The following is a 58512-nucleotide window of genomic DNA, read 5'->3' on the forward strand; positions in this document are numbered from 1 at the left end:
ATTCATTGATTGATTGGATCATGTCATCACTATTTTTCTAAAACATATGATAAATCGTCTTGCTCTCTGGCAAGGTATCTTCTGACTCATGCCGGCTTTAATAAACTAGTCAACTTACCCGCACATTTGCGCGGCTACCTTGGATACATTGTTGTAGAAGTTAATTAAGACATTTCTCTCTTCGATTCATATTACATCTTTATATTCACAAAAATGTTAAACTATATTTTATTAAAAGCTCAATTCATCATCAAGTATGAACGTTTTCTATCTTGATTATGTTAAAAAAACTTTATTTATAAATAAACGGCACCTAGTACTCGTTCTCCTATAACCTTGCGCTTGGCATCTCCAAAATATTAACCTTGCGATTGGCTCTTCGCCTCTTCGGGAAGTCGAGCAATAATGGTAGTGCAGTATATATCGTTCTGGCTATATGAGACCGAATGAATTGCTGCACGTCCATCACGTGGGCGAGGGTCGAGGGGCGAGGGAGAGTGCTACATACGGAGCAAAATGAGTGATTGTACACTCTAAAATACGTCTATATACATCAGTGTTTGGAGTATGTACTAGTAGTTCATATTGAAATCTACTAAAGGACATATATATTGCAAACAATATGATATAATCTCTATAACCAAGGTAGTAGGGACAAGGAGTAAATGGAGGGAGTAGTAAATTTTTTCCTCGTCCTGCGAGCCACCGCGCGCATGGGTGAGGGAGCGGGCGTAAGGCGGAGCAAGCTTCACCTCATCATGCGAGCCACCGCGCCCGTGGGCGGGGGAGACGGCGTACTAAGCAAGCTTCTCCTCGTTCTGCGAGTTGACGGAACACATCAAAAGTACTCTAGTGTATAGAGCCTTGCCTCTAAGGTAGGCCCCACATGGTTTGCCTCTTTTTTAATTTAACATAACGCGTCAAGTCGCAGTTTGTTTGTTCACCCGTGCTAGACGATCCTCCCTCCACCAAGTGGACAACCAGTACACGTGCCAAATTACCACGTGGGCTGCCTTTTTCGTACAAAATGAGCTCCACCGTGTACCCGCGCGGGTGTGGTTGGGAAAGAGACGGGAGTACGTGCGCCGTGCATGCACCTCTTCTCTTCGTGCACGTCCCCCACCTACGTGGGTGTGTGTGAGAGATACAAACCGCGTTCGTGAGTGTTTTTTGTTTTGGGGTGGGGGTGGGGGTTGATTTCGTGAATTATTTGTGGGAATATGTGTCGATGACATCTCAAACAAAATTTTGCATGCAATGTGTGTGAAATGGAGGCCTATCCATATCATATATAGAGGGTTGGGCAATCCACGAGAAGAGAGGGAGGGGTCATAGCTATCAATAGAGTCGAAGAGAGGATCAAGTGGGTGGGTGCGAGATCGATGAAGAGAGCCATCGAAATTGTGTGTGTGTGCAAGTCAAAGATATAGGGCGACTGGCCTACCGGAACGTTAGAGGGCACATGTCAAGTTTGTGTGTGGCAGGGAGACATGACTAGAGCGCTCGATGTATCGGTGTGTGTGGGGGAAGGGGGTGGGGGAGGGTAGGCAGAGGCCTAACTATAGAGGTAGAACGACTCGTATATGTGTTGAGAAGGAGAGACCCAGCTATGTCTTGAGGGAGATCGGTCGACATCCATACATAACTGAAGGACGAGAAATATGATGGGACAGAGAGAGAGAGGAGAGAGAGAGGGAGGGAGAGGGGTAGAGTGCTGGATGGGTGATGGAGTTGCTTCTCGAAGATGGTGGGAGAGGCCTACTAGACAAACTGAGGGTGGAACTGCAATGTTATCAATAAGAGTGGGGATGTGTTTCTGTGTGTGCCTGTGTGTGATAGATCTGTCGGGATGCATCCATGGATGATGAAGGGGAACCATGTGTTTGGTAAGCAAACCTAACTAGATCGGTAGATCAATTGTTGTTTGTCGGAGGAAGGGAGAGACACAACAAAACAAGGTAGATCGATCGACGCGTGGGTAAAAGCGAGTTATAAGGACCTAGCTAGCTATATGTATAGCGAGAGGTCGGTCAGTGTACGTCCATTTGTTAGAGGCAAATAAGGCCCAGCGAGACAGATAGACAGAGAGAATGGAGCTAGGAGGTGGTGCGAGAGGCCCAGCTACTAGCTAGATAGGGGGAGGAGTGTGCGGTTGTGAGATCGATGAAAAGAGGGGCGAGAGTTTACATGTGTGTGTGACCGTATGAGAGACACGAGGCAAGGACACATAAAGGAGGAGATTGAAGGTGTGTGTGTATGTTGTAGGCAGGCATCGCTGGAGAGGTTTATCGATTGGTGTGTGTCGGAAAGGAGTTGTGGAGACTCTGGGAGAACGACCTAAAGAAATAAATGAATGTGCCCGGTGGATAGAATGCCGAGGGAGGGGGAGGGCGAGGAGGGCGTGTGCATTCATGAGAGAAAGTTAGTGGTAGCTACAAAAGTTAGAGGATTGTGTGGGTGTAAGAGACTAACAAAGATCATAATTTGATATGAAAGCGGATTCATATATTTGAATAGGAGATCATAGTGTTTTAAACATTGCATGCATGAATATAGCGGTGATACACGTGATGTGCACATGTTATACCATAATGTGATAATGCATGGCGTTTGCAACTCACAGCTAAATGCCGAACAATCTAAACCATACTATACATCAAACAATCTCACATTTTATTTGAATTTGTGATAATGTGTGGCGTTTGCAGCTTACAACTAAATATCGAACGATCTAAACAATACTATATATCGAACATTCTCACATTTTATTTGAATTTGTGGTAATGTGTGGTGTTTGCAACTCATATCTAAATACTTGTAGGCGTAGGGGGCGGGGCACCATACATAATGTAATAAACACATTATACATATGAGACATGGTTTAGATTATGAAGATCTAGCTAGAGCTAGAAATGTAATGTGATTTGAAATCAAAATAAAGTGAATTCAAAAAATCGAGTTCGAGTTCATATAGTACACATAGTTCATATGTAACTCGAGACTAATCATGTGGTGTGCTGTGAAGATAATACACAAACGATGGTTTAACTTGACAATAATGATGATTGTAGATCTTATTAAAACAGAGAAACGAATTCAAATGCTTTGACTTCACAACAATCATTACTGTAGATCTTATTCAAATAGAGAAATGAATTCAAATTTAGTTCATATTGAAGCGCTAGTATATACGTTTGGAATGCACTAAAACGTTCATTTGAGTAGTAGGTTGCATGCATTATACACGTAGCGAAATATTTTAATTGAACATAACATGAATTCAAAGTTTTGAATGACATTTGTAGTGCGCATTGATTTGGTACAGTACACGTTAGGCTTGTCCGGAAATTTCAACCCGCGCCTTGTTAGCCCGAAATATTTAAGATATATCTTTGTCTCGTTGTGCTCCGACAACTCCTCCATCTCAACCCGCGCCTTGCTATTCCAAAATTACAACACGCGCGAAAACTCCCACCTCCTGTGAAATCCTGACACACGAAATGCCCGTGGTACCCCTGAACCGAAAGAACCACCTCAAATCGGTGGGGGTACTTTGGTAACTTACCCCACATTTTGGACAAGCGCGTCCCTAAGCCATGGTTCCCCACTGCCATCCCATCCGCCCACCCATTCGTACACCGAGGCCGCGAAAACCCGCGACGAAGTCCCACACCCTGCTCCGTCCGCCACCCAGCCGGAGCCTCTTCCCCGACGACGTCGTCCACAGCAACACCTCGACGTCCCTCATCCACCATACCGGATGAGGATCCATCGTCGATCTCGTCGTCCCGCCGGTTCAGCCACCCCGTCCTCCACCTCCAAGGAGCTGCCCCGACGTTCCCCTCGTCTTTCGCGCCACCTCCATTCCCACAACGCCGTCTTCACCTGCACCACCGGAAGAGCATCATCATCACCGTTTCCTTGGATGAAGCTGCAGCCTAATCGGCGCCACCAAAGAGGTTGTACACTAATCGCCGCATTTTCTTCTTGATTCGATCTCACGGTGCTGCCGGTGCTCGGTCCCGAGCCGACACGGTGTGGCTCCATCCACGGCGGCGTCGCCGGCCACTTCCTCCACGGCGTCGCTCCCTCGGCGGCGACGTCCACATCAGTAGGAGCTGCTGCTGCTTTAGCTCTCGCTCGCGCTGCTGCTCTGATCTTGCTCTCGGTCCCCTGCCTGGTCTGCTCTTGCTATTGCTCTTGCTCGCGTTGCTGCTCTCGCTCTTGCTCTTGCTTGCGATGCTGCTCCGATTTAGCTACACTTCAGTCGACTGAATCGACTTTTGGGTCAGTCGATTTTCAGGGGGTGGGGGGGCTCGCCGGGGTGAAGGAAGAACCAGCCGCAGCAAGGAGGGGGGCTCGCCGGAGAGGTACCCCACTATCTATCTTAGGGTTCAGGATGGGGGCGGTGGTCGCCGGCGGTGGCGGGGCGGTGGCGTGGGGATCGCCGGAGAAAAAACTCGGCACGGGGGGCTAGAGGGATGGCCGGGGCGGCGGCGGACCGGCGGTGGGGAGTGTTTTCGGGGCGGGCGGGGCGGCGCACCGCCGGCCGCGGGCGGCGGGGGGCTGCTATTTGGCCGGTGGTGGCTGGCGGCTCAGGGGGGTGGAGGTTGAAGATGAACCGCAGGCCCTTGATTTCGTATCCAACGGCTGCAAAATCGACTGACCAGAGATGAAAAAGTCAGTCGACCGACGTGTAGCCTCACCTTGCTAGTGCGTTCAGTTTCAATAGCAAAATTCAGTTTCGACAGCAAAATTCAGTTTCGACAGTTAAATTCAGTTTCGATAGTTAAGTTCAGTTTTGACAGTTAAATTCAGTTTCGACAGTTAAGTTCATAGATGAGCGGCTGATGTATTTTACATCTAGCACTTTGTGGTTATGTATTTTACGTCATGTATTGGAGATGCTATTAGAATTCCACTCAGGTTAACGTTGTTCGTTGTCTCTCTTGTCCTGCTTCAGCCTCGGCGTCATACAACTCACCGGAGCTGCTCCAACGACGAAACCCTCCATCACAGCGGAGCAGTACCTCGGGTTCCATCTCCAGACGCCTAAGATCTTCTTCCCCTCCTCCGACAGCCAAGTCAGCCAGAGCATCCTCACCGGCCAACCCAATCACGCTGAGATCGACATGGCTTCGCCAAAGAGGTTGTACACTTGTTGCATCTCTTTTTTACTCTACATGTTATATATATTGTCCACTGAGCACACGGATTTGTTCCTTTAGTGTCTCCTTGAAAGAAAAAACGTAGGAATTTTAATTTTCACTTGTCCTCCTTTTCAAATTCCTATTCATGAAGCACAAGACTAAGAGATAGTAGCATAATAGCATTATAACCGTATATTTTCTTGTGGTTTGACTTAATCTCACCATGCTTCTTTGCATCCTGTGATCTTCCAATTGTTGTGAATCAAACACCCAGATTGGCAGAAATCCTGTGTTTTTAAATTCTCTGTTTTGCATGTGCATTCCTATCCTATTCATGTCTATTTCCTATCCCTGCATTGTTGGAATCCTCCAATTCAAACGAGCCCTTACAGAATTACTTCTCTTGCAGATAGTTGTCAAAGAAAACCTTGCGTGGTTTGTCCCGCTCCTGCTGCGTCGTTGTCCACCCCAGCTCAGCTGCTCCAACGACAGAAGGGTCCAGCACAGCAGGGATCCAGCCTCCAAACTGTCTTTCGCCGCCTCAGATCTTCTTCCCCGCCACCGGCAGCCATGAAAACTGCATTACCGTCATCAACCGAGCAGATGACCTCAAGGACTACACGGGTCCGCAAGAGAGGTCGCACTCTTTCGTGTCTGCTTACGTTATGCATCGCTTAATATTACATGCTACTTTATCATCCTGTTCACAGATTAGACTCTGAGTCAGCTCCAAACTATTGGTCAAACTTGAGTTTTTAAATGGTTGTGGGGTACATATCGGGGCCGCAATCAATAGTATCTATCTACTATCTGGTTAATCTCCGGTGTCTACTATGAGTTTCATGTTGGGTGGGAAACAAACAGTAAAGAAGCCATTATCTATATTTTTTAACTGAAGCCATTATCTGCCTGCAATTATTGGTTTTGGGTCTATCCACAGGTTGTTACCATCACTCTGGATTTCTGCATGCACTCCTTACATAATCTCACTATGTTTTATTCCTATGCATGACAGTTATTGTAAACAATGGAACTGAACATGTAGAGCAAAAGAGACGAGCCTTGCGTGGCAATAAAATTTCATGCAGACGTCGCTCCATGGTAGGCGCAAAGGCAACCCCCCCCCCTCCACGCATTTCGGATTGTAATCGAGAGGAAGATATCTATTCTGAGTGGGATTCAGAAGGAGAAGACAACTCCTATTTACCCCCTGAGGTCTTCGCTCTAACTTGGCATGCTGATGTTGGTTATATCATGCATATGGTGTCTTGCATTGCTTACTTTATACATCAAATATGTCATCAGCTTAGTTTAGACATCCTTTGTGTGAATGCCATCTGTTTAGTTTATTCATCGTTTATGTAAATTATGCAACGCCATCTTGTTTAGCCAGGCATCATATATGTGAATTTTGCAATGCCATCCTGCTTAGCCATTCATCTTATATGTAAATTATATCAGGCCATCCTTTTTTTCGTTACATATTACATTTTTCAACAATGTTAGTACATTCAACTGCTCTTCATGTGCATCAGCCATTTGACACGGTGATGGCAAATTCTGGAGTGAAAACAAGGTCTTCAGAGCAGACTATGCTATCTGACGAAGCGCATATCTCGCTGGTTACGGATAGCTCCTCAGAGGAGGATTCAGAGACAGATGACCAGTCCTATTCCCCCCCCCCCGAGGTGTATGCTCTAACTTGGCAGGGTTATGTTGCTCATATCGTGCGTATGGTGTCTCGCATTGCTATGTCATTTGATTAGTTTAGACATGCTTTGTGTGAATGCCACCTGTTCAGTGTCTAACTACCATATATGTGAATTATGCATTGCCATCTTGTTGCAAGACATTATATATGTGAATTATACAATGCTATCTTGTTGCAAAGGCATTATATATGTGAATTGTGCAATGCCATGCTGTTTAGCCAATCATCATGTATGTGAATTATATCATGCTATCATTTTTTTATATTACATGTTCCATTTGTCGACGACGTTTGTATATTCAACTACTCTTCCTGTGCATCAGCCATTTGAAGAGGTGATGGAAGTATCTGGAGTGAAAACAAGGTATTCAGAGCAGACAATGCTACCTGCTGAAGCAGACATCTTGCTGGTTACAGAGAGCTCCTCAGAGGAGGATTCAGAGACTGATGACAAGTCCTATTTCCCCCCTGAGGTCTATGCTCAAACTTGGCAGGGTTATATTACCCATGTCATGCATGTTGTCTTGCATTGCTTAGTTTTTACATCATATATGGATTGCCATCTGCTTACTTGCTTACTATATAAATCATATATTTGAATTACATCATGCCATCATGTTTACATAGTACATACACATCATCTATCTGAATTATGGCATGGCAACCCATTTAATAAAGACATCATATAGTTATATCATCTCATCCTGTTTAGTGTTTACAGTCATCATATTTTGAATTATGGCATTCTATCCGTGAATGTATGTGAATTATGGCATGCCAACCTATTTAATAAACACATTATATAGTTATGTCATGCCATCCTGTTTACATAGTCTCATATTTTGAACTATGTCTTTCCATCTTTTTTAGTTAGCCATCATAATGTGAAATTGTGTCATGCTATCCTGTTTAGTTAGCCATCATATATGTGAAATTGTGTCATGCTATCCTGTTTGGTTAGACAACATAAATATGAATTATTTCATGCCCTCTTTTATTCCCCACTATCCATTGCACCTGCCTATCATACATGTCTATACTTTCAATTACTTTTCTTGTTTATCAGCCATTTGAATTGGAGAGCGTGATGGCAGTATCTAAGGGAGTAACAACACGGTCTTCAGAAAAGATAGTGCTACCAGTTGATGCAGATAGAACCATGGTTGTACTTGCCCAAGGACCAGATCCACCACACATAACCCAGACTCTCGCAGATTGTACCCCTACCCAGTTGGACAGAGAACTAGCTACACCCCTTCTAACCCCAACCCCGACAGATAGTAACCCAGTTCCAGTTGACACAGCATCGTCTCCACCACAGAGCACCCAAACACGAGCAGTTAGTAAGGGAACTGCAGTGCCCAAAGCACGAGGACCACCACTCCGAATCCCAACTCAATGCTTAAAGGAGAATAAGATTTGTTCTCAGGTCAGGTTCTGTAGCTATGGTTCATACTCCTTTGCTCTTGCATTACTGTATTTACTCATACCAACTATTTTCAAATTTGAAGGATGGAATTGAAACTCCAATGGCGCAATAGGTATGTTTTAAACCTGTTTCTTTAACTGGTTTGCTGTTGTAACCTGCTCTATGTTGATTTCAGTTTAAATTGAATAAACAGTTATGTTATCATGTCATGCACATTACAAGTGTTGTTATTGCTCTATAGTTTCCCACACTTATATTCTGTCTATTCTGCTTTGTCTTGAACAAATATTATTTGAACTGTGTCTCTATCTTGATTTGGCCATAAAAACTAGAATGATATAGACCATAAAGTGACCATGGTACATAGATATATGTTTGTTTCATGCTGTTATCCTGTCCACTTTACTACTGAACTCATTTACCAAAATGAGTTTCATATACAACATGGTAAACATGTGATGTGTCTGCTTGTTTCTCTTTTAGAATGCGGACAAAATATTGGAGAACAGTACCGCGTTATCCAATGGTAAAGGAAGTAATGCAGATAAGGTTCAAGATAGTGAGACATCCTTGTTGGCCTCCAAGAAAGCTGATAAAAACTATCTTGACGACAGTGAGAGAACCCAAAGGTCCTGTCTTGACGTAGTGTTCGAGTTACTGGCCACTACTGCTGGCACAAGCTCTTCGAACTCGCTGCCTGAATCAGTTTGTCTTCTTGAGTCTCAACTTCAAGTTGAAAGACATCAATCAGATGTGCTGCGACAGGAAGCTGAAGGACTGAGGAAGTCCCTGCAGAATTCAGATGCATATTTCCAGGTACAACAGCAAGCGCTGGAGGATTTAAGCGCCAAACAAGAGAAAGTTAATATGCTTGCTAAGCATCTTGCCAGCATTATGGGTACCCAGGATATTGTTTCTTGAGATCTTCTGAAGTGGTTTTAGTTCTGGATTTGTTTTGCTGCAGCGTTTTTTTGCGCTGGTCGCCAACTTTGACAACTAGTGTATATGATATGCTGCTTTGTTCCCTATATTTGCACTGGTGGCGAACTTTGATGCCCAGTGGATGTAATATGTGTAATAGCCGTGATAGCCTAGCATAAGTTGCTTGCTTATTTATTTCCTTGTTGTCTTGTTAATTTGTTTGCTTGTAGTCAGTGCAGTTCTTTTTCCGCGGTTTGCTAGTGGCTGCAATAACCTATTTTTTAAAACTAGGCCACAATAACCATGGGCTAATATTTACTGTAGTGACACTGGGCCTCCTACGGGCCGTAGAAACAGTGGGCCTTCTACGGGCCGTAGAAACAGTAGGCCTTCTACGGGCCGTAGAAACAATGGGCCTTCTACGGGCCGTAGAAACAATGGGCCTTCTACGGGTCGTATCATCAATGGGCCTTATACGAGCCATATGATCGATTGGCCAAACATGGGCCAATAACAGGCCGCATTATGGTCGTAAACGGGCTAGAGTTGGAATCGTCCGTTCATGGGCCGACCATAACGGGCCAATGTTAATAGGCTATATTTGATGACGCTATGAAAACGGCCCAACGTATTAACGGACCACAAACGGGCCGACTGTAACCACGGGATGAATTTGGCCCACAAGCAGAAAATGACAGTAACGGGCCGTAAGTAAATGAATGCTGGAAATGAGCCCAAGAATAAATGGGCTCTGAGAAGGCCGAAAGATAACATGGGCTGGAAACGGCCCAACGGAATAACGGACCGTTAATGGGTATAAAGTGATACACTGTTCATTACGGGCCAGTTTCACCACGGGCCGTTAATGGGTGTAAAGTGATACACTGTTCATTACGGGCCAGTTTCACCACGGGCCGTTAGTAGGCCAAGAGTTACATAGGGCCTCATATGGGCCGAAAGACGTCATGGGCCAGAAGTGAAAACGGGCTGGAATCATATTGGATGGCCCAGATGACGCTACTGGGCCTAATTCGGATAGGGCGTAACGGGCCTTGGGTTAGCGGGCTGTAAATGGGCTATATGCGAACAGGCCGTTAACAGGCTTTCCATGGGCCGGCCCGCCACCTTTTGACCAAGTCAAACGGGCCGGCCTTTTCACAGGAATGGGCCTCTGTTGGGCCGTGCCATGTGTCGACGTATCATAGGCTCCTTCTGTCCAATGAGTGGATGACATCTGTCCCAACGATGAGCCGACACGTGTTTCCTCCAGCCAATGATGATTTTACACGTGGAAAATCCCCATTGGTCGGGGCTGTTAACGGGTTATCGGATCCAAAACCCGACCTGATAGCTTAACGACGTTCCGTTACGGTGGATGCCACGTGTCGGTCACCCTTGACGAAAGCACTTCTGTGACGCGCGATTTATCGTCATGGAAGTGGACACTTCCGTGATGATAATTTTGGTAATGTCATGGAACACTTCTACGACAGCACAGGTATGACTATCTTGATTCTGTCATAAAATCATCATGGATGTACATGCATGACAGAAAACGCGGCCTACTGTGACAAACACGTATCATCACGGAAGTGTATTTTTTTGTAGTGTATCAAGTAGTCATCATATTGAGCTAGCCAAACGTTCATAATATCTGCATCTGCTCCTGCAATAGGTCTGTCACCTAGTGGTGCATCAAGGACATAATACTTCTGTGCAGCAATGAGGATAAACCTCAGATCACGGACCCAGTCCGCATCATTGCTACTATCATCTTTGAACTTAGTTTTCTCTAGGAACATATCAAAAAACATAGGGGAGCTACAACGCGAGCTATTGATCTACAACATGATTTCCAAATACTATCAGGACTAAGTTCATGATAAATTAAAGTTCAATTAATCATATTACTTAAGAACTCCCACTTAGATAGACATCCCTCTAGTCATCTAAATGATACGTGATCCAAATCAACTAAACCATGTCTGATCATCACGTGAGATGGAGTAGTCTTTAATGGTGAACATCACTATGTTGATCATATCTACTATATGATTCACGTTCGACCTTTCGGTCTCCAGTGTTCTGAGGCCATATTTGTATATGCTAGGCTCGTCAAGTTTAACCCGAGTATTCCGCGTGTGCAAATCTGGCTTGCACCCGTTGTATTTGAATGTAGAGCCTATCACACCTGATCATCACGTGGTGTCTCGGCATGAAGAACTTTCGCAATGGTGCATACTCGGGGAGAACACTTATACATTGAAATTTTAGTAAGGGATCATCTTATAATGCTACCGCCATACTAAGCAAAATAAGATGCATAAAAGATAAACATCACATGCAATCAAAATATGTGACATGATATGGCCATCATCATCTTGTGCTCATGATCTCCATCACCGAAGCAACATCATGATCTCCATCGTCACCGGCTTGACACCTTAGTCTTCATCGTAGCGTCGTGGTCGTTTCTCCAACCATTGCTTCTACGACTATCGCTACCACTTAGTGATAAAGTAAAGCAATTACATAGCGCTTGTATTTCATACAATAAAGTGACAACCATATGGCTCCTGCCAGTTGCCGATAACTTTTACAAAACATGATCATCTCATACAACAATCTTTATATCACATCATGTCTTGACCATATCACATCACAACATGCCCTGCAAAAACAAGTTAGACATCCTCTACTTTGTTTGTTGCAAGTTTTACGTGGCTGCTACGGGCTGCTAGCATGAACCGTACATACCTACGACACAAAAACCACAATGGTGATTGATCAAGTTTGTTGTTTTAACCTTCACAAGGACCGGCTGCAGTCAAATTCGATTCAACTAAAGTTGGAGAAACAGACACCCGCCAGCCACCTTTATGCAAAACTAGTTGCATGTCTGTTGGTGGAACCGGTCTCATGAACGCAGTCATGTAAGGTTGGTCCGGGCCGCTTCATCCAACAATACCGCCGAATCAAAATAAGACGTTGGTGGTAAGCAGTATGATGATCACCGCCCACAACTCTTTGTGTTCTACTCGTGCAAATCATCTATGCATAGACCTGGCTCGGATGCCACTGTTGGGAAACATAACATGCAATTTCAAAAAAAAATCCTACGCTCACGCAAGATCTATCTAGGAGATGCATAGCAACGAGAGGGGGAGAGTGTGTCCACGTACCCTCATAGACCAAAAGCGGAAGCGTTTAACTTAACACGGTTGATGTAGTTGAACGTCTTCTCGAATCAACCGATGATGTACCGAACGTACGACACCTCCGAGTTCTGCACACGTTCAGCTCGATGACGTCCCTTGAACTCTTGATCTAGTAGAGGCACGAAGGAGTCGATGAGTTCCGTCAGCACGACGGCGTGGTGATGGTGATGGGGATCTGACCCACGCAGGGCTTCGCCTAAGCACTACGACAATATGACCGGAGGAGTAAACAGTGGAGGGGGGCACCGCACACGGCTAAGACAATTGATGTGGCTTGAGGTCCCCCCCCCCCCCGCCGCCCCCTTATATAAAGGAGGGAGAGGGGAGGAGGCCGCCCTGGGACGCGCCCCATGGGGGGAGTCCTACTAGGACTCCAAGTCCAATTCGGACCCCCTTCCTTTTATTGGAGAGGGAAAGGGGGAAGGAGAGGGAGAAGGAGAAGGAAAGGGGGGCGCCACCCCCTTCCCCACTCCAATTCGGCCTCCTCCCTTATGGAGGGTGCACCAGCCCCTTGTGGGCTGGTTAGCCTCCCTCTTATGGCCCATATGGCCCATACCTTTCACCAGGGGGTTCCGGTAACCCCTCCGGTACTCCGGTATGTACCCAATACACTCCGGAACCCTTCTGGTGTCCGAATACTACCTTCCAATATATCAGTCTTTACCTCTCGACCATTTCGAGACTCCTCGTCATGTCCGTGATCTCATCCGGGACTCTGACCAACCTTCAGTCACCAAAACACATAACTCATATAATACATATCGTCATCGAAGGTTAAGCGTGCGGACCCTATGGGTTCGAGAACTATGTATACATGACCGAGACACCTCTCCGGTCAATAACCAATAGCGGAACCTGGATGCTCATATTGGTTCCCACATATTCTACGAAGATCTTTCTCGGTCGAACCGCAATGTCAACATACGTTATTCCCTTTGTCATCGGTATGTTACTTGCCCGAGATTCGATCGTAGGTATCTGCATACCTAGTTCAATCTCGTTACCGGCAAGTCTCTTTACTCGTTCCGTAATGCATCATCCCGCAACTAACTCATTAGTCACATTGCTTTCAAGGCTTCATATGATGTGCATTACCGAGAGGGCCCAGAGATACCTCTCCGATACTCGGAGTGACAGATCCTAATCTCGATCTATGCCAACCCAACAAACACCTTCGGAGATACATGTAGAGCATCTTTATAATCACCCAGTTACGTTGTGATGTTTGATAGCACACAAGGCATTCCTCCGGTGTCCGGTACTTGCATAATCTCATAGTCGGAGGAATATATATTTGACACGAAGAAAGCTATAGCAATAAAACTGAACAATCATTATGCTAAGCTAACAGATGGGTCTTATCCATCACATCGTTTCCACTAATGATGTGATCCCGTTCATCAAATGACAACACATGTCCATGGCTAGGAAACTTAACCATCTTTGATCCACGAGCTAGTCTAGTAGAGGCATACTAGGAACACAGTGTTTTGCCTATGTATTCACACATGTATCATGTTTCCGGTTAATACAATTCTAGCATGAATAATAAACATTTATCATGAATAAGGAAATATATAATAACAACTTTATTGTTGCCCCTAGAGCATATTTCCTTCATAATGGAGATGACTGCCCGGCAGTGTTCAAAAGCACTCACACATTGCTCGAACGCCCAAAATGCATGGCCAAATACTCGGACGGTCCTTCCGTTGTGAATCATTGTTTTTTGCACATGAGGCTCAACCACATGAACCACGCCCGGGTTAGTGGCGGCCATAGCTCCCAACAACCGAGGGATTCGGTTGTATGCTTCCTCCCAACTACCATAGAACATCTTGAATGCGGCTTGCTTCGTCTTCCATGCCTTGTCGTATTTCACCTTGTAATGAAAGATGGCTTTCACAAGGTCCATGACTTGTTGAACGCTCATGGTTGGAAGTGAGGATATTGAGTTGGAAAGCCTGTAAGTGATGAACTCGGACATGAGTTGTCTGTGGTCTTGGGACACAACCTTGCCATCCACCTTCTTGCCTTGGTGCATGTGACTTGGTACACAACTCACTATGTGCCAAGTGGGTCCTCCTTTCCATGGTCTTGCACGAAGAATCCAAGGACATCGGGCCTCCTCACATGCAACCGTGTAACGCACATTGATGTCCGAGTGAACCACCTTGTGTGGACGATAATGTGTAAGCTTCGGCCTCCTTCACCGTGAACCCCTCCACATCAACTTCTTCATCGGGACCTTCGTCATCCAACTCCGATGCATAGCCATGGGAATAAGGGATGGAAGGGTCCATTGTCTCTTGCTTATAATATTTGTCGAGGTCACCCACATTGTTGTCATGGAGATCAACTTCATTATCATTGTCCTTGTACTCAACATTCTCCTCTTGCAAAACTTCATTTTGGTTGTTTGAAATCGGGCTCAATGTTGGCCTCACTTGTTGAGTCAAAGGAGGTTCACTCATTTTATCTTGGTTCATGGGTGGGGGACTACTAGCAACCAACTGGGAGGGGTTCCGGTTCAAGTCCAAATGCAAACTAGACTAAACCTTCTTCGTAGCAAATAACTCAAGAGCCTTGTCTAGTGATTCGGCCACCGTCTCCTTGTATGCAACCCAACATTGCTCGGAGTTCACACGCATGGTCTTCCAACGGATGTGCATTCCAAAACCAACATTAGGCCTTCCCTCAAACTCAACGATATCACTTGGGTCCCTCCAATACAAATCTTTCCTCGCTTGTTCCAAGACCTTCGCATAGGTAGGACTACTCTTAAACTACGATTGATACCATATGCTTGTGGTTCATCAGCTCCGCAGTGATGAGCTCCTCATCCACCTCTTGGCACCGCATGGTGTGCGAGCAGAGCTATTCGTGGAGGCGGTGAAGTTGGCCCAAGGGGACCGATCGACACCGCGGGAGAGGCTGCCGCGCTCCCACCCTTGCTTGGACCGCCAAGCCTCGACGAGAGGTCGGCTGGAGCTGTCGGCCGTTGCACGAAGTCTTGCGCGGCGGCACCGCCACGACCACGGCCACCACGCCCGCGTGCAGAACCCGCCATTGCTTGCTGGAAAAAAGAATTGTGGCGGCGGAATTTCTCACCGGAGATAGGAAGAGAGGCGGCGGAGGGGGTGGATTGCAGCGGAGGAGATGCGAGACGTGAACCCTAAAGCGCTCTCGAACCCGCGTACATATAGCGATGGAAGGACGGTTTTGCGGGTCGCTTGTAAACAAATTACTTATTTTAGGTAAGCTTGTAAAAAAAATTACTAGCTGGCCTCAACATAGCGGACCTGCTCGGGCCGCAAAAAACGCAAAACCCAACCGGAATTACCCAGGCCGGCGAAGATATAGCGCATCTGCTAGAGTTGCTCTAAGGGTTTGAAACAAGGGATTCATTGTATTTTCTAGTTTTATGATCATGAAATATATAGAACAAAAACAGCAAAAAGAGATATTATTATTTACATTCATGCCCTCTAGAATTTTAGTGATGCGAAGACGATAAGTTTAGTTGGCAAACATGATAAAATCGTGCTCGGTGTAATTTTTTTACCAGAAAATTGCCGTGTTTTGACGTCCTCGTTTCCCTAGAATCGCCATCCAAGACGTTCGATGTGCGATGGTCAAATCCCGAACGTCATTTCCGTTAAACTATCGGTTTTTTTTACAGCATTTTTTTTGACAGCATCGTTAAACTATCATTTACGCAAGACAAGTATGACCGCTTTACCCCTACCTGAGAGGGAAAATATCAAGTGGTACGGACCATCACATGATACCCTGCTACGGGACTCTGTGGTGCCTTGGATCTACATGCAAGGGACAGGATCAGCTCACTTATTATTTACACATGCCCCCTTGGTACATTTGCATGTGCCCCCCTTGAAAACAGCCCATCTTTGTGAAAGCACAACAGACCTATGCATCTGTCCCCAACATCAACATCGTCAGTTTCTACCAACAAGTACGAACACTATACCAGCTGATTATCTGATTCAAAACAAGACGTGTGAATTAATCAAACTTAAACCACATCATTTAGGCCTTGTTCTGTTACTTTACATGTGATCAATCAACACAAAAATGAATGTTGCCCAGCTGAAGAAATAAAGCATAGTACTCCCTCCGTTCGGAATTACTTGTCATAAAAATGGATAAAAATGGATGTATCTACAACTAAAATACATCTAGATACATTCATTTCTTGGATGAGTAATTCCTAACGGAGGGAGTACATGCTAAAATTCAGTACATTTAAAGTAAGCTCTCATCAGTACAGCAAGCAACAACTTGAAACATTCTTATCTTGAGCCTTCAGGTCGCCATCAATTTTATTTCATAATGAATATATTGGCATGTGATCAGCATGAACCCATTTTTCATTCCTGTATTCACATATGAAATTTTCGATGATCAAAATATTTAGCAGAAATCTTGACAAAAAATCAATCTCAACAAACAATAGTACAAGCTAGCAAATTGTGAGGGATGGCAAATTGCCAAAAATCATTCATAGCATCAAAAGATCGCTGGATCAGAAGCATGTCCACAAATAAAGGTGCATCATATGCTGCCATCTTGGTCTAGGAATTAACATGACCTTAATATACATATATTTACAAGCGTATTACTTAGTTCACTAATTTACATAATTAAACCAAACAGCTTCACTACAGATCACTTGGTGACTCCATATTCTCCTTGTACGCCATCCTATGCTGGGCAGAAATGCACACCTACATGATAACATCAAGAATTACAACAACCTAATAAACCCTCTCAAAAGATCGTACAACATTAAATATGTGAAACCGTAAACACTTCTGTGACGCCAAATAACCTGCATGTCTGTTGCACCATCTAATTCTCCTGATCAATTTTGTTGTTTCTTGACCTATAACAGCATGTAAAAAAAATCGCTTGTTACACTAAGAGATCATGACATGCTCACAAGTCATAACCAGTAGAGTTATATTCACCTCTTTTTCTTCTTTCCACTTTTGCTATGTAGTTAATCAAGAAAGTAGCAGTCGACAATCGCACATGTACTGAGTTCAGTGTGCCGAGTACGAAAGGTCTGTTACTCGCCCTCCATGTCATTGTTCTCTTGTTAGAAAACTAAACAATGCTTACATCTTATTTTACCCATAATATTTGTAGATAGTCAAAGAAGACACTATTTTGATTAGCAGGCCAGTTTATTTGGCCAGCAAGTCAGCCTATTACACTGTGATAAAGTAATTTTGATCCATCAAACTTTCCTAATTCCAGCTGCTGCAAAGTGAGAACAAGTACATAGATTTCCAATACTGGGAGGTCCCAGCCTGACCTAGAGTTCTACTGGGATTTTCTGTTAGTCGAGCATTATTGAGCCTCATTTGGCATGAATTTTAGTCAATTACTCTAAATGCTCACTTATGCTAGGCTGTACATGAGGTTTTCAACTACTGTATGTAAGAAACATTCTATGACACTTTATAAGAAAGATTGCGTTTATATACAATTCAGATGGACATATTAGGACAAGAAGTGGTGATCAATATTATACACTGCTAGATCCCAGGATTAGATGCCAGAACCAATGACTCAACAAGAACATCAAGATGTTGCAGTAATCATTCTTCTAAATCTTCAAGTTTAAAATATTGATGCATATCTCCACTACGAATTAACTTTAACATCTGTTGCGACTGAAATGTGAGACACATAATTTTATACTAGAACTAATAGTACATGTAGCTGTATCTGCATGATTTTTCCACTTCGTTCATTTGTTGACATACAATTGAACAGTTGAGTTGTGACACTCTAGCCCTGTCTAGAAGTAACCCACGACTCACAAAAGGAAAATAGCCAAACAAAGAGGCACCTTCTTGTGTGCCTATATGTTCTCAAAAATATTTCATAGTGATAATGCTTTTGCACATCAACACTTATTCAGAGCTTTCCTATCATTAAGGGCTACATTGTGGAGAACAATTGAAAAGGAAATCTTATATTCTCAAAAAAAGATGTCCGGACGAACACTAAAGTTGTTGCTGCCACACCTCTCTACGTAGCTGCCGACTGCTACTGCCTACTGTTACATCTTCCTTACTACAGGCAATTATTGTTGCTTTATTTAGTTTAACTGTCCTAATAGGATGACATATTGGTTTCAATTCTATATGGATACCCACAAGTAAATCCATTATTTAATGAGATTATAGGATGAACTTACCATATAGAGATCGGCTTTTCCAATATGTGTTGCACTTAGTGACGAACGAGCCGCGGGCAAGCATGGATTACAACTCTGGGCTGGTCCAGAACTTCCAATGTGCGCAGCACTGCAGTTGGAGGACGCAGATTGAGGTCTGAACGCCGCGGCATGTAGCGGCAGATCAAACTCAGCTGTCGGAGGTGATCGGACGTGCGCCATCGTTGCCGGCGAGACATGCCCCGTGGTATCCCACTCGAGTGGCTCGGATAGGAACCGCCCGAACGACACAGACTCCCGCAACGCCGACATCCAGTTCTAAAACCAAAGAATCAAAATCGGGAATGCAGGCACCAGAAAACGGCCAGGTACTGACAAGAAAGGAGGCGCTGCCTCTTACCTGATCGTCGTTGAGTAGGGTCACCGACTCCCGCGACTTGGTCGGATCTAGCTGCGGCGACGAGAGGTTCGTCTCCGCTCCCATGGGGATGCCAACAGCTTGTGCCGGCTCTGAGCAAACTTTCGTCGCACACGCGATAGCCCTCTATGTTGCTCTGGATTGGGGCGTCCAGCAGCGGATGGGGCATGCTCCATGGTGGCCGGCGGCGGTAGGATATGACCTAGGCGGCGGCGGTGGGGAAAATTTCGTATCGAAGAAGAGGAAAACAGAACAGAGCGGTATGCACTTCGGCTGAATCACAGAATAACCCAGGGTGTCTTTTGCATAAATTGCAATGCGAACTGAGCCTGCTCCATCCTGTGCCTCAAGTCCAGATCGAACGGCCAACAAGGTCTCGTATCAGGGGATCATGCCACACACGGTATCACCAGATATGCACTCCTACGAGAAACCGAGCTAAAGACGTTTCTGCCTCGCTGACCGGTGGACCTAAATCCCTGCCTACCCCGCCGCCTCCGGCCTCCGCACCCACACTGACAGGGTGGAGCCGCACGCCTCGACCCACTTCCGGACCTCGCCACCCGGCGGGCGACCCAATGGCAACGAGCCGCCGGCACGCTTGCCATTCGTCCGTTCCGCAGCCGCCACCCCGCGACTCCTTCTCCAATATCCCCAACCGTGCCGAGTAGTCAACCAACCTACCCCCACCCACCGCCGATCCCCCGCCCCGGCGAGTCATACAAATATGGAGCTCCGCCTCCGCGCTCCGGCGTCCCCCGCTTCCGCCTCTCCGCGCGGCACGTCGGTCTCCCCCAGCCCCAGGCCGCATCCGCGCCTACCCTCGCAACCCGTACGGTTTTTCATCCGCGACTTTCTACTGCAGCACGGCGATCGGTTAAGTCGTACTGCCTGCAACTATGGGGAAAACCATCAAACACCTAATAAAAAAGTGTGTCTGTCTGCAGATTCAGAAGCGATTGTCCGGCAGCGCCGTCTCCGTCTCCAGGCGAGGCACTGCGGCAAGGAGCAGCCCGTGTTCCGCCCTGATGACGGCATCATACAAGTACGGTAACTTGACCCGGCGCTCCGCGCTGCTGCACTTTCGTTTTCGTTTACGCCAGCCACTATGCCCGCCTGCTGTTACTGGCAGAACAAGAACATAGTTAAAAATTATATATAGGTTGTATATGAAGAATGGGGATTGATTCACATTCCGGTGCTTCTATTGTCCGCCCATTTGTCCTACATTAAGACATAGTTATGCACAATTGATGTGCTGTTGAAGGAAAATATTGTCACAATCCACTACTTAGTTAAACGAAGAAGGAAAGATTGCTAAAATCCACAATTGATCATGTCAAAAGGTTTACTAGCCACGAGGAGGTAAATAAACTAGAAGAAATCGGTGCAGTACTATCACTGTATCAGTGTGCATTTGCATTTAGTAGCTGCCAATAAGCTTAGTTCCCTTCTGCGTTCTGGCTGTCCCATTATGGGCAGTTTTCCTGTTTTGCCGAATTATTGTTTGTTCATGTGAGCTGCATGTTCCAGCACAGGAACTCCGGACCTAGTCGACTTCGACTGGGAGACTCTTGGATTTCAACTGGTCCCGACGGACTTTATGTATATAATGAAATGTTCGTCAGATGGGGTGTTCACCAAGGGTGAATTGGTTCCATATGGGCCAATCGAGCTGAACCCTGCTGCTGCAGTTTTAAATTATGGCCAGGTTTGTTTATCTCCCAGCTCTGCCTTGAAGAATCGCTACATGATTGGTGAACAGTGCTATGTAAATAATATCCTTGTTGATTTCAGATATGTAGGCTGCTTTCGTTTGCTCCATTTTTGTTGGATATGCTCTAACATGCTTGTAAAACGTGCAGGGATTGCTCGAAGGTCTTAGAGCACACAGAAAGGAGGATGGTTCAGTAGTTGTTTTTCGCCCCAAGGAAAACGCGTTGCGGATGAGGATAGGTGCAGATCGGCTATGCATGCCTGCACCAAGCGTTGAGCAGTTCCTATCAGCTGTCAAGCAAACTATATTGGCAAACAAGCGTTGGGTAAGAACATCTTTCGTTGAACAGTGACATGTGATGCATATCTCCTTTCTCATGGGTTATGTGCTTCATGAGATTGTAGGTACCCCCCACTGGCAAAGGTTCTTTATATATCAGGCCGCTGCTGATTGGAAGTGGAGCTATGCTAGGTGTAGCACCTGCCCCGGAGTATACATTTGTTGTGTATGTTTGCCCAGTTGGTCACTATTTCAAGGTGAATTTGGCTTATTTCTATTTCATATATCCATTTTTATGGTTGTAACAGTAATATCTCAATGTCTTATTTACTTTCAGGATGGCCTGTCACCAATTAGCTTATTGACTGAGGAAGAATATCACCGCGCTGCACCTGGTGGAACTGGTGATATTAAGACAATTGGAAATTATGCTTCGGTAACACACCTTGATCTGTAATAAGTGTGATATTATTCATCTAATCAACGATTACCTTGTGTACATCTTTACTCCCTGGTTCTGTGAATATGAGTTTGGCTTCCAATATTTTGCAGTTACCCTCAACTTGCATGCTACTGTTGTGCTGCTAAGTCCGTCTCAGCTCTAATTTTGCATAGGATAGTGGTAGCTTTCCTCAAAATTTGGTGTGTATAAATGCTTATCTTGATCTCTCTGGTTTGATAAGATCAGGAAGAACATTAACATATTGTTATGTGGTTCCTGATGCTTTGCACTTTTGTTGAATCCCTGTATGCAGGTTGTTAGTGCTCAGAGAAGAGCCAAGGAGAAAGGTCATTCTGATGTTCTTTACTTGGATCCCGTGCATAAGAAGTTTGTGGAGGAAGTTTCTTCCTGTAATATATTGATGGTGAAGGTATGTGTACTTTACTTTGTTCCATTTGGCTTCCTTTGCTAGTGGATCTATGAAAACAACAGTGTAGAGTAGGTTGAGTATTAGTGCCTATGATTTCACTGACAATGATGTCTTGGGGCATTTGCGTAGTCTATTGAAAGAACTGAAATAAGGCGCAGATGCAGAATATCATCACCTGATTAGCATGCTAGTAGGCAGGATATTTACTTAATTCCATGACTGCTCCAAACTGTACATGTTGTATTGCACTATTTTCTTATTACTATATTTTGATAGGAATGTTATCATTGAATTTTTCCTGACAGGATAATGTTATTTCTACTCCACTATTAACGGGAACAATTCTTCCTGGAATCACAAGAAGAAGTATAATTGAAATTGCCCAAAATCTTGGAATCCAGGTAACTCAAACAGGGATGTTCATCTTCAGCCTAGATCGTCTATGGAGCAACAATATGAGATATGATACGATCTTTTCATTTAACATGCTAGCTTTCTTATTTTCAGGTCGAAGAGCGCCTTATTGCGATAGATGAGTTTCTTGACGCTGATGAAGTCTTCTGTACAGGGACTGCCGTTGTACTATCACCCGTTGGTTCCATTGTGTACCACGGAAGAAGGTAAAATACCATAGTCTTGAAGCAATTATTTTTCTACTAGCATCCATTTACATACCCCCTCCGTTCCATAATAGGTGTCGTGGTTTTAGTTCAAATTTGAACTAAGAGCATGACACTTATCATGGAATGGAGGGAGTATTTGATTAATGAGACTACCAAATCTAGGCAGGATAGGCAGGGTTTATAAGCTTACGAAATTAGGCATTCAGACATATTGCATCTCTAACTATGAGTTAAGCGCCTAGCAGCGGCAGCAGCAGCATTTCATGTTTGCTCTATGATTGTACCAGCTCCACTGAATTGTTGGGGCCTGGCTCTGCAAGGCCTATGATTGTACCAGGATAGGCAGGGTTTATTATCTTCTTTCATTGGTTGTTCATACAAAATCTGCAATTGCCAGTTGGCGCAATATTGGAAAACTTATGGGATCTGCCAGCCATGTCGTCTATTGATTACCATTCCTGTATTGAAATCGATCAACTCTCGTTCGTTTGCAGAGTGGAGTATGGGGGCGGGAAGGTCGGAGCGGTGTCCCAGCAACTGTATTCGGCACTTACAGCTATCCAGAAAGGCCTTGTGGAGGACAGTATGGGATGGAGTGTGCAGTTGAATTAGCAGCTTCATCATCTGGACGGTCTCTACGAGCCTCCTCGGCAAGAAAACAATGCAAAATCACTTGACCCTCTGTCAGGAAATTTTGCAGAATGTAGAATAGCATAATTTCCCTGTGAAGATAGCAAGAGGTACACACACAACATAGCATCAAGCTGGATCAGAAAGATTAATAATAATGATTAAATAGCTGTTGTTTCTTCTCATTCTGTTTCCCAGGAGGACTGATTGCGCTTTGAGTGTAAATAACTCTATACCATACTTGCAATTGCAACCCATGAGACATAAATATTTGTTGCACCAACTGGGTTCATTACTAGTCACCTATCTCCTTTATGCCTGATATGTGTGTTGATATGGACAACGGGGTGTGCTATTAGCACAGTGCATAATTATATTTCGTCAGGTGGCAACAGTTTGCCAATAATGGCCCCCTGCATCTCATTTACGCTTTGGGGTTCGTCTCGCCTGGTCTCCTCTTCCTCGGCGGCAACAGCACACGCCATGCCATGCACAGATGCACTGTTGCTGATCTGAAAACCTTAAATTTGCTACAGCACCTGCAGCTAGCTACACATGTGACATATCCATCCATCTACTACTAGCTAAAAGTCTATGATTAGTAGTAGTATTTTCTTTCTGGGTTCATTAGACATTAGTCATAATAACCCCTTTTGGCTCTCCTGGTGTCACCATCTCTCTCACCTTTGGATCAAAAGGGGGAGAATTAGGAGGCAATATATATTCTTACCGCTCGTAGCTTCAGATAAATACTTTTAAGCGTAGACAAAAGGATGCTGCTACTACACACTAAGCTTTTCCTCCCTATTCCTTGGTGGCTAGGACAAACTCTCCCTTCTAAGCTTCACCGGCAAGCCCGTGGATTTCTTCTCCCCTCTACCTGCCGGAATCCTGCTACCTCCGCTCCGGTTAGTAGATTAGGTTAAGAGTTTTTAGTTCTCACAGGTGCGGCGCTCGGGCGGATGGCGGGGCTTTTCTTCGAGTTTTTCTTCCAGGCTTCGATCCTCCTCGACTTCGTTCATCTGGACATAGTCGACGGAGCTTCGACGTAGATTCATGTCGTCTTCTTGGGACGGTGAGGTTAGGGTTTCTCGTCATGTGGCTAGATTTGATGTCAGGTGCTTCAGATCTATTCAATGGTTCACCAACGACGACTCCCGCTCCAGGGTATTGGTCCTTAGGGGCACGTGCACGGAGATCTCCCGGCTGTCATCGACAAGGTCAAGCCGGCTCGGATAGAGGGGCAGTGATAGCAGCGCGTTGGCGGCTCATTCGGGTGGCGGTAGTGGTTGTTTGGTGGTCTCAGAATCTCGATATAATTTTTATTATGTTTGATGTGCTTTGTACCTCCGACGAACTTTAATAATAGATCCGGATCATTTTCGCAAAAAAAAAAATCACTCTGCCAAACTGATCATTCTCTGTGGCGGTTTGTTCCGGCGGTGGTAGTGGCCGTTCGGTGGTCTCAGAATTTTGATGTAATTTTTATTATGTTTGAGATGCTTTGTACTTCCGGTGAACTTTAATAATAGATCTGGATCATTTTCGCCCAAAAAAAAGAAAAAAAATCACTCTGCCAAAACTGATCATTCTCTGCGACGGTTCGTTCCGGTGGTGGTAGTGGCTGTTCGGTGGTCTCAGAATCTTGATGTAATTTTTATTATGTTTGAGATGCTTTGTACTTCCGGTGAACTTTAATAATAGATCTGGATCATTTTCGCAAAAAAAAGAAAAAAATCACTATGCCAAACTGAGCATTCTCTGTGACGGTTCGTTCCGGCGGTGGTAGTGGTCGTTCGGTGGTCTTAAAATCTTTTTTTTTTTGCGAATACGCTTGAGTGCGTATCTTTTCATTGATAGGTAAAAAGAGTGAGTACAAGAGGGGGGGCCTGGTGTCTAGCGCACAGGCAAGACAAGGAGCGGTGAGCAGTGGTGACGGGCTGCCCAGCCCGGATACAAGACTAGGAACCTATGCCAGCAACGAACTTAGACCATGTGCTCCAGCCCTAGCCCAAGAGCGGGCATCGTCCTGGATAAGCTCAAGAAGCCGAGAGGCGGAGGGGGACTCGCCGTCGAAAACGCAACGGTTGCGCTGCTTCCAGATGGACCAGGCCGTTAGGGTTGCTAGGGTGGCCAATCCCTTGCGGTGTCCTGTGGGGGAGCTCGTGATCATCGAAGTGCACCACTGGAGGAACTCTTCGGAGTCGGAGGGAGGGGGGGGGGGGGGCGGTGGCGCGCACCCAGGCCAGAACATCATGCCAAATCTGCCTGGAGAAGGGGCAGCCAACGATTATATGCTGCATGGTCTCGGTGGCCTGGTCGCACAGGACGCATCTGTCGTTGTGAGGGAGACCATGGCGAGCCAGCCTGGCGGCAGTCCAACAGCGGTCAAGATCGGCCAGCCAAGTGAACATCTTGACTCGGACGGGAGCCTAGCACTTCCAAGTCAGGCGCCAGAATCTCGATGTGATTTTTATTATGTTTGAGATGTTTTATACTTCCGGCGAATTTTATAATAGATCTGGATCATTTTTCGTTGAAAAATAAATAAATACTTTCACTCCGCCAAACTGATCGTCCTTTGTCAAAACTGCTGGCAAGGAAGGAATGAAGGATACATCAGAGCATCCCTATAAAACCAGAAGAAAAGAAAAGACAAAACGGGTTACATCAGACCTCGCAAGACAGAGTTGCTTGTGTTTCTTTGTACTTTAGAACTGTGGAGAAGAGATCGAGATCGAGATCGAACGGCAGTTGCATGGGGTTGGGTTTGGATTAGGACCCCGTAACAGCCAGTTTTAGTTCTTGGTGTAATGCGCGGACAGCTGAACGGGGACAAAACCTGGATGGCCGGTGAGGCGTTGGCGTCGAACATAAGTACACTTAGCAACAAAACCCTGGGCTGTTAGGCGACTGACGGATGGAACAGGAATGATATATCCAAATCGCCCTTCTTTTCTTGGCGAGGCCGATTGATTAGCCAGCCCAGTGGCGACGCGTACGCGATGGAATCGATCGCCCACCTAGCGGCAGAAGGCGGACACCAGTCGGCGTCGCCGTGCGGATGCCACGCACGCTGTCACCGGTGCATGCCGTCCGAGCGTGCGCGCGCGGAGAAAGCGGAACCTCCTTATCCGCGCGGTCCGAGCGTACGTCTGCCTGCACCCGACGCGTCCCCGTGAACCGAATTGCAGCACAGCGCGCACGCTGCATGACGCGTCGCTGGCCACGCCGTCCGGAAGAGCAACTCGTGGCAGATCTGAGACTGAGAGGAAGGGAAGGGAAGGGAAGGGAAGGTTGAGACGTCGCCGGAATAAAATACCGGTCGCCCAGCGTACGCAACGCATACATGGTCGCTCGCCTGTTCTGTTGGGCAATGATGGCCGGACGCGAAGCCCACCGGCCGACACGAGCGAGAGCGACAGCGACCCATCCGCCAACCTCCATCCCATGCGGGAGGACGAAAAGAATTCATAATCTGAACTGCTTTAAAAAAAATTCATTGAGCTAATCGTTTCGAGTGGCGCCCGACAGATAGACGCCACACTATACTGTGCAGCGCCTGACTCTTAGGCGCCACACGCCGGTCCAGCGTGGCAGCCCGGGCCCACTCCTGGTAGTGCAGCGCCTAACAGAAAGGAGCTGCACAGTATAGTGCAGCGCCTAACTGAAAGGAGCTGCACTACCTTATATTAAAACTGTTGTAACTTTTAATCCGTGCATCCGATGAAAACATGTCTTATATGAATGTTGTACATTTTTTCGTGTTCTACGCAATGATGGCATTTTCATTTATGTTAGGATCAATTTGCTTGATGAAAACCCTGTTGCAAAAGTGCATCATAATATAACTGACAGAATCTGTTAAAATTTACAAACTTGGCATGATGATAGCCACTGACCTATAGCTCTTACGCTTTTGCAACCTACATGAGTTTTGCACTGCATAATGTGTACTTTCACGCATGCCTATGCTTGCCATGTTAATCATCTTTAACATGTTCATTTCTTGCATCTAAGTGACTAACATGATATAAGTGAACTTCTGTTACAGAATGTATTTTGTAAGATCCATAGTAATTAATCCTGACATTATATGAATATGATCTAATTATGAAACTTAGAAAATATTATGTCTACTTTAAGTCCATGTCATTTTCACACCCACTAAATATGTGCATCACTATGTTTTGAAACAGTAAAGTTCCTAAGGCAATGGTCTGCCAGATTGACACATTAATTTCTTCGAGTTCATCGATATCATCAGAACTTTGCATTTTATCAGATATATACTTACATAGCCTTAAAATTTAGCACCTATAATGTTTTCTGTCAGTAGCAAGAGCACATGTTCTCTGATTTGGACTCTGTCTTTAGGATACTGGAAAAAGCTGAGGTCGGTATTGATGAGGAACACTAGATGAGAAGAAAGAAAACACATGCCAGATCTGTTTGGCTACTTCTAGATGCTTCCACTCTAGTGTAGTATTTCTTTCCTTTTCTTTTCTATCCTACCTACTGTTTTCTAGAGTCTTCTAGTTGTGAGTAGCTATGAGTAGAATGGTGAAACTTACATAATGTTTTCTAGAGTATTCCAGCTATAAGTAGAAGTATGTGAAGGCTTCCCAAAGCCCTATAAATAGAGGTCCTCGCCTCTACTTTGGAGGCAGACTATGTACCCCTACCTATAATAGAACTTGTTGTTCTTATCTAAGATCTTGGAGTAGATCTTGTGCCCTAGGAGTTCTGGATTGAACTCTTGCCGCCTATCAACCTACATTCGCCTCTAGAGCGATATCTAGCGCAGCACGTTGAAGCTGTTCCTTCAACACTTGTGATGTACACATTGTAGCAGCAAGGTGAAGTTGCTCCTCCACAAACTTTGTGCTGCTTCAGGTGGTATCAGAGCCTCGTTGACCCATACTAGTTCTTGTTGTCCTCTTCGAGAGTAAGTTGCAGCAAGCAATGGAGCAATTGGAGAAGAGGATGGATGCTGTTGAACAACAAATCAAAGAGCTGCGTGAAGATCTTAATAGGAGATTTGACTAGCTGGTTGAGATGATAAGAAAGGGTGTCCCCCTGCTACCAATGAAGGAGATTCATCTAAAGAAGAGGAAGATGTTCATCAAGGAAGAAGGAGAGGTAATCTTGGAGCAAGACCGCCACGACAACATGTTGTTCAACGTGCTTCAAGAAGGCCAATTTATGTTGAGCCTTCTGAAGGTGAAGAATATGATGATGCCCTTGAAGAGCCAAATCTCTACGCATATCGGAGAGCACCCAACCCTACGTATGCAAGAGATACATACAAGGTGAAAGCTGAGATCCTAAGTTTTAATGGAAATGTTGACATTGAAGGGTGCCTGGATTGGTTATATGAAGTGGAGACTTTCTTTGAGGTCATGGAGGTTCCGGAAGATCGTAGAGTTCCTTTGGTCGCATACAAACTGAAAGGAGGAGCCGGTGCATGGTGGCATCGCGTTCATATGTTTTTAACATGGTATAAGTGAAGTTCTGTTACAGAAAGTTGTATCATGAAAGTTGTATCAAGTGAACTTTCTGTAACAGAAGTTCACTTATATCATGTTAGTCACTTAGATGCAAGAAATGAACATGTTAAAGATGATTAACATGGCAAGCATAGGCATGGCGTGAAAGTACACATTATGCAGTGCAAAACTCATGTAGGTTGCAAACGCGTAAGAGCTATAGGTCAATGGCTATCATCATGTCAAGTTTGTAAATTTTAACAGATTATGTCAGTTATATTATGACACACTTTTGCAACAGGGTTTTTATCAAGCAAATTGATCCTAACATAGATGAAAATGCCACCATTGCATAGAACACGGAAAAATGTGCAACATTCATATAAGGCACGTTTTCGTCGGATTCACGGATTAAAAGTTACAACAGTTTAACTCCTTTCAGTTAGGCGCTGCACTACACTGTGCAGCTCCTTTCAGTTAGGCGCTGCACTACACTGTGTAGCTCCTTTCTGTTAGGCGCTGCACTACACTGTGCAATTCCTTTCAGTTAGGCGCTGCACAACCAGGAGTGGGGCCCGAGCTGCCACGCTGGACCGGCGTGTGGCGCCTAAAAGCCAGGCGCTACACAGTATAGTGTGTCGTCTATCTGTCGGGCGCCACTCGAAACAGTCAGCTCAGTGAAATTTTTTTGAAAGCAGTTCAGATTATAAATTCTTTTCGTCCTCAAGTCAAATATGTAGTCAAATATGTGTTTTTTGCCATCCCATGCTGCATGCATCGACCGCCGTCGGACCGGGTCGCGGTCCACGTATGCCCCGACCTTCCATCGCGCTAGCCGGACGTACGGCCGCCGGCAGAAGTACAAAGGCATGTTTATTACGGTCTTGTAGAGCTATCCAGACCAGCTACGTACGTCTCTCTGTACTGTGTGCTGTACAGTACGTATACGAGGAGGCCCACTGTTTCCGGCCGCGTGTACGCAGGCGAAAGTAAAGAAACTGTGTGTAATACGAGGTGTACGAAATGACATACTACCACTGATACTAAGAAATGTTTGACATGGAAAAAGAATGAAGGAAAAAGAAACGGATGATGCCGGAATGCTTTAGTTAGACGCTTCTTATTGTATCTCATGCTAATCCAACTGATTTCCGGCGAATCTTATTCTAGTTGGTTTGTCACATCCTCGGAATTAAGAATTGGATGATGACACTTGCTGCCGCTGCCGTGCTAGGAGGACAATTATTATTATACAAGATGCAAAACCTACAGGTTGTTTCCATTCGCCTGAAAATGCTGGTCAGAGGAAACCAATGTGGATTGGTGAACCAAAATAATTCAGACAGATATTGCTTTGCATGAAAAAGCTGGAGAGATTGAGGATACATTTATTTATTATATCCTAAATAATTCAGAATTAGGCCTTTCTTTCTTCTATAAAAAACCAGAGATCATTCTAATTAATTCAAGTGGAATAATTGTATATCATAATCATTTTTAAGCTTATTTATTGTCCTATTTAATTCCTTTTGTGGTCAGACAAAACCAATATGGATTGGTCAACTAGAAAGTCAGAGAGATACTTGCAGGAAAAAGTCGAAGAGATTGGTGATAAATTTATTTATTGTCTGATAAATAATTCAACGTGAAACTTTTTTTCATGTAACTCTAATTAACTGAAGCAAAGGAGGGTCGTGATTGTTTTACTTTCCCTCACGCAAGCGTGCCCACGGCAAATCCCCCCCCCCCTCCCTCCCCCTCCCTAAGTTTAAGCATTCAACCCGTGGATTCTCTTTCCCTCTACATGTCGCTCCGGCTGCTGAGTGGCGGGGTGGGGAATCCTAGTGCGTCGACTCCGGCTAGTAATTTAGGTTATGGCTTTTTAGTCCTTGCAGGGGCGGTGTTCAGACGGATGATTGGCGATTCATATTTGATTTGGTCTTGTGGACTTCGATCATCCATAAATTTGTCCGTCAAGATGAAGATGATGGAGCTCCAACGTAGATTCATACCGTCTCTTTGGGACGGCAAGGTTAGGATTTCTCCATGTGTGCATGATGGCAATATATGATGACAACTGCTTCGGATCGATTTAAGGGTTCAACAACGATGATTGCGGCTTCAGGACACCCGGTCCTTAGATACACGTGCACGAAACACTTCCCAGTTGTTATCAACAAGGTCATGTCGGCTCTGGTATGAGAGTAGCGACGGTGGTGCATCGGCGACTCGTTCTGGCGGGTGCTTTTATACTTCCAATGAACTTTTACATTAGATCCGGATATTTCACAAAATAATAATAATTAAAACAAAATAAATTGTATATTCTAATCACCGTGCAATGTTGTAATCATAGTTCACTCAAATGAGCTAGTGAAAGTTGCAGTTATTTTGAACTAGAGGTTAAATTTTGACATTTGAATTCAATTTCACCTCAAAAAGTCCTAGGTATATTTTATGAGTGGGATTGACACGAAGAAAAAAATGATATCTGACGACAAAGGCTGCACGGTGAGTCTTCGTCAAATGGATCATGTTGGATGTTGAAATTAAAGTGATGTGGTTTGGATGTTGCTCTGCTCGGTGCTCCGAGGAGAGAGGTTGGTCGGAAATGTGCACAAACATACTCGACACACCCAAAAGGAAAACATAACCACGAACACTGAGCATATAGAACTCAATACTTTACACAAGTAATTCTCCTTGCTTACTCCATGTTTCCTCTTCAGAGTTCATGTAAAATTTATGCAAAAGTACCAACAATTGTTAACGAAGACTGAGAGAAGCCCTACCGAAAATTGGAAGTGGTAACAAAAAGGCGACATAAAATAAAGACCACATGACATCACTTAACAACAACCACGTTTTTACGAGGAGCAACCAACATCATAACACCACCGAGACGACACGACACATCCTTAGTTCCTCACCGTGCACTGACTACTACAACATATCGAAAGAACAAAGCTCAACACGAGGATGCCCTTCCCTTGCCGAATTGTCATTTCCATCAACTTCACAAAGCAACCAGAAGTACATACAAGGCGACACTGAAAAATATAACAAGGCATCACTTGACGACAACCATAGTGTCATGAGGCACCAAGTGAACTGAAAATGAACTATCATCTAGCTGTAAAAGCACCCCTCTTATCGGTAGCACATTCTTTATTAGGACGTCGAGCCACTCGGGCTTCATGTTTAGAAAGTGTTTTAATGCATTGCGCATTTAGAAACTGATGGTTTGGTGCCAAAAGTTATCAGCCAGTATGTAGGCAAGCCAAAAATAAGTTTATCTGCCAATTGGTTAGCCACCAACTTTTCCTGCCCACCTCTCAAAACCTTTTAATTCCCCCATTTCTCATTTGGGGAAACTTTTGTCACACTTGTTTAGATGTGACATTATGAATTTCGTTTGCACGATAGCTATTCTTATATAGAAACATGAATGGACTTAACAATCATATATAAATTATAATAACATGTTGTGTTTTAATAATGATGATGTTTTACCACTTCATGTCTATTGTCCCAACCTAGTATATAGTGGCATGTTCAGGGGTGTATGTGTCAAGATTTATTCTTCTCTCCCCATTCCTTTGCCAGCCACTACGTGTTGAGCTTGATCGAGCAGCTATGACGTACAAAAAGAGGGACACGAGGGACATACCAAAACAGAGAGATATATCAAATCCAAACCCCCCTCTTTTAATCCGCTGCCCCTCCGTCGTCATCAGAGAGAGAGAGAGAGAGAGAGAGAGAGAGAGAGAGAGATGGTGGTAGGAGAGCAGAGTAGGCAGTGAGGCCAAGGGGTTCCTCCACGTCCCAAGAAGCCTGCCGATTGCTAAGGAGGAGCCGTGCATGCGTCCCCATGGCGGACGGCTCAGCTTGCTGAGGGACACAGAGGGAGAAAGGATCATCTTCAGAAAAAGGCAACAATTTCTTTCACACGGTCCTGTGAAAAAGGAAGGGGCTGTGAGTATCTGTTCATCCGCATTTGGGTTGTTTCCTTCCATCTCTGAAGGCCTGGGGAATTAATTCGATCTCGGCGCCGGCGTCGGCGTGTTTCGCCGGTCCGCTGCCAAGAAAACCGAGGATCAATCAGAAGATTGTTCCGGCGCTCGGGTCTTCCCTGCCTGTGAGATTCTGAATCGCCGGAGGCCGAAGGACTGAGACTCCGCCGGAGGCGTGGCCTGCATGTTTGCTCCGCCCTCTTCCTTCCTTCTGCGTGTGTAGATCCTTGCGAGGTATTCCTCTCCGGCGTGCCAAGTTTCTCGATTCTGGACGTGGATTCCAAGTCTTGGGGGTGGGGGCATCCTTCCTCGTGGAAACCGAGGAGGCACGGCAATAACAAGGAGGGTTTCCTGCTCTGCCAGAAGATCATTCCAATCTGTTTTCTCCCGTCTTCAGTTGGCTTCTTCATTGCTGAGAGCCGGGAGGTCGGATTCTGAGTTAATCTCTGAATATCGGTGCCGAGTCTCGAGAGGCGGAACACAAGGCGATTCAGAAGATTCAGCAGTCTGTTTTACAAGAACAGAGGTCAGGGCGACAACCTGGTTGTCACTTGGTGGGTCCTGTGATCAACACTCGCCGGTAAACAGGTAAATTAACCAATCTTGATCTTGATATTCCGTTCATCTGGTTAGACAGTCTGATTAACTTGGCCCAATACGAACAGAACTTTCAGTTTGTTGTAGTGCTCCGTCGGTGCTCTGTTTTTTAATGACGCAAAGGCAAAGTCCATTTTGGTACTATATTGTTTTATTTATAGAGAAGAACGGGCATTTCGGTCAGCTAGCAGCGTTTGGGAGATGCTTAATCCAACATGATAGCTGTTCCTTTCGTTATCGGAATGAGGGGGGAATGAATTGAAATCTTCAGAGTTCACAATTTGCCTTTTCGATGCCCCGAAATACTTCTGCCTCCTCCGGTTCCAGTTAATCTGTTCTGCATATTTACCTTTCCGATGCCCCGGAAAACCTCTGTCTCTACTTTTACTAAATATGTGGCATATTTGCCTTTTCAATATTCCGAGAAGCTTCGTGCGTCAAATTTTGCTCCTTTGATTCTTTCAAGTTCTTGTGACACGGTTAATCGTACTAAAGAATGTAATACTAAACACGAAAGCCTGTAACTCTAACCACGTCGAAGCCGACATTTGCATCCGGTAGGTGCAATGTGATCCTTGCCTCTTGTCGATATGGTCTTTGTCTTTTGGGTCTTTGTATCATTTCTCATTCATTTATTTGGTGCGCTGTATTTGTTTATGGGGTTAGTTGTGCCACCATTCACTAATTGGAACATACTTTGAGAAACTCTGAGTTGTTGGGACTTGGGAGGGTGGAAAAAGGGGGAGGCTTTGGTTGCCATTATATATTCCTTATTTTGTGCTGTTCAGTGTTCACACAACTTTCGTTTAACGCGTGTGCTTTATGCATCCAGGTTAACTCGTCTGAAGAGAGTCCTTACAAGATAACACCGTTTGGCCATGTTGTCCCCCAACATGGCAAACAAAAGTTACAAACAGCGGAATGAGAAGGTTCAGGTTGGTTGTATGTCGGGGCTGATCCGCATGTTCGACTTCCGTCGTGGTCAAAAATATCTTTCAGATGGGAGCCGACGGATGAATACATATTCAGGTGAGGAACACGATGCCATTGCTTAGCAGCACTATACTAGTAAGAGTTAATGTATCATCTGGTCCATGAATTTGCTAAAGGTAAACTGTGTACTTTGTGCAGTTAAAAGGGGTCTAAAAGGCTCTGAGGATTACAACAGAATCACGGCTGCAGATGTAAGTTTTGAATCGACTGAAAACTATTATTTTCCAGTTTTTCACATAGGAAGTACTCTCTCTGTCCCAAAATAAGTTCATGACTTTAGTTCAAATTTGAACTAAAGCCACAACACTTATTTTGGGACGGAGGGAGCACAAAATAGCGCTATAAACCTCCAAATGTGGTAACTTTGGAACTTCTTTAAGCTTTGAAGACACTTAGTACGGATATTTTAGGTATGGCAGAGTACTATGTAATATCAAATTTATTAGCGTACAAAATAGATGCAATCTTTTTTATTTATATGCGGTACGTTGGAGTTTAACATGGTCAGAAGTATTTCTAACATCTTGAAAATAACTGCGAATACAATCAATTGCCTTTCTCAGAATGACAGAGACCATGGAGCTGAAACATTTTATGCCGGTAGGCCAAGTATTAGAGCACTGATGGAAGAAGAGATGGCCAGTGGCACACAGCCCTTGAAGCAAACAGAAAGAAACACGCTGGGGATATTCTCTAGTGATGTTAAGTCTGTGAATCTGCCTGAAGGATCTGAGATTGACCTAAACTTGGCTGCGAGTCTCATGGAAATTTACAGAAGTCACAATGGAAGTCAAGACAGCAGCGATTCTGTTAAATCCGGTAACATTTCTTATTCAGTTGACCAAGAGAACAATGCTGATGCTGGTGCACATCCCAGTCGGATACCCTGTGTTATTCAAAAAGCACTAGAAGATGTGGCCGAAGCGGTAATAAGCCATCAATCAGCGAATGCAGAATACATAACCAGCAGCGGCGAAGCTAGGTCCAAAGAACTGGTTGACGCACTGCAGCTGCTGAGCTCAAACAAAGAGTTGTTTCTGATGCTTCTGCGAGACCCGAGCTCTAGATTGTTACAGTGCCTCCAAAACCTCTATACATCCCTAGGAGGTCCCAAGTTAGAACCCGCAGATTCTGATGAAGTAACTAAGTTGCAAGGTGCGACTAACGGCATAGAGCAGTCGGAGGTGTCACCAAGTAAAGTGCAAAGAAAGTATAATTCTTTCTTGCAAGAGGATAAGTTAGTCATGAGGAAACCATCACAGCTAAATGATACTTCCCGTGGCCTTAGCACAATAGTAATCTTGAAGCCAAGTCCTGCAAGAAGTCAGGGTAGCCTTCTCTCAAGTAGTGTAACTTCTTCACCACTATCAAATCATAATAATACGCCAGGTCAGGTTGAAAGTGGCAAAGCTCCTCACCATTTCTCTCTTAGAGAGCTTAGAAGGAGGCTAAAGCTTGCCACCATGAGTAGTAGCACTTTCCAGACTGCTGATCCACCCAAGCAGTTTGCTGTGGAAAGTATGTCGATAAGTTCAGAAAGTACAGATTCTTCTGACTGTGAGATAGCTAAGGAACCATCCAGTGTTGACAAGAAAACAAACTTTAGAGATAGTGGAATTGGCATGGGGAATGATGCCACTCATGGTGTCGGCTCTTTTTCCTATGAAAAGGCTAGGAAGCATCTCATTGAGAAGCTAGACAATCAAGATGAAGACATTTCTCAGACTGTACAAAAATCAGAATCCATTGGGAGATTAATTTCACATCCGGAAGATGGGGCATTTTCTCCCAGTCATTCCCCTCCAAAGGAGGGCATTAGTATATCTCAGGAAGCTACAGACTCAAGTTCACAGATAATTGAGCAAGATGATAGTTCAGCAAATTTTAGCCCACCAAGCGAAGACGAAGAGACAGAACCGACCAGTGCAAGCTCTTCAGGTAGTAAAGAGTTGGATGAACTCAGGACAGATCATGGCAACCATCTATCGGAGGAGAACACTATTTCTCAGGAGCTAATCGATGAAGGTATGTTGCTCATGTTTATGAAGTTCAAGACCCCCTTCTCTTCAGCTTTAGTTTTTTGTTGTTGTAATGTAATATACACATCCATTTGTTTGCAGATGTTAAGAACATGCAAGATGCAGTGGAAAACCTACAGCTCTCTACCGAGGTTGAAACTACAAGTGAAAGCTTTGAACAAATAAATTCAGACCAAGTAAGTCAATACCTTTTAGCAATTTCAATACAAAGTTGAGCTTTCTTTTCTACAGTTGATGAATAAACTTCTCCCCTCACTGAAGTTATCTTCCGAAGAACCACAGCCCACGAATGCGTTACCAGAAGTGACCATGCATTCTCCTGAGCACCCCGTTGAGGAACAAGACGATCACAGTCCATCAGCAGTCGTTGGATTAGCCAAGCCATCCATGTTGACATTTGCTTGCTTGCCAGAGAATGCTGATGAAAAAGAGGAGAAACTGAGCCCACACTCGGTTCTGGATCCTTCCTTGGCAAATAGTACCAGTCCCAACCATAAAACTCGAAAGCAAGGTACTTGAGTGAAAATAAGAAATTCCACCTCTTTTTTGCTTTTGCAATCGATTGATAACAGAAAAAATTGTGTGTGCTTGCAGATGAGTTGTCCATGCCTAGCTCAAGAGTTCTTTTCGAAGAACTTGACACTCCATCTGAGACGTTGCAGACTCCTGTTCTTTATGATAAAAATGAAAGGGTTTCCTTCATTAAGTCTGTGCTAGAAGCGTCAGAATCGCTGGCCGGGGGCTGTTCGGAGAGGTGGTATATGGATGTGTCTGTGCTTGAGACATCTGTATTGGCTGAAATAGGAATGTCATACTGCCTGACGGACGATGTGGTTCTTCTTTTTGATTGTGTTGAGGAAGTTCTTCTCAAGATAAGCGATGATTTCTTCGGTGCTGACCCATGGGTAGCTTTTCTGAAGAACAACGTGAGACCAGCACCACTGGGGATGGAACTCGTTAGAGAGGTGGCCAAGTGCATCGATTGTCTTGTCGATGATACTGGAACTCCAAAAGCATTAGATGAGGTGGTGCTGAAAGACCTGGAAAGTGGACCGTGGATGGACCTTCGATGCGATGCTGAAGATGCTGTCATTGATGTGTGGGATGGCATGCTTGACGACTTACTGGAGGAGATGGTATTTGACCTGTGGTTTTAAGATTGTAGATCTTTGTAGTCATCCATGAAGTTACATCGGATCAAACCCGGCCTTTTGGCCGTATGGGAAAAAAAAAGTTACATCGGAAAAAACTGAAAAAGGATTTAATAGATTTAGCGGTGTTTTCTTCTATAGAGATGAGGATTCAGCAATGTCCTGTTATAAGGAGGTAATGGAAAAGTAAAGTGAGTATGATAGATGAGATCTCAAAAGATTATAGAGTTAGGCAGTTCATCATGATAGGGTTGAATCCCATTTCCCGGATGGAGCAAATAACAGTTTTATTTCACAGCCCGGCGCTGTTAGTTGTATAATCCTGAATAAATGTGGTTCCAAACACTAGGAATTGTTTGGTTATGCTTTACTTCTCACTTCATGGTGTTGGTTGTAAAGGTGTGAGAATAGGAAATATGAGTTTGGGTGTGTATAGATTGTTCCCTTGACTGTCTGAAGAATAATTTCCCTCAAGGGCAGGATATATAATTCTCCCTGTTTATGATATATTACAGTTCATACTCTGGTGAATCATGTCAGTTGCCAACTTGAGAGACCCATGCCCATCCATACAAGAGAAACATTCACAAGTGACAAGTGATACTGTACTCTTTGGCGTCCATTGTCATCATAGAGAGAATGCAATGCAACTGAGGGACCATGGGAATGGAATGAATGTAGCCCCAAGCATGGCTATGCTAGGGCCGGAGTAGCCTACTGTGCTCATGCTGCAATCTTCCATTAGTGTACTACTACCACTACATGTTATGGCATAATGTACATATTGTTGGACGGATGTATGGACCGGCATTTTGGTTTTCTGGTCCAGGTCCAGGTCCAGGCAGGATGAACAAATGATCATCATCATCAGATCTTCCTCGCCGACTCGTCGGCGAAAAGAACGTCGTCTATACATGTCACTATGGTGTACGCCAGGCTCTCCAGCACCCTGGAGTAGCTCTCCAGGACGGCCTGCCCAACGTCCTGCAGCACAAGCAATCAGATTCATCACATCACAAATTCACAATTCAAGCCTGTGATGAGATCGAAAATCTTCAGTGGGTGCAGTTGAAGGCGGCTTTGGTGTGGTGATCATGGATTCATGGTCGCCTACCTTGTTGTGCTGTATCTTGCTGGCGTCGAGCGTGGTCTGGGAGAGGCCGGGGAAGCGGTGCTTGAGGCAGAGCAGGGCGTCCTCGGCCCGGCTCGCCAGCATCACGTTCTTGTCCGACTCCATGAGGTCCTTGACGGCGCCCCACGGCGACCGAGCGTGGCCGTGGCCCGCCTTGCGCCGCCACACGTGCATCGCCGCCTCCACGCGGTCCGCCGCCTCCAGCGCCTCGTGCTCCGACGAGATCTCCAGGCAGTCCAGCAGGTACTCCGGCGAGAACTTGCCCGGGAACGACATGCCCCGGTAGAGCGCGTCGCCCACGCTCGCCCGCCCGCACTGCGCATTTGGGTGCCAGCAACCTTTGTCAGAGGAATCGCGATCGGGAAACTAAAAGAAAAGTTTCGGTTTCATGGCGGGAGGTTTGAGGAGGCTGGCAACCCACCTTGGGAAGCGTCTGCGTGTACGACTCCGGGATCTTGATCTCGGCGAGGATGCCGTTGTTGATGGCCATGGCCGCCTTGTGGATCTGGCTCGCGCAGTCGTGCTTCTGCCGCAGGTCCCGCCGGGCCGGCTCCGTGAGCCCGGACTTGGTGACGCACGGCACCGGCAGCCACCACCGCTCCTCGCCGCGGTGGCTCGCCGGACGGCACGGCGCCGAGTCGTCGCAGCTGTCCTTGTGCGCCTTGTCGTTGAGGTACCAGAATTCCGTCTTCTGGAAGCCGTCCAGGATCTCCTGCGCGCGCATCATCAATCAAATCAAATTAAGCCCACGTGAACAGCAAATTCTTGGAAGGCGCGAAGGAAATGAGCTCGGATCTTACGAGCAGCATGTCGTCGAGCTTCTCGAGGGCCGGGAGGTTGACGTAGATGTCGGATCTCGGCCTGGTCGCCATCACCTGACACAACCAGAATGCATATATTTCAGATGCTTTGCCAGTGACATGGAGGTTGTATGTTTCGAAGCCATGGTGGTGATGTTTCGATCCCTCACCTCTCGGGTCGTACCGTCGGGCAGGATGTCCTTGGACGGGAAGAACTCGACGATGTAGTCGCAGACGGAGAGCAGGCAGTCCATCTCCCGCCGCCACATGGACTTCTTCTCCACCGGCAGGGGCTCCAGCCGGTGGCAGCTCCCAAAAACGGTCGCTGCAAGCAGAGTAAGCAGCACATGTCAGGGTCCTCTGTTCTATTGGCAATAGTAACCTCTTCCACAAAAGGACAGGCCGGCGTGCTTGATTACTTACCGTAGAGGTTGGTGATGGCGTTGGAGATGGCGGCGGCGGTGGAGACGCCCTTGCCGCCGCCGGACATGTCCTCCCCGAGCAGGAGCTTGGAGAACCTCTCCTTCATCAGCTGCAACTCTGCCAGCCCACACCCACGAGTACATTAGCGCATGAGCATACCTACAATGGACAGGAGCCAAGAACCGGGAGCAGCAGAGAAGTGCGTACCGGTGCAACCGGCCTTGCGGTCACGCGCGCCGCCGCGCCGCGGCTCCGTGCCGAGCCTCTGCAGCAGCGGCGCCGGCGGCGGCATCCGCGCCGCCAGCTTGCAGACCGGCCAGCGCGGGTACGGCGACCCGTACGGGCTCCCGGGCTCCCCGCTGCACTCGGACGACACGTCGGAGGCGGCGCCGTCGTCCCCGTCGTCGCGGCGGAGGTTTAGCGCTCGCAGCACGCCGGCCCGCTGATGGTCGAGGGGCACGTCATCGTCGTCGAAGTCGGCGTAGTCGGACTGCGAGCCCTCCTCCCACGTCGACGACGTCGGCGTGTCCATGTCTATCCCCGCGCATGCACCGTCGACCGCTTAGTTCACGCACAGGCACAGCTCTGGGCGGCGCGTGCGGCGTGCGGCGTGATGGTGCGCGCCGGGTGATCGAGCCCGGGCAGGAAGGAATGGGAATGGGATAGCGATGGTGGTGGCGCAGTGGAGGAGTAGGAACATGCGGGGGGAGTGGCAGCGGGGACAAGGGACGAGCAGAAATAGGTGGCGTCGCCATCATGAGGCCCCACGATGACGCCCGCCCGCCCGCCCGGTGGCCATGAGGTAAACGGGCGTGCGATTCCCTCGCTGCCGCCGGCGATGCCTCCTGCCTGCCTGCCTGCCGCGGGAAATTTTCTTTGAAATGTGCAACAACTTACTGCCACCACAGTAATCCAACTAGGAGTATCACTGTGCGCCTGGCACGCAGCGCCAGGCAGGGCTCTGGCGCTCTGCCATGGGCATATGATCACGTGCCCGCCCCACAACTTGCTTAACGCACTAACGACCAATCAACCATCATGGTCTGTCCCCCTTAAACACCGCATTAGCGGCCGCGTGGCTGGCGTGGAGGTCGCGTCGCCGTGGGCTTTACCTGACACAAAAGTCGCGGGCATGCCGGCCACCCCACCGGAGCAATAATGGCGACATTACGGACGGCCAAAGGCGGCCAAAGGGGAGAGGAAAAAGGAAAGGAACCGTCCTCGCCGCTGCGGCCTTTCCGATCATGACCCGGCAGCCGCGCGCCCCGAGGAGCGGAGCATAGTGCCCGATCGTATTCTCCTCGCAAAGCCGCCATTATTTTACCTTGCACCCTCGTTCTCCATGGAAGGAAACAGTCGCTTTTCTCTCCTCGTCCCCTGTACACATCCTCCGTTCGTTAGCCTTTGCAACTAGTACTAGGATAGGATAGGATTGACGCAAAGGCGCTCTAATCTAATCTAATCATCTGCACTGGTGCCGTGGTAAGTAAAGTACAGAAAAGCGGGGTGTTTCTTTGCTGTCACGGCTCACGAGCTGTGGTACAGGAGTAGTATACTACTGTGGAGGGGGGTTCAGATCATGCAGAGGAGAGGCAGAATAGAATACAGCTCTTCTGGCCGCTCAGCTTAGCATAATAAGATGCTAGTGCAGTACTAATTCTAGCAGGAGTACATGTTTTTTAGCTTATCCGTGGCACGCCCATGCCGACTCTTGATTGGCCTGTATGCGCATCATAGGCCTACGATGTAGCCCCACGTGCCTACGCGCTAGCTGCTTGCTAATGACATGCTTTGTGCTGATGATGCCTGCTAAGCCTGGCTGGCTGGCTGTCTGACTGGCTTCTCGCTGAGTTGTGCTGTATGTTTATATAAATGCAATGGATCATGGATGGACTTTTCTTTTTGAGCTTCTTTTTAAGTTATGGATATTCAAAAGGGTGTTATCCTGGATTAGTTGGGATTACATTGTTTAGTAGCTGTTGTACATTATTCTCTGCCTTCTATATAAATATGGTACTTAATATACTCTTGAAAAAAATCATTGTTTAGTAGCACTCATATTTAACCGCTCATCAAAATGATTTTTCCTAGGTTTTACTATTTCCGGAGGATTCATTAAGGCGACCAAAGAGCATCAACAATCACACTGGTGAATTGCCACCCAACTGGATCCCCTGTATTCAGCACAAACGTCTGGACTGTCCGGCAGCCTCCCAAACTCAGCCCATATGTGGGCAGGATATGCGGAGACCAGACGCGTCACATCGGATTGATGGGCAGGGCCCGTGCTAAAAGCCTACCACCCACTAAGGATTCACGACGGACTAACAAACCTATGCGATCATGGCGTACACTCATGAAGGACAAGCCAGTACAAACCTCTTAGTATCTTTACAACTTGAAGACTCCCGAGAACATAGCCGGTCTAGGAGGCGCAAACCCTCCAAAAGTAACAAGATTGAGGTTGCTTGTGCTTTAATAGATAATCTCCTTCATAGTTAAACTCTCTCAAGATTTGTCTTTTGGATTGGAGAGGTAGGAGAGGAAAGCAATGAGGGGATTAGGTCTCAAAGACTTGGCTCGATGGTTGGAGTATAAAGCTCTTTGAAATTAGCACAAGGATGTGGTGTTCTCTCTTGGAAAATATGACGGGCGTGAAGTTTGCTTCGAGTGAAATGTTGTATAGGTGGGGGTATAAATAGGTTGGACCATAAATTTGACCGTTACACACTTCTTAACATAGTTCGAAAACTCCGGAATGGTTAGCTCAGAAGTTCCAAATAGTGCTAAAGCTGACAACTTTAGAATCGCTCAGATGATCCAACCTAGAAGTATTTGGAGGCTCAGAGTGGATTACCTCGCAGGTGGCACGCTCTTCGAAGTGCCTCTGAAAATTTTGAGCGGGGGCTTTGAAGGTTCCGAACAGGATATATAGGGTTTGCTAACTTTGCTCGATGGTTTCGAGTGGAATGTCTAGTAGCTACGAACAACTAGGGTTTTGTCAACAACTATATCTATATTATCGCTCGGAGAGTCTGTAAGTACTCAAAAAACTTCGAAAGAGTGAAACATAGGTACATATAGTGGAGAAATGAAACTTTTTTAGGGCTTTGGTGTTTGATCTTTAAGCACATGGACAAATAAACTCAACTTAGCAACCTCATTCCTGTTTCGAAAATATCGTCATACCTATGGATTCAGTGTGATCTTAGATCACTAAAATATAAAAGCTAAAGTCCTTGGCTTGGCCATCACTTGTCTTCATGAAAAATATTGGGGTCACCTTTCATACCCTTTGTTTCAACCTAATGGAACTTTCCTTAGATAAGCTTGTTAAAGCATTAGTTCCTTGAGATATATTGGCATTAGTTACCAAAATTGATGAGGAAAAATAGATGAGAAAAATAAAAGTATAATCATATGTCAAATATGTTTGGCTATTCTAGATACTTCTATTGTAGTCTGGTATTTCTTTTCTTTTCTCAACCCCAGCTACAGTTTTCTGGAGTCTTCTAGCTATGAGTAGAATGGTGAATCTTAAATAATGTTTTCTGGAGTGTTCTAGCCATAAGTAGAAGTATGTGAAGGCTTCCAAAGCCCTATAAATAGAGGTCATCACCTCTAGTTTGCAGGCAGACTATGCACCCACTACCTGTAGTATAACTTGTTGTTCTTATCTACGATCTTGGAAGATCTTGTGTTCTAGGAGTTTTGGATTGAACTCCTGCTGCCATACCGGCCCTCTCCGCCTCTAGAGCGATATCTAGCAGAGCACATTGAAGTAGTTCCTTCAACTCTAGTGTTGTACACTTTGTAGCAACAAGGTGGAGTTGCTCCTCCACAACCTTGTGCTGCTTGAAAAATCCACCAAGGGGATTAAAGGCACTTTCAATAGTACAATAAATCTACCATATTTATTTAGAAGCCAGCAACCTGAATCTAAATCACCAGTTAACACTACTCCGTCACACACCTGCTTTACTTGGTTCCACATAACAACAATAACACCCCAGAGTGTTCTTTTAAATCGATTGGTGCTCCAATTATTCTTTGTCACTGTAGCTACAAAATATATTGGCAGTAAAAGAAATGAAATAGTCTTAGGCCCTCTGGGAAACTCAAATATCAACATCATATAAAATGGAATATTGTTAAGGTATGGCCCAAGAAAAATGAGCCTAGCCCGATATGTATGAAATCTACCTTTCTAGGGACATACTTTCTTTTCTTCCTTTTCAATGGTGTTAAGCCATCCTTGTTACACAACCTCACAATGTTCATAGGAACTAGATGTTTAGGACTCCTTTGATTCAAAGGAATTTCATAGAATTTTTGAAGGGTTGGAATCCTTAGAATTTTTTTCTACATTGGCCATTTGATTCATAGAATTGAATCCTATAGGAATTTTTTCGTTGGGATCATGTGTACTAGATTTCATTGCAAATTGAGCATCCACTCCAACCTCTTTTTTCACTTCATTTGTTTTTCCTATAGCATCAAACACTCTGTGCTAATCCTATGGGAATCAAGTGGGCATGCCACTCCAATCCTTTATTTTTCCTATTCCTCCTTTTTTGAGAATCCTACGAATCAAAGAGGGTCTTAAATGGTAAAGAACCTACACCACAAGTAAAAATTGAAGCATAGCTATATTATTTCTTCTCTAACATTACCAAAACACATAAACTCAATTTTATGAAAATTAACCTACATACAGAGACTTGTTCAAACAAGAATAGAACAAACTTTAGATTTTTGGCTCCTTCTAAATCATCTTGAAACATGAAAACAATATCATCCACATACTAAGTCCCCTTTCTACCAAGTTTGGAGCTACACCCTCAATAACCCGTGTTGTGTGCTTTAACAATCAATTAATTAATTATATATATTTCATCATTAAATAGAACTAGAGAAAGAGGATCCCCTACCGAAGTCCTTTATCTTCTTCAAAGTATGGCCTTCCTTGGTCATTAACTGTGACAACAACTTAATCACTACTTATTGTTTGCATGACTTAACTAATTCATTTTTCAAGAAAACCTTCTTAGTTAAAAGTTAAAATAAACCTCAGAATGGACCAACTTATGTTATCATATGCTTACCTGTATGAATTTTGTGTGGAAAAGGGGTTTTTCATTACTCATGGTGGCAAAATATCGTTCTTACAAGTATTGACGACTTCCTCCACTCTAGAACCCAGGCATACGGTTGTGCGTCGATTTCTATGACCATAAGCGGCTAAGCAATGTCTGACTCTATTCTGGGAGCGATTTACCTAAGAGATGGCAAAACCCCTAGCATCAGTTAGCAGAGACTTGATGTCTTGCACTATGGCCGTATATCTCGATCTGTTCTGAGCCTTTTCTTGGATCATGGACACGGCTTCAGCGTTGTTCAGCTCAACTCTCGCGGAAGGGTTGTTCATTGAAGAACTATGGAGAGGCCCTCATGGCGGACAGTGAGTTCGGCCTCCAATGCACTATCACGTGTGATATGTCCACAACATTGTGAAGATGATCTCGCCGACTGCGTCAAATAGCACCATACCTGTCTTTTTTTTTCTCGAGTACGCAGGAAAGTTCGTACTATATATTATAGAAGGGAAAAGGGGGTAAAGAGCCCCTCCACTTTGGGTTTACATACACATATTTACACCCAGAACTCCACCTGATAAATTACATATAACTAACTCCTCGCCTCATTGCCCACTTCTAGAGCCACAAAGAAGCTCTCTACGTCTACTTTGATGATGCCGGCCGTTTTCCACACTCTGCCCTCCTCCTTTATACGGCGTAGTACTCCTTTCACCGATGGTGTTGCACCATCAAACACAATCGAGTTGCGGTGTTTCCACAGTTTCCACATAACGAGGAGGATGAGGGCGCGGATGTCTTTTCCCTCACCTTTGTTTCCACCCTTACTCAAGCACCACTCGGTTAGCCTTGTGTCTCCAGTTGGTATCCACTCTTGCTTGTTCATCGCCATGCATATCCTTGTCCAAATCTCTCTCGCGAAAACGCATTGGGCGAGGATGTGGTCTATGGTTTCCTCCGCTTGGTCGCAGAACGGGCAAGCGTCCTGATGGTCCAGCCCACGCCATGCTAATCGGTCTGAGGTCCAGCACCTGTTACGTAGGACGAGCCATGTAAAGAAACGGCATCACAGCGGCGCCCTGGACCTCCACGTGAACTGCTCTGTCGGCGCGGTCTGGCGGCCCCAGAATCTCGCGTTGTATGCCGATTTGGTTGAGAAAACACCGTTTGTCACCCATGCCCAACGCACTGAGTCTTCTCTGTCCTGAACAAGATGGATCTCCGCTAGACTGTCCCACAGTGCTAGATACTCCTGCAGTAGCTCGGGTGATAATTCAGGCCCGATGTCAATGGCCCAGGCCGCATGATCTGGTGAGGCAGAACGTGAGATCCACCATACCTGTCCTAGTCGATCCATTCGCTTCCACATATGATCCGTCTATGTTGAGCCTTGTCTATCCCTCAAGCGGACGGATCCATCGGAGCTCCTCACCGGCAGCCATATTTTTTGCTTGGCGTAGTCATACTTGAGCCGAGAATGGCAGGTGCAGGAAGAACCATCTTGCCATTCTCCATGTTTCCATGGGGGTATAGCTGTATGCACAAGAGAACGTTTACATATCCCACCGGAAACGTCAGCTGGCCTTGGTTGGTGGAGCCACCTTATTATGTGTTAGCTCGTTACAAACATGCCATGTCCGCCAAAGCGTCACCAGTAGAACCATCATTAGTGTCTCCGAGAGGGGCTCAAGCACACCCAACAGCCACTCCGGTCCAACGTTGCAGATAGAATGTGTTAGAATAAAACCGAGGCATACCGTTGATCATCCGAGAACCAAGCAATCACATGAGCACGATGCCGAGATTTGTTAACGAGGTTCACCGATATGGCTACATCTCCGGGGTCTGACTATGGGCGCTCCTTTCCATGACACCGCTACAATACCGCACCAGGTCGCCCTGGACGCCGGCACATGCCGCCGGCTTCCCCTGCTCTCCTGTGCTATTATGTTGGCATAGGTCACATCGTGTGTCTACCCCCACTATATATGAGAGGCCTAGGATACAAGTGTCCTATTTGGACACGACTCCACATCCTATGTAAACTCAACATAACTCATAGTCCAACTGTAACCTACCTTGTATACTATATTCGACACAAGTCCAACAAACTCCACCTTGGCGAATATTCTCCGCCACCTTGAATTCGTCAAAGCGTCAAACTTCCATGTACATTGGACTTGAGATTATACCGTGAGTACCGCTGCTACTCCAAAGACTCCATGTGACTCCACCTACAACTTGTAGTCCCCTCTTTTCTTGACCACAGTCAACACTCAAGCAAAATTAAGTTTCTTGTTACTCTAGTTTGTGCTCCCAACTTCCAGAGTATTAGTCCAACGCTATCACACACTGATCACTGACTGCGTGAAAGTGAACAACTCACATATTGGATGTCACACATAAGAGTTACTTGAACTCAATATCACCGCTCCTTTCTTGACCGCCTGTCTGAAACTTGAAGGAATTTCACCATTGCTTGTAGTCAGCCCGAGTCAAATTCGCAGTTGTCTCGCCACATGTATGACTACCAGAGCCCTGGCCTGTCTCCATGTTCCGTGCGTACCACACGCCTCGCCGCTATTACTGCGTCGAGCCTCCACTGTCCTGGTCGAGTCACAAGGGTCGCGAACCCACACCACTCAACCCCACTGCGGAGTACCATCGGTCATCGCCATCCGATGACGAGTTTCACGCTTCCATCAGACCACTGGGCTCCAGTCCGAACTGCGTGTTACTCGCTTTTTTCCGCTTGCTGAATAGGCTTCGATTCCCTGGATCCTTACACCGTAGCCCCTCAATCCAGCTCCAGCTTCAACATGACTCCGTGGTAGATGATCAGTCCACCCCTTGCACCCCGTCGACTTCAAGCTCCGTGTGCACCGTCTTGACTCAACCCCGCGCCATAGTCTTGTCGAAGCCACACAAGCACTCGTGCCTGTGCCACGTGTTTCCACGCGTAGAAGTCGGTCACCATCAGCATCACGCTCCTATGTCGTCATCGCCGATCCCACCACCGTCTTTTGTACCAACGGACTCGCGTCGATCCGTCAGACTGAGAAGTCCGACCCAGGCGAACTTATCCGGCTGCATGACACGCTCCAGACTCCTCAAGCCGTCATCGTGACAATCGCCATCCATACATAAATGTGTATCAACAAAGAGAACCAAAGCAAAGTCCACATAGCCTTCCCGTGTGAACATATCAAATCAGATCAACAAAGCTAACTAGCTCAAGCACCTGATCCATCACACTTCTGTAGCTAACCTTTTCTTTTTCTTTTCTTTTTCCATGACTTCATCACGATCTGACTAAACCCTTGTGTCAATTTTTTTTTCACCAAACAAATCTCCGTCACGTATGTAACAACAGCATCTCTCCGGAGCACCACACAGCCACGCACTCCTGCACATCGCACAACAGTAGCGCCACCTAGGCCATCGGCTGCCTGGCCTGCCTCTCCTGGGCCACCTCCAACAGCCTCGCACCAGTGGCTTCGTCCGGCGCGCATCGCCTGCTGCTAGGCCTCAGCCTTGAGCCAAAGCACCACACAGTTCGCTCAGCGTCAGCCACGCGCCCGTTATGCCGCCGCCGCTGTTTGTGATTCCTACTGCCGCACGGGTCTTGCTTCGACGCGCTTCTGATCCGTCTTCTTCAATTCGCCGCTGACATTAGCAACTGCCCTGATCGAACACGGAAGTACCGCGTGACAACGATCCGCTCCATCGCAATTGTTCTGCACCGCGATCCAATTCAACGATCTTCTTGCAAAGCGCTCCTCTAGACCAACAATCCTTAGCCTCCGAGCAACCTAGCTCATGATACCACTTGTTATAATAAAACCGAGGCATACTATTGATCATCCGAGGACCAAGAAATCACACGAGCACGACGCCGAGATTTGTTAACGAGGTTCATTGATATGGCTACATCTCCGAGGCCTGACTATGGGTGCTCCTCCCCATGACACCGCTACAATACCGCACCAGGTCGCCCTGGACGCCGGCACATTGCCGCCGGCTTCCCCTGCGCTCCTGTGCTATTATGTTGGCATAGTTACATCGTGTGTCTATCCCCGCTATATATGAGAGGCCTAGGATACAAGTGTCCTATTTAGACATGACTCCACATCCTATATAAACACAATACAACTCATAGTCCAATTGTAACCTACCTTGTATACTATATTCGACACAACTCCAACAGAATGGACGTCCAATGGTTGCCATTTCGTAGCCATGGCTTGTCAATGAGTCACCGCATGCGGACATCTGCAATGGAAGAAATCTCACAATCCACACCACATAGGGGACAAGTGTAAGTGATCTCCAGCCCTCGGGAAAGTTTATTGGACCATGCAGCAAGGGAATTTGACACAAGGCATCATGCAAAGACTTGGATCTTTGGGGGAGGAGGAGACCCTCGTCTGATCTTCTAGATGGCGTGACGACCATCCGCTGCCAAAACACCGCACTTTGTTTTCTCTGCCTATGCCCCTTTTTCTCCAGCTATGCCTCCAAAGGACATGAGAAAGAACGTATGTCATGGTGAGCCGAGTTAATTGCACAGAAGTACCACAATTGAGGCATCACATGCAGATTGGTACCACGATTGCTAATTTTTACGTGTCAGTACCAGCATTGCTCTAGACTTTTGCAAAAAGGTCTAAACCGCGTATAAACACGTATTGACGGTGTATCTGACTGGCGGGGGCCACCTGTCAGGCGCCGATGTGGCAATTTTTTTTACAGAAAACCCCCTTACTTTGCATGTAAGACGGCGGAGGAGGCGGACTGGGTGGGGATCCAGAGCACGCCGTCGACGGTGGTGGCGATGGCGGGCACGGTGCCGGTGCCGGTGGCGGCGACGATGGCCGGCTCGGACTGCTGCAGCAGCCAGCGCACGGTCTCGCCGTCCGACTTGTGCCCTAGCTCGCGGGTGAGCTGGAAGATCCCGGCGAAGTAAGGCGGCCGGCATGCGGATCCGGCGGCCGCGGCCCTCGACCTTGGTGTGCCGGTCCCGGTTCCTCGGCGGCGGCTTGCGCACCACCATCCCGCCCCCGCCGGCCCCGAAGAGCTCCACCGGCTCCGGCTTGGGCACCACCATGTACCCCCCGCGTACCGGCACCGGCACCATCGCCATCGCCCCCGGCTCAGCCACCCCGCCGGCGTGCGCTTCCCCCTCGCCCAGCGACCTGTCCTGCCCCTCCGACTCCATCCCGGCAGCGGGCGCGGTGGCCTGGTGCCCCCGTTGCGGGAGTAGGCGTCACCGGAGGAGGTGAAGCCGAGCTCCTCAAGGCCATCGAGGGCGGGGGACCGGAACCAGCCGTTGAACTTGGCGTAGCGTTCGCGGCCGAGGCGGATGCCGTAGAGGGCGAGGCGGCGGGCGGGGCCAGGGTGCGCGGCGAGGATCTTGGAGGCGACGGCGACGCGGTTGCGCTCTTGCCCGGAGAGTCCTCTGGCGACGAGGTTGAGTGGGGTGGTGCGCCAGATGTGGCGCCATCGGGAGGAGAGGATGGCCGTTCGGGCGGCTTCCTTGGTTCTGGGGAGCAGGGAGATGATGGTGCCGAGGAGCTCGTCGGGGAGGCGGCTGATGAGGTCGAGGCCCTCGTCGCCGCCGCCATCCCTGGTCGTCGGGGGATCTTGCGCTTCGGGCTCGTCCCACTTCCGCTTCTTGGATGCGGAAGCCACCGCCGCATCGTCCATGGCCGCCGCCGCCGCCAAAAGAGATGAGTTTGTTGGAGAAGAGCACGAGGAAACAGCCACTGATAGCGGTACTCTAGTACTCTTTCCCCAGCCACGATAGTTTATGTGATTACGTGCGAAGTAAGGGGGTTTTCTGTAAAAAATGCCACGTCGGCGCCTGACAGGTGGCCCCCGCCAGTCAGATACGTCGTCAATACGTGTTTATACACGGTTTAGACCTTTTTGCAAAAGTCTGAAGCAATGCTGGTACTGACACGTAAAAATTAGCAATCGTGGTATCAATCTGCATGTGATGCCCCAATTGTGGTACTTCTGTGCAATTAACTCTGGTGAGCCTATGAATACCGTGCAAGGGCCATGTATTGAGCACATAAGTGATTGTTGCCACTTGATTAAAAATTTCAAAAGGTAAGATGCATTGAGTTGTCGTTAAAGTAAAATTTCAAAAATATGTGATAACGCAACATTATATTTAGAGGCAGGTGACCAGATGAGTTCATTCATGAAATTTGGTACATGTCAATTTTGATTCAAATTTACAACTGATCATGCCTTTTTCATTTGGAATGAGTGAGACCTTGTGTTTTCGTGTGATTCTTAGACAACAAATTATCCTTCATGTTCTCTGGCGACCGTTTGCCACGGGGAGCAGCGGCGTAGCAGGCCCCGGGCTAGCAGGGCAGTGGCCTGAGGCGTGAGGGCAAATCTCTTCGTGTACTGTAGCATCACGGCTGGCCTGGCGTAGCGATTTCCTGGCTACTGCACTGACGGGGAGCATCCTGACGAACCACCCTTGAGTTGCACGATCTCCATCTGATGGATGGCATTTTTCGCACCCCCCTAAAAACCCTTCAAGTGAATGAACTTTCATGGGAGTTTTTAAAAACCACCCCCTAAGAGCATCTACAATCGGACGCCTCAAACCATTTCTCATACGTCCGGTCAGTGACCGAACAGGAGAGAGAAGGAAAAACATGACCCAACCGGACTTCTCATATCATCCTTATATGCCCGGACTGTCCGCGAACCCTCATATCCATCTCAAATATGGGGAGGATATGAGGGCTCGCGGACGCGCACGGGCATTCCGCCACATAGGACGCGACCCCATCCCGGACCACATTTTCTCTTTCTTTATTCATTCTTTTATTTCTCTCTCTTCATCTCCACCAATTACGTGCAAGTGACCGGACATATGAGAAGAAAAATAAGAAGTGTGGCTTGGCGGACGAATAAATAGGGGCTAAAAAAGGACACGTCCGGTCACTGACTGGGCTCGTCCGCGGGGGTTTGTGGGATGAAATTTGCTCATCGTGGCCCAAGATGCTCTAAACACAGTAAAAAGTGCCCCCCCCCCCCCCCCCCCCAAAAAAAAGCTACCACGATCACGCTAATACTCCCTCCGTTCCTAAATATAAGTCCTTTTACAGATTCCACTATGGACTACATACGGAGCAAAATGAGTGAATCTACACTCTAAAATATGTCCATATACATCCGTATGTAGTTTGTAGTGCAATCTCTAAAAAGACTTATATTTAGGAACGGAGGGAGTATATGTCATGAAAACTATCAATTGCACATAGACAATTCAGATGACAAGTGACAGATACCATGCACCATGCGTCCATGCGTACGTATGGTTGCATGTGTCCTTGAGTAGTGATGACTGATGAGCCGTCTGTACGTGGTCGCCATGACTCAGCCTGGGCGTTCGGTCTTTTCGGTTTGTTCGGTTCGGTCTTTTCGGTCTTTTAAGAATTCGGTCTTCCATAATTGAAGACCGAAATAATTTTGGTCTTTTCGGTTTTCCACTATTCGGTCTTCGGTCTTTACATACCAATGTTCGGTCCCGACCAAACAGACCAAATTTAGTGACACAACTCAGATTCATATACATTACTTCCAGTATCTGTACATATTTATTTATGCAAAATTGAGACAACAAATGTATGTACAGAGGTGCGTGTGTGTATAAGAAAAATTAGACAAGTGTTAGACAACAAAAGTATGTAACAGGCTAACATCACAAATTCTGAACAATATAGCTTTGCACATACATAAGTATGCGTTAACATAGGTACGCACACACATTCAATAATCTGGACATGACACAAGGCTCTGCACTTAGGCATTATTGGCCGATCTGATGCACTCATGCACATACATAAGAGTCACTTGCTCATCTTCAAGCTTCAGTTGTGAGGTAAAGCACCGGAAAAGGAGAGTAGGCGGCGGCCAGCTTGGAAGAGACGGTGGCGACGGATTGACGCCAGTGCAGCAGCGTGGAAAGGGACGGGATCTGAAGCACCACTGGCGGATGGCGATTCGCAGGCTGTGGAGCGATGTACGGGAGGTTGGGTTGCCGGGCGGTCGTCACCGGTCACGGCAGCGGATCGGCGCGGATCTCACCGGTCACGGCCGCGGATCGGAGCGCTCCTTGGGGAGGCGGTCGTCACGGGGCCTGGTCTCTTAGCGGCGGCTAGGGTTGGTCATTGGCAGAGAAGGGGGAGGAACGAGAGTGAGGCTGCGGTTCGTGCCTCTGTGTCGCTCGTCGTGAGGAGGTGAGGTAGTGTCTCACTCGTGAGGATTGGGCTAGCCAGTTGGGCCTTAGGTAAACATTGTTGTACGTGTGGGCTTTTAAAATAGATCGGTCTATATGGTCTTTTCGGTCCTGCAGGGTAGAGGACCGATTTGACCGTATTAAATTCGGTCATGTAGTTTTGCAGACCAAAGTTTATTCGGTCTTTTTTAGTTCGGTCTTTTCGGGTTCGGTCTCGGTCTTTTCGGGTTCGGTTTTCGGTCTTCGGTTTTTATGCCCGGGGTGAGCCATGACTACCTTCGGATCCCATCACCAAATATTCTAATTAGGCCCTCACGCATCCCTCTGTTGTTAGGCACACATGTTTAGCACGTCATAAGCACCGCTCGCGCTAGGGGGTGGTTCAGCGCAGAGGAAACATGGCGGTGCTTCTAGGAACAAACATAGACGAAATGTAACAAAGTCAGGGTAGGCATGCAGAGGGATACATTGGTTTTTCATTTCAGGAACGCGCTAAAAATGCTCTCAAGTAAAAGTCTCATCGAAGCCGTTCTGTCTAATGATATCCTCTCAGCAGTCCCATTTCTAATGATTTTGCCGAATCATCACCATGGCGCACGTGTTGGTGTGTTGCCTGAATTGCTACTGCCGTGGACGGGGTGTTGCTGCCTTTCGGGCTTCAGTTTCACCTTGTTAAAAAAAGAAACACCAACGAATAAAACATTTTCTAATTCTTGAAAAAAGAATAAAACATTTTCTGGGAGCTACATGTTGTGAGGTTGGCGAAGCGAAAATTTGAAAACACCAACAGTTGCAACTGGCATTGGTTTGGCACGTTGTATTTTGTTTCACAAAATCGTGTGGACGCATGTTAAGTAATAATCCCAAATTACTTTATGCTTTTGGATATTCAGTTTTACCTTTTTTTTAAATCAAGAAAAAATTTATGCTTCTGGATATTCAGTTTTACTTTATGATTTTGGATATTGCCACCGGGCGGATATTTATGCTTGTGTGGCTTCAGTTTTACCTTTTTTATATAAAAAATCAAGAAAAAATCAACGGGGAAAAACATTTTCTGAGAACTGCATAGTGAGGTTCACAAAACGGAACTTTGAAAACACCAACAGTTGCGACTTGCACTGATTTGGCACGGTGTATTTTGTTGACAAGATCGCGTGGACTTCATGTTAAGATTTTTTTTAGGGAATAATGTTATGTTATACTTAACCCCAAATTACCTTTTGAAAAAGGCTGGTGACAAGCTCATGTTTGCAGCTTTGACATTGGCCCGCGTTCACGTCAAATCGTTGGCCAGGCCGGCCGGGTGCTAGGCCTCCTTGGAGGCCTTTTGCCTTTTTGTGGACAGCAATGCAAAAGCTGAAGCTGGCCTACAACAGCCCGTCAATTTATTTTTTTATTTTTTCTGAGTTGTTAAAATCACTAAGCACAATAAATGCCCCAAAAAATTACTAAGCATGTAGGCACAATCATTTTTTTTTGAAATTTTCATCGGGGAAGGAGGGGGGCCCTCAACCACCTGAATATATTCCATCGAATTTGCCTAGAAGCCTCGCAGCTCCATACAAGATAGGTTCAAGTGAACCAGAATACACGGGGGAAACAAGAGGAGACACAACCAAAACACACACACACACACACACACACACACACACACACGCACGCACGCACACATCCAGCCGAACCTCCGGAAGACCCGCCGAGGAAAGGGCATAGAAGAAGGCCTTTCGAAGATCTGAAGCCGGACGCACCAACACCACCGACCGCCATTCCAAATATCATCAGCACAACCAGCAAGGAGGAGGACCTCAACTTACACCTTCATCTGACCAAGCAAGGAGAAGAGCCTTGAACATTGGCCGGCTGGTTGCCACCCAACAGCACCCCGCAGAGGTAGAGGTGCCATATGGGAACGAGGTGATCCATTGAGTAGGATAACGACCCCGCTAACCTGGCTTCGGATGAAAATCAGACCCATTCCGGCGCATGGCTGAGCCACGATCTCGCAGACAGAGCACCACCTCCTCACCAACAAGGCACACACCACCGTCGACCCCAAATTGGCCGCACCACCACCACTATCGAACCCACAGCGACCAGCCCCCACATAGACGAACCGAGCCGAACCTAGATGATGCCTTCAAGAAGGGATGCGAATGGGTTTCCCTAGGTTTTCGGAGGAGCACTCACCATGACAGCGCCGCCTCCATTGAGGTACACGGCGCCCGCAGGCGTCGCCGTCGCCGGCTCCGGCAGGAGCAGAGCTTCCGCCCAAGTGAGAATGCCACCTCCTAGAAGCCTCGATAGGTCGTGGAGCACTGCCCCCTACACATTGCCACATAGAAGGGCCACTGCTGGCCCGCCGCCACACATGACCGGATTCGGTCCACCGCAGGCCAGATCCGGCAGGATCCAACATGCCCCGCCCGCCCCCCATCGGATCGAAGCCAAATCCGCGGCCGGCAGGCACGTCGCCCAGGCAAGGGGCGCGCACCACCACCCTGCGCCTCACAGAGCACCTCCGTCGGACCCCCAACCGAAACCAGCAGATCCCCGATGCCCCCGAAGCACCGGGCGCCAACGCAGCGGGGAGTCGCCGGTTCGAGGGAGGCTAGCAGGAGGGAGCCGCAAGCGCACCCACCCCCACCGTCCCCGGCCACCGCGCTCGAAGAAGTGACGCGCGCCGGAGTCACGCCGCGCCGCCCGCGCCACACAGAGCTCCCCCGGCTCGTGGGCGCTCTGCGCAAAGAACGACGCCCCGCCGCCGCCAGATCTGAGCGGGCTTTGCCCTACAGGAGCTTTTGGCGGTGGCGGGAGGGAGAGGGAGTAGCGGGAGGGGGGTTCGGCCGGGGGGGTCGCCGCCCGAGCCGCCCTGGGGAGGACGGCGCGGGGGATCGATGTGTCCTCCTGTAGGCACAATCTTTCAAAAAAAGATGACATTACTAAGCATAAAGCAACTACAATAAGAGCATCTTCACTCGTTCGGCCCCCCAGCGCATAGGCCGGCACTATTTCGGGCGCTCGCCTGGCGATTTTTAGGCCCTGGGGGCGATCTAGGTCCCAGCCACGCCCCTAGGTGCCGCCCCAAGGCGTCGTAAATTCAAATTTGCCCATTCCCGCTACCCAAAAAACGCCACGGTTCGGCGATCACCTTGCCACAGTTCGGCGATCAAATAAAAAGTCCGCGTGCAAAAGAAAGGACGCGTAGGCAATGCATCAAACGACGGTGTCGGCATCCGGCGTCGGAGGAGTCGGCGTCGGCGTGGCTTCTGTGTTGGGCGTCGTGGAGGCATCATCGCTCGGGCTTGGCGGCGGCGTTGGCGTCGGCGTGGGAGTTGGCGCCACCATCGAGGGCATCTGGTTCAGGATGAGGCCACGCTCTGCCAGGTACCACGCCTTTATGTAACATCCCAAATTTTCAATTTGGAATGTTATACATTAGATCATCATTGCATAGCATATTTTATTGCATTTTAGCAAAATCCTCGAAAATCCTAAGCAACTCAAGGACCCTCGGAGAGAGTTGGGGATTTTTCGCGGTTTTCATATTTGATTTTTATCAAATAATGAAGCGAGGATTTTTGGTTTTAATTATTTTTCTCTCCGAAAAATATTTCGTATTAAAATAAATGAGAGGAGAAAATATGACTTCTCCAAAATAATTGAAATATTGGAGGAAAAATATTAAAATCAAATATTTCATTTTATTCGGATTTTATTTGCAATTTTAATTGCATTAGAAAAATTGCACGTTTTCAAAACTGCATTTTTGGGCCAAGAAAATGTTCATCTCGTTCTAATTATTTTAATTAGACGGTGAAAATTTGTTTTGGCATTTTTGGATTTTTATTTATTTTTCTACGATTTTTTTTGGTTCGGCGAAATTATTTAAAAAAACGCGCGTGGGCCGACTGGGCCGAACCCAGCCGCGCGGCCCAGCCCACCGCCCGAGCCGTCCCCGACCTGGAGACCACCGCCGCCCGAGTCCCGCTCGTCGCCGCCGCCCCTTGCCCCTCCCCCAAGGCAGCACCCCCCCTCATATATACTCCCCACCCCGCCGCCGCCCTGATGGAAAAAGATCAGAGAAGCTCAGAAGACAGACAAGGAGATTGACGAGATAAAGGAAAGGATGAGCAAAGGAAAAGCCAAGGGATTTCGTGAGGATGAGCACGATACCTTATGGTTTGAGGACCGCGTTTATGTGCCCAATGATCCGGAGATCAGGAAGTTGATCTTGCAAGAGGCCCATGATTCACCGTATTCGATTCACCCAGGAAATACCAAAATGTATTTGATTTGAAGGATACTTTCTGGTGGACCGGAATGAAGAAAGATATTGCGGAGTATGTAGCAGTTTGTGATGTATGTCAGAGAGTGAAGGCAGAGCATCAGAAGCCAGCAGGATTGCTACAGCCATTGCCGATACCCGAATGGAAATGGGATAAACTAGGCATGGATTTTATCACGGGATTGCCCAGGACTCGTTCAGGCTATGACTCAATATGGGTTGTAGTCGATCGTTTGACGAAAGTAGCTCATTTCATCCCAGTGAAGACCACTTACACCAGTGCTAAGTTGGCAAAGATATACATGACCAGGATCGTATGTCTGCATGGAGTTCCGAGGACCATTGTATCAGATAGAGGAACCCAGTTTACTTCAAAGTTTTGGAATCAGTTACATGAAACTTTGGGTACCAGGCTAGAGTTCAGTACAGCCTTTCACCCACAGACAGACGGACAGACCGAGAGAGTCAATCAGATTTTGGAAGATATGCTGAGAGCTTGTGCGCTAGATTATGGATCTAGTTGGGATGACAATTTGCCGTATGCAGAGTTTTCTTACAACAATAGTTATCAATCCAGTTTGAAGATGGCCCCTTTCGAAGCTTTGTACGGAAGGAGGTGTAGAACACCCTTGTTGTGGAACGAAGTTGGAGACCGACAGTTGTTTGGACCAGACTTGATTAAGGAATCAGAACAGAAGGTGAAATTGATTCGCGATAGGCTCAAGGTAGCCCAGTCCAGGCAGAAGAGTTATGCGGATTCTAAACGCAACGAGACAGTTCACGAAGTCGGAGACAGAGTTTACCTACGAGTATCACCACTTCGAGGAGTTAAGCGCTTTGGAGTTAAAGGAAAGTTAGCGCCACGTTTTGTAGGACCATACAAAATTTTGGAGCGTATGGGAGAAGTTGCTTACAAACTGGAATTGCCTGAAGGATTGTCAGGAGTTCATGATGTATTTCACGTTTCCCAGTTGAAGAAGTGCCACGCAGGGATGGCTGAGATACCACTGAGAGATACGGTGACATTGGAAGCGATTCAGCTG

At 46.7% G+C, this 58512-nt stretch overlaps 4 protein-coding genes across 10 annotated transcripts; 2 read left to right on the plus strand and 2 right to left on the minus strand.

The window, feature by feature from the left end:
• Window positions 1-16121: 16121 nt before the first annotated feature.
• Window positions 16122-19349, minus strand: LOC109763570 (uncharacterized). Of its 6 annotated transcripts, XM_045233231.2 has the most exons (5): window positions 19041-19349; window positions 18662-18958; window positions 17421-17559; window positions 17282-17335; window positions 16921-17177 (listed from the first exon to the last, which is right to left on the minus strand). In XM_045233231.2, exons 1-5 carry the CDS (start codon window positions 19122-19124, stop codon window positions 17155-17157), a joined length of 597 nt encoding a protein of 198 aa, XP_045089166.1. In that variant the 5' UTR covers window positions 19125-19349; the 3' UTR covers window positions 16921-17154. The 6 variants fall into 6 exon arrangements, with proteins under 6 accessions (XP_040255519.1, XP_045089166.1, XP_020178003.1 ...); XM_020322414.4 differs by lacking the exon at window positions 17421-17559; XM_045233230.2 differs by having other exon boundaries at window positions 16921-17335.
• A 248-nt stretch (window positions 19350-19597) lies between these two features.
• On the plus strand, window positions 19598-23462 carry LOC109763560 (branched-chain amino acid aminotransferase 2, chloroplastic). The gene is made up of 10 exons (XM_020322401.4): window positions 19598-19890; window positions 20006-20103; window positions 20592-20769; window positions 20924-21100; window positions 21180-21311; window positions 21392-21490; window positions 21810-21926; window positions 22232-22327; window positions 22434-22546; window positions 23044-23462. Exons 1-10 carry the CDS (start codon window positions 19786-19788, stop codon window positions 23159-23161), a joined length of 1233 nt encoding a protein of 410 aa, XP_020177990.1. The 5' UTR covers window positions 19598-19785; the 3' UTR covers window positions 23162-23462.
• An 8921-nt stretch (window positions 23463-32383) lies between these two features.
• LOC109763540 (uncharacterized) lies at window positions 32384-37968 on the plus strand. Of its 2 annotated transcripts, none has more exons than XM_020322384.4 (7): window positions 32384-33269; window positions 34111-34307; window positions 34410-34462; window positions 34835-36296; window positions 36392-36486; window positions 36572-36821; window positions 36905-37968. In XM_020322384.4, the coding sequence occupies exons 2-7, from the start codon at window positions 34157-34159 to the stop codon at window positions 37465-37467; spliced, it is 2574 nt and encodes an 857-aa protein (XP_020177973.1). In that variant the 5' UTR covers window positions 32384-33269; window positions 34111-34156; the 3' UTR covers window positions 37468-37968. The 2 variants fall into 2 exon arrangements, with proteins under 2 accessions (XP_020177973.1, XP_040255520.1); XM_040399586.3 differs by having other exon boundaries at window positions 36593-36821.
• A 76-nt stretch (window positions 37969-38044) lies between these two features.
• LOC109763541 (rop guanine nucleotide exchange factor 3) lies at window positions 38045-40520 on the minus strand. The gene is made up of 7 exons (XM_020322385.4): window positions 40024-40520; window positions 39817-39933; window positions 39564-39718; window positions 39394-39468; window positions 39015-39305; window positions 38576-38908; window positions 38045-38445 (listed from the first exon to the last, which is right to left on the minus strand). Exons 1-7 carry the CDS (start codon window positions 40346-40348, stop codon window positions 38329-38331), a joined length of 1413 nt encoding a protein of 470 aa, XP_020177974.1. The 5' UTR covers window positions 40349-40520; the 3' UTR covers window positions 38045-38328.
• Window positions 40521-58512: the final 17992 nt, after the last annotated feature.

Source organism: Aegilops tauschii, chromosome 2, assembly GCF_002575655.3.
Source record: "Aegilops tauschii subsp. strangulata cultivar AL8/78 chromosome 2, Aet v6.0, whole genome shotgun sequence".
NCBI classification, from domain to species: domain Eukaryota; kingdom Viridiplantae; phylum Streptophyta; class Magnoliopsida; order Poales; family Poaceae; genus Aegilops; species Aegilops tauschii.

What these genes read in the sequence shown, in the direction of transcription:
- LOC109763560 (XM_020322401.4), top strand. Translation starts at nt 19,786, where the DNA reads ATGGAGCTCCGCCTCCGCGCTCCGGCGTCCCCCGCTTCCGCCTCTCCG. An exon ending in CAGTTGGTCACTATTTCAAG is followed by an intron (nt 21,312 to 21,391) that starts GTGAATTTGGCT and finishes ATTTACTTTCAG; the next exon opens with GATGGCCTGTCACCAATTAG. An exon ending in CCCAAAATCTTGGAATCCAG is followed by an intron (nt 22,328 to 22,433) that starts GTAACTCAAACA and finishes TCTTATTTTCAG; the next exon opens with GTCGAAGAGCGCCTTATTGC.
- LOC109763540 (XM_020322384.4), top strand. Translation starts at nt 34,157, where the DNA reads ATGTTGTCCCCCAACATGGCAAACAAAAGTTACAAACAGCGGAATGAG. An exon ending in ACGGATGAATACATATTCAG is followed by an intron (nt 34,308 to 34,409) that starts GTGAGGAACACG and finishes TACTTTGTGCAG; the next exon opens with TTAAAAGGGGTCTAAAAGGC. An exon ending in TCAGGAGCTAATCGATGAAG is followed by an intron (nt 36,297 to 36,391) that starts GTATGTTGCTCA and finishes ATTTGTTTGCAG; the next exon opens with ATGTTAAGAACATGCAAGAT.
- LOC109763570 (XM_045233230.2), bottom strand. Translation starts at nt 19,124, where the DNA reads ATGGGAGCGGAGACGAACCTCTCGTCGCCGCAGCTAGATCCGACCAAG. An exon ending in GAAAAGCCGATCTCTATATG is followed by an intron (nt 17,560 to 18,661) that starts GTAAGTTCATCC and finishes AGCATTGTTTAG; the next exon opens with TTTTCTAACAAGAGAACAAT. An exon ending in AGTGGAAAGAAGAAAAAGAG is followed by an intron (nt 17,336 to 17,420) that starts GTGAATATAACT and finishes ATGCTGTTATAG; the next exon opens with GTCAAGAAACAACAAAATTG.
- LOC109763541 (XM_020322385.4), bottom strand. Translation starts at nt 40,348, where the DNA reads ATGGACACGCCGACGTCGTCGACGTGGGAGGAGGGCTCGCAGTCCGAC. An exon ending in ACACGCAGACGCTTCCCAAG is followed by an intron (nt 38,909 to 39,014) that starts GTGGGTTGCCAG and finishes CCAAATGCGCAG; the next exon opens with TGCGGGCGGGCGAGCGTGGG. An exon ending in GCAAGATACAGCACAACAAG is followed by an intron (nt 38,446 to 38,575) that starts GTAGGCGACCAT and finishes CTTGTGCTGCAG; the next exon opens with GACGTTGGGCAGGCCGTCCT.